Source organism: Pinus tabuliformis, chromosome 7 (genome assembly GCF_031772625.1).
Source record: "Pinus tabuliformis cultivar Carrire ecotype Pingquan chromosome 7, CPIR1, whole genome shotgun sequence".
Classification (NCBI taxonomy): Eukaryota; Viridiplantae; Streptophyta; class Pinopsida; order Pinales; family Pinaceae; genus Pinus; species Pinus tabuliformis.
This window is the reverse complement of record NC_142293.1, coordinates 1054651429-1054723517: the sequence shown is the minus strand read 5'-3', so window position 1 is coordinate 1054723517 and position 72089 is coordinate 1054651429.

Below are 72089 nucleotides of genomic sequence, written 5' to 3'. Positions count from 1 at the left end.
TGATTTGGATTATCAAGACTTTTTCTAATGAATTGGAAGAATTAAAACAAAGGATAATGTTATGTGTGGAGCATGATTGTTCAGAGGTCTTTTGTTTCAGCCGGATGTATACCCCAGGAATTTTGTACACCCCTCCACGTGGGTGGGACTTGTCCCCCCCGCGGGGGTCCGGGGTGGGGGGCCGATCCCCCCCAGCTGGGGGATCTAGGGGCTAACGGTCCCCCAGCGGGGGTTCGGGGGTAGTGCCACCGAAGCCAAAAATAGATGTAAAATTGCCTTGTAAAAGTATAATAATTTCTAGTCAATCTGGGCCGTTCATTAGGCGGATGATCTGACGGTAGAACTTATGTTTATTTTAGGGTTTTTTTCCCTAGAAGGAAACCCCTCTCTTTGTATGAGGGCATTGTATTTGAGGCTGTGATATAGATGTGTATTCTCTGAGCAAGAAATAGAGAGGTGAGACTGTGAGAGAAAATAGAGGATATTACAACGGATTTGTTGTAGGTTGTGTCTCTTCATTTTGCTGGGTGAACCACATATATCTATGTCTCTCTTGTTTTATGCGTTTTTTGTGTTTATATTTCTGTAATATTTTATGTGTTCCATTGCTCCATAATATATAATTTTCTAACAACTGGTCTCAGAGCTGAAGGTCTATTTGGCTGATAAAATCGCACGAAAGAAGGGTTCCTCGTTTGAGTGGGAGCAATGGCGGAAGATGGTAAGTTTAGGGTCGAGAAATTTAACGGCCAAAACTTCTCGCTATGGAAGATGCAGATGGAAGATTATATGTATCAAAAATATCTGTACCTACCATTGAGCGGAAAAACAAAGAAGCCGATGGCTATGATAGATGAAGAATTGAACCTTCTCGATAGAAAGGCACTCAGAACAATACGATTGTGCCTCACTGCATCAATCGCCTTCAACATTTCAAAGGAAATAATGACAAAGGGTTTGATTCAGGCGTTGTCGAAACTATATGAAAAACCCTTGGCCTCAAACAAGGTATTTCTTATGAAACAATTATTTAATATGAAGATGTCGAAAGGTGGATCTGTTGTAGATCATTTAAATGATTTTAATACAGTTACAAGTTAGGTAAGTTCTGTAGGGGTAAACTTTGAAGATGAAGTTAGAGCTCTGTTATTCTTGTGCTTATTGCCAGAAAGTTGGAATGGTTTAGTAATGACCATTAGTAACTCTGTCTCTGGATCTACTACTTTAAAGTTTGATGATGTTTTCGGTGCTATCCTTAGTGAGGAAATGCGACGGAAAAGCTCCGGTGAGACATCAAGTAATGCTTTGAGTGCAGAGTCTAGCGGAAGAAAAATGGAAAGAGGAAAGAGCTCAGGATATTGCAGTAAATCAAGGAAAGGCAGATCCAAGTCTAGATCGGGGATAGTGTGCTAGAAATGCGGAAAGAAAGGACACTAAAGAAAGACTGTAGATCTCGGAAGGGAAAAGAAGGAGATGCATAACAAGAAAACAATCATGAAGCAAATGTGACAGGTGAGGTGTTACAAGATGCTTTGATTCTTTCTTTCGAAAATATTACTGATTCCTGGGTGGTAGATTCAGGGGACTCATTCCATACCACACCTGATAAGAAATGCTTTCATGACTATGTTCAAGGATATTTTGGACAAGTTCGTTTGGGTGATGATAAACCATGTAAAATTGTTGGAATGGGTAAGGTTCTTATAAAACAGTAGAATGGAAACCAATGGATACTAAAGGAGGTAAGGAATCTTCCAGATCTAAAGAAAAATATGATTTCAACAGGGCAGTTAGGCGGTGAGGTTGTGTGACAACTTTCACAGGTAAAGCTTGGAAGGTTACCAAAGGAGCCTTGGTAATAGAAAAAGGCGAAAAGGTTGGTACATTGTATTTATGCAATGGTATTTCTAACTCTGTTAATGCTTTAACTTCCAAAGGAGAAGATGCAACATTATGGCATCATAGGCTCAGACACATGAGTGAAAAGGGGATGAAGATTCTTCACTCAAGGAATTTGTTTCCAGGTTTGAAGAATGTTGATTTGGACTTCTGTGAAAATTGCATTTATGGAAAATAGAAGAGAGTCAGATTTCTCAGAGTTGGGAAAGAAAAGAAGAGCGAAAAATTAGAGCTTGTGCATACATATGTATGGGTACCTGCTCAGGTATCATCTCTTGGTGGCTCTCGTTATTATGTTACCTTTATTGATGATGCAACTAGAAAAATTTGGATTTATTGTATTAAGAATAAATTTGATGTATTTGATACTTTCAAGAAATGGAAAGCTTTGGTTGAGATTGAGACAGGAAAGAAATTGAAGTGTCTTAGATCAGACAATGGAGGTGAATATTGCAGCAGAGAGTTTGATAGGTACTATTCAGAGCATGGAATTCGTAGAGAGAAGACAGTTCCAAGAACACCACAAGAAAATGGTATGTTAGAAAGGATGAACAGAACAATCATGGAGTGTGCAAGGTGCATGAGATTGCATGCAGGATTGCCTTTACAGTTTTGGGTGAATGTTGTAGATACTGATGTTGATCTAATAAATAGAGGGCCTTCAAGTTCTTTGGATGGTGGTGTTCTAGAGGAAGCATGGATAGGTAAAAAGGTAAACTACTCCTTTTTAAAGCCTCTTGGTTGTGAGGCCTTTGTCCATATTGATAAAGAAAATAGAACAAAGCTTGAGGAAAAGTCAAAGAAATGTACCTTTATTGGATATGGTGTTAATGATTTTGGTTATCGCTTATATGATTATGAAAATCACGAAATCATTAGAAGCAGAGATGTAATATTCAATTAAAAGGTCTTGTATAAGAATCAGTTGTAGGAAAAGAAGAAAGAAAAAGAAAACAAGGAATATGCAGTTCTTGACAAAATCACTGAAAAATTAAAGGTGCCTAAAAAATAATAATAATCAACAACCACAACAATAGCAACCACCACAACAGCAACAGGCACCCCAAACACCTGAAAGTGGTGTTAGAAGATCTACCAGGATAAGTAGACCCCCTGAATGATACTCTCCTTCATTATATTATTTATGGTTGACTGATTTTGGTGAACCCGAATGTTATGAAGAAGCAATGCAGGTTGAAAGCATGAAGAAGTGGGAGGCAGCCATGGAAGAAGAGATGGAATCCTTAATGCATAACCAGACTTGGGACATAGTCAGGTTGCCTGCAGGAAAAACTACATTGAAGAATAAATGGGTAGACAGGCTGAAGGAAGAAGATGGAGGAAAATAGAGGTACAAAGCTAGACTTATGGTGAAGGGGTTTGCACAGAATAAAGGTATTGATTTTGATGAAATATTTTCTCTTGTTGTTAAAATGACTTCAATCAGAACTATTTTAAGTCTAGTAGCAGCTGAAGATTTGCATCTTGAGCAGTTAGATGTAAAGACAACCTTTCTCCATGGGGATTTGGAGGAAGAGATATATATGCAGCAGCCACAAGGATATGAGGTGAAAGGGAAGGAGAAACTAGTGTGTAGGTTGAAGAGAGCTTGTATGGCTTAAAACAGGCTCCAAGGCAGTGGTATCTAAAATTTGACAAGTTTATGTCTGAACAAGGTTATACTAGATGTCACTCTGATCATTGTGTTTATCTGAAAAAGCAAAATGATGGCAGATATATTATATTGTTATTATATGTAGATGACATGCTTGTTGCAAGGTCTAACATGTAGGAAATAAATGTGCTCAAAAGAAAATTGGCAAATTCATTTTCAATGAAGGATTTGGGAGATGCAAAACAAATCCTTGGTATGAGAATCACTAGAGACAAGAAAAATCACAAATTAACATTGTCTCAGAATGAGTACATACAAAAGGTGTTGAAAAGATTTAATATGAACAATGCAAAACTAGTTAGTACACCTTTTGCTAGCCATTTCAAACTTAGTAAGGAAATGTGCCCAAAGACCTAAGAAGACATGGATTATATGTCTAAAGTTCCATATGTATCAGCATTTGGAAGCTTAATGTATGTAATGGTCTACACAAGGCCTGATATTGCACATGCAATGGGAGTTGTAAGTAGGTACATGAACGATCCAGGAAAGGAACATTGGATGGCAGTGAAATGGATTCTCAGATATTTGAAAGGTACCACAAATCAAGCATTATGCTTTTGTGGTTCAAACATTTCTTTATAGGGATATGTTGATGCAGATATGGCATGTGACAAAGATAATAGGAGGAGCACTACAGGATATGTATTTACTGTTGGTGGAACAACTGTCAGGTGGGTTTCAAAAATCCAAAGTATTGTTTCACTTTCAACAACAGAAGCAGAGTATGTTGCTGCTACAGAGGCTAGTAAAGAAATGATTTGGTTGCAAAGGTTTATGGGTGAATTGGTTAAGGAGCATGATATGGGCATGTTATACAGTGATAGCCAAAGTGCCATTCATCTTGCAAAGAACTCAACATTTCATTCTAGGACTAAACACATACAGCTCAAGTACCATTTCATACGATCAGTGTTGGAAGATAGAGAGTTGACGCTGGAAAAGATACACACTAGCCAGAATCTTGTAGACATGCTAACAAAAGTTGTAACCAGGGAGAAACTGAGAACATGCTCAGTTTCAATTAGTCTTCAAGGATGACGATGAAGATGAGAAACAGCCAGGTCCAAAGAGGAGTCATTGTCTAGCAAATGAAGCAGTGGTGGAGTTGCTACAATCATTCTCCAAGTGGGAGATTGTTGTGTGTGGAGCATGATTGTTTAGAGGTCTTTTGTTTCAGTCGGATGTATACCCCAGGAAGTTTGTACACCCCTCCACGTGTGTAGGACTTGACCCCCCCGCAGGGGTTCGGGGGGGCCAACAGTCCCCCGGCGAGGGTTCGGGGACAGCGCCCTCGAAGCCAAAAATAGATGTAAAATTGCCTTATAAAAGTATAATAATTTCTAGTCAATCTAGGCCATTCATTAGGCAGATAATCTGACGGTAGAAATTATGTTTAGTTTAGGGTTTTTTGCCCTAGAAGGCAACCCCTCTCTTTGTATGAGGGCATTGTATTTGAGGCTATGATATAGATGTGTATTCTCTGAGCGAGAAATAGAGAGGCGAGACTGTGAGAGAAAACAAAGGATATTACAGTGGATTTTTTGTAGGTTGTGTCTCTTCATTTTGCTGGATAATAGAAAGGAAGGACTGGTTTTTCAGGGTGGACGTAGCCCAAACTGGGTGAACCATGTATGTCTGTGTCTCTCTTGTTTTATGCGTTTTCTGTGTTTATATTTCTGTAATATTTTATGTGTTCCATTGCTCTGTAATATATAATTTTCTAACAGATAAGTGAGGCCACTGTGAACAACAAGCCCCCAAAATTCAACTTCCTAAGAAGGAATAATAACAACAACAATAGTAATCAACCGACTAAGCCTGCACAGAGCTCGAATGTTGTGATGAATACCAAAATGATGGGCATGGACCAATACTATTTGTTTAATCAAGAGTATCATTCAGAGAAGACATGCTGAAAATGGAATCACAACATGAAAGCTCTAGTTCCACACATTACTGAATTAATACTTTCATATGAGCAGACTAAGAAAATAGAAGAAAAGGAAGAATCTATTGCGGCTAAAAAAACTATGGGTGTCAGATACGTAGTAAATAATTTTAGTTGTGTGTTCACTATCGAGAAGAAAAATGTTGAGGAAACACCACTAGGTGAGGCCTTGACTTAGAAGCAACACAACCTATATAAGTTGAGAATTCAAGGGCCTATTCCTGAATAATAGCTGACGAGGAAAAATTCGAAGGAACATCTGTTAAGGAAAATGACATCGCCCATCAACTAAGCTTAGAAGAAGTCTATAGATGCTACCACCACATAGAACACTTCCACTAGTAGTAAAACCAAGTCTACCATTCTAGAAGTGGAGAAAAAAAGTTATTCCTCCAAGCATTTCAACAATGCATGTTATGCTATACTATAACATAGTGGAAGATATGAAGAAATCGCGAATAAATATTTCGATATTTGAGCTTACAAGGATAGCGAGCCAGCGGGAACTACTTGTCCAAGCACTTTCCCAGTCCTCATCAGGTGCTAATGCTTCTTCTTTCCAAAAGGTCTTTGGTAAGTCTTCTGGTCCCATGGAATCAATTGTTAACACTTTAATATTATAAGCTAATACTCTTTGCCCTCCATTCCTACTGAATTTTGAAATTTTGATTTATAATGTTCACAATTTAGTTGATTCTGGTGCATCAATAAAAGTAATTCCATTATCAGTTGCTAAGAAAATCAATGCAAATGGGATAAGAATGATGCCCAAATTATTCAGTTGGACAAGTATCTTGTTGAACCTATTTGTGAAATTAGAAACATTCTTATTAACTTATCATCTAATCACCAAGTTCACCAATGTATACACATAGTGATAATGGATATCCCAGAAGCCTACGATATATTTCTATGTAGAGACTAGTCAAGAAAACTACATGGATATTTGTACACTCACTGGTTGCATTTATGGCTTCCGTATCAGGGAATAATAATTGAATCTAGGTGGAATCAAAACTTTACATGAAACACATTGGTACACCTTTCGAAGGGAAAAATGAGTCTGTCTCTTTTGCAGACCTAATTTTTGGGAACTGCTTTTTAGAAACCAACCTTGGGTGCTACCTTGCAAAACCATCACCCATCCCACCAGATAGACAGTTGTAATTCCTCCCTTCTCCAGCTGGTGCAAATGAATGATGTAATATAGATGTATAGAGTAGTATTAATATTAGTATTAGTAGTAATAATAATGCAGGAAACAACTTAGTAGCTAGTGATTTTTGGACTCTTTATTTTGATGGTTCTAAGGTGCAGGACACTTCCAAAGTTGGTTGTGTCCTCACAAACCCACATAACAAGAAGCATATACTTTCATGTCGTTTGGAGTTTGAGTGCACTAATGATCTGATATAATAGGAAGCACTTGTACTTGGATTGAAGAAAGATATACACCTGAAGGTAGAGCTTCTAAAGGTAATTGATGACTCAAAGGTAGTCACTCATCAGGTACAAGATACTATACATTGTGTTTCACCTCATCTAAAAAACTACCAACAGGAGGTATGGAATTTGATAAATCATTTTAAATATTTCAATGTCGATTTTTTTCCTAGAGTTAGAAATGCAACAACAGATACACTAGCAAATGTTGCTGCTAGGATGTCGCCATTGAAGAATGGATATTCTATTGAAATTTTATATAAATCATTTGTACCCAACAATGTCACTAATTTAGAAATTTTCAATGAGAACCAATAGATACTACACTTTATGGAAAATGATGACATATTCAAAGATGCCTCCATAGAGGAGGATGAGCATGAGCATGCTCTACAAGAAGCATCCCAAGCACCGAAGGGAAACACTATACCAAAAGGTGTGATGTCCCTGGAGAAACTATATGACTTGCATAAACAATTCAGAGGGAATACTAACAAAAAGACTCAGAGTTTGAAGTTCGCATCTGAACAAGTCAACCTTGAAACCCCACATGATCTGAAGTATGTGAACCTTGGTACCTTTTGTTCCTCGCAGGAACGAAAAGCATTTATCCGCCTATTCAAGAAGTATCTATATGTGTTCACATAGACATATGAATATATAAAGACTTATGACACTTGTATCATCCAACATGTAATTCCTATAAAAGAAGGGGTGAAACCGTTCCAACAGAAACTATAGAAAGTCCATCCCACACTAGAACCCCTCATATAGAAGGAATTGAGAAAGTTGTTGGATGCCTGGATCATTTTCAAACTTGACATTCCACATGGTTTTCCAACATGGTCCCAGTAAGAAAGAAGTTTGGTGAAATACGTTTATGTGTATATTTTTGGAATCTTAACCAAGCTTCTGACAAAGATAACTATCTAGTGCCATCCATGGAACATATACTCTGGATAGTATTTGGGTCTAATTTTTTTTTGCTACTAGATGGATTTTCTGGCTACAATCAAGTGCTAGTAGTGCAACCAAACGTATTGAAGATCACATTCCAGACTAAATGGGGAACATTCACCTTCAAAAGAATTCCAGTTGGATTAATCAATGTTGATGCAACTTTTCAGAGAGCGATAAACATCACCTTCTGTGGCCTTATAGGCCAAAGCGTTTTTGTTTATTTAGATGATGTTACTATGTTTTCAAAGAAAATATTGGATCATGTACATCATTTAAAATAAATATTTGAGTGGTGTCGAAAGTATGGGATTTCCCTTAACCACAAGAAGAGTGTCTTTTGTGTTCGAAGGGATTCTACTAGGGCACACCATAACAAAGAGTGGAATCAAGATTGATCTCGAGAGGGTCAATGATATCACACAAATCTCATTTCCGGTGAACAATAAAGCCATGCAATATTTCTTATGGAAAATCAATTTCCTTAAGAAATTCGTCTCTGATTATGCACAAATAGTCAAACCTATACAAGAGATGATCAGGAAAGATGTAGTATACATATGGGACAAATATGAGAAATAATATTTTGTTAAGATCAAACAAGCTATCGCTGACACACCCTCACTTTTTTAGTCCATATTATGGAAAAAAATCTTGCTCTATACATTTTCTTTACATTTGTCAATTGTGTTGGATTAACTGAGAAGGACATTGAAGGAAATGAGAAACCTATTCCTTTTATGAGTGCTAGTCTACAAGGCGAGGAATTAAATTACCCTACCATTGACAAACAAGCATATGAAATATACAAGGTACCAAAGTATTTTAGTCCATATTTATTTAAAGCACATACAACTGTATTTGTACCTCATCCAACAGCGAGAACCCTTCTCGTATAGCAAGGGATGGGTGAGAAGAGGGCTAACTGGATGATTTTTCTTCAAGAATATGATATGTAATTCAAGACAGTTCATACTATAAAGGGTCATGGCAAATCCAAACTAGAAGCTAAAGTAAAGGATGCTCCCAAACAAGATCTTTCAAGATGGGAGAAAGAAATAGAAATGTACAATATTGATCACGTTCCTCCTTCCACGTCACATTGCCTTGGTATACAAATCTACGACAATTTTTGGAACATGGCACCATGCCCTTGTACTTATCGAACAAAAAGAAAAGGACAATTTGTTTAAGGTATTCATCATACCAATTGGTCCATTAAGTGATTTTTCGGAAGCACCATAATGGAGTTTTTCTACTTGGTGCCTTGAGCCTCGAGATACGGAGAAGGTCCTTAAGGACTTACACGATGGACTGACAGGTGGGCACTATGCAAGTGACATTACAACAGAAAAAGTTATGAGGGTTGGTTATTATTAGCCCACTCTTTTCAAAGATGTGCACACTTATTTCTGCAAGTGCCAAGCTTGTCAAAAATTTTCCGATCATGATCAAATGTTAGCCACCCCACTACTCCCAATAATAGTTGAAGAACCATTCCAAAAATGGGGCCTTGAAGTTATCAAACATATATTTCCCCACTTGTCAAAGTATCAACGGTATATCCTCACAGCTACAGATTACTCCATTCGGTGGTCAGAGTCAGTTCCTCTCAAGCAAGTGAATCATTAGGAAATCATTCATTTTTTGCAACAGGACATCATAACTAGGTTTTACATTCCTACGTCGCTTGTCTTCGATAGTGAAACATACTTTTAATGGTTAATAATTTATGAATTTGCATTGTAAAATGAGATTGTTTTAAAACATGCATCTAATTATTATCCCCAGGGAAATGGTCTTGCTGAATCAACAAATAAAAATATTTTTCTCATAATTAAAAAGACCATTTTATCTGAATAGAAGAACTATCATACTGCTTTGACTAATGCTCTTTGTGCTGACTATTTTGTTGATCTAAAGATTATCTGAGGTTGTCATTAATCTCAACCCAAGCAGAACCAAGGATGACCCTAAACTTCCATGGAACATTAGGCATCATCATTCATGGTTTCTCATCTCATAAGAATTATAGGAATACTCTACTCAAAAATATATTTCTATCGGTATATAGCTCTCCTCGTAATTCCTCACAGTTTGTAAGTTATTCAAGATTGAAGTTAGTAAGCCCAATTAGTGGGCTAAAACCCCACGGGGTTATGGCATGGAATTTATCATTGATTAGGGTTTTTGCATGATCCCGAATTTCATCTCAAAGAGGTGACCTTGATAAAATCGTCATAACTCTCTCTCTGAGAAGTGGATTGGAATTCTGTAAAACGTGGTGGATATTGCACGAACTGTAGTTTTCTATGTATCAATTTCATATCTAAAGGAGGAAACAATGACACGGGGCACGCCATAAAGGTTCGCTCTACTGAAATAGTCCATAATTAGGTCATTATGAGAGATTGGGCATAATTTTGGCTTGAAGAATCCAAATCGGGTCAGCCCTGTGGCATTGGAAAGAAGACTCAGAGGGATGCTACAGGACTGAAGATCACATATTGGGGATTTGAAATCACAGAGATAAATCAGATTCAATATAGTGATCCTAGAAGGCAAGAAAAAAACTAGATCAAGTGTTGTCAAGGGCTGCAAAGGACTAGACTTTCTAGGGCAGCAAAGAGCAAGGTGCAGAAAAATGATGCAGCAGAGGTAAGACCCGGGTAATTATTTTCTGTATATGCATAAATCTCTCAATTGCATTAGGTTCTTTGTATTCTAACTTGTTGTTTTTGTTTAGCATTAACATATGCTCTGCAGGATGAGGTAAGTTTTGCTATTATCTTTTCATGGGTATTTCCTTGAAGATTTTTTGCAGGTATTATATATTCATCAAGAGAAGACTCAATGCATAATATAATATTATAAAGAGTGAGAAATGGTAGCATGAAAAGAGCAGAAATCAAGGTGAAAAAGAGCAGCAAGAAGTTCACCACATGAAGTTTTCAAGTGGGCAACATTGCATACATTCATTGTAAAAGTATCATTGTACAAAGTCTTTGTAAAAGCATCATTATAAAAGTTGTACAAGTGTCTATCTGCCAAGAGTTGAAGAGGCAATGTAGGGAGGTCTAGGATCATCATTAGGTGGTTGTGTCATAGTTGGGGTTATGGTCTAGTGTGTCTTCTTCTTCTACATCATTCTATATCATTGTAAAGTGGATCTTTTTCCCTGGTATGGGAGTCCATTCTTCTTTTATTCTTCTATAGGGTGGTAGGTTGGTACTAGTGATGAGCCCCAAAAATGTACAATTATTTGGGCTCATTCAACCTCCTAATTTGACTTAATCCACCATTCTCATTAGTTTATTGCATGTTTTTGATTATATTTATGTTAATAGAGTGAATTTGGTTAGTCATTATGCCAACAAGTCTAATGGGTGCTTTGTGTAGCCTTTTTGGTCAACTTGGAGACAAAATTGAAGGTCTTAATGAGCACTTGGCAGCCAAATTCGTGGGAGAACAAGCTAGAGGATTTGTAGGAAGGTGTCCCCTTCATTTATGGGCCCTTACCTCGAATTCTCCACCATCAGCTCGGAGTTCAAGGGCCACCGAATCAATCAGCACAAGGGCAGCCAAGCAAGTCCAGTAGGACTGCTGTTAACTCCAAGTTTTGGGCAGCCAAGTCCCTAAAGTTTAGGAGGACTGTTGGGTCCTCAATTTGTATAAATAAGAAGGCTTAGGGCCTCATTTTGGTTAGCCAGTTAGTCATTTTCTTAGCCAGTGGATGTTAGCTAGTTATCCAGTAGATAGTAGCTAGTAGTTAGTCATTTCATAGCCTTGTTGTAGTCATTTTGTAATTCGATTTGTATGCAATAGATTAGCTTTGCTTTCAGCTCATTCTCAAGCTCTCCTTGTGGACAGTTTTGATGTAACTCTTCATTCTTGATTAATAAAGATGAATTCAGCTTTGTACCAGCTCTAAATCTCTCTTGGGAGGCTGTAGCTCTTGGGGTTGGGCCCATCTCAAGCGCCCAGTACCTCCCCTGTTTATCTTTATGTGTGTTTGCCGCATTCTTAAAATCAAATCTGCTCTTTAGATCTTTCTTTGTTATTTTGGTTGTTTTTGTTGGTTAAAGTAGATTTTTATGTTTGGGAATCGATTGGTAGGAGTTTTTCATGCATTTAGATCTTTCGGAATGTTCTTGCTCACGTGATGTACATGGTTCTCTTTCCAAACGAGGCTGTTGTTTATTCATTTCATTGACAGTTAGATTAAGTTAGCTAGGAATTAGTTTGTTTGCAAGAATTCATTGATTCGGTTGAATGTGCATTGTGCAGGGCATCTCTATCACTCACTCACATGGTCAAGCTTCATCAGAGCCATCTGATTCATCCCATATCTAGGCTTCTCGCTTCACACCCATCCTCTTGCCCACGTAACCCTACCTTCTTCTCCATTGTTGTCTCAACTACCTTAAAGCCAAATCAACCTTCCACATATCATCTCACCACTCCATCCATCAGTTCCTGGGTCACTTCAGACCCCCATCCTACCTCCATAACCATACATGCATCTTCCATCAATCACCCATCCTCAAGAATCCCATTTCGAAACATCCTGTAGAAGAATTACAGAACATCCTATAGAAACCCCTGCAGACTTCCTGTAGAAGTTCATAAACACGGTTGCATGGCATCCAAACTTTGTGAAACTCTCTGAAAGGATGTTAGGGACCCCTTAGACCCTCTCTGAACCTTCCCCACCTTTCCCAAGCATTTCTCCTCCTTGATCCACCTCTGCACAGTAAAAAATAGTTAGAAGCACATGCATGATAATTCCAACAACTTAATCAAAAATACAAAAAGATGTTTTCTTCAGATAGAGGTAGTCTAGACACATGTATTTTACCTTCATAGAAGTAATGGCATCTCTTTCAGTAGTTTGCATGCTCTCCTTTGCATCAGTAGGACTAGCTGGTAGAATTAGGGTTTGCTAGGGTTTGCGTTTCTTTTTGGCTTTCAGTTTCTTTTTGCAATTAGATTAGCTTCCTTCGAGTTAGCTTTCATCCATCAATTAAAAAGCTTCTTCTAAGAGCTCATAGAAGTTGGCTTAAGCTCCTAGTGGACTTGTGCCAGCTGACCAAGTGACAGCTGCGGCAAGAGCTAGTACTTGTGCATACAGCACCGTCGCTTCCAAGTTTGTTACGAACTACCGGGTTGATAAAATTAAAGAAGGGAGTTCCAGGAGTTGTAGCATTATTGCTACAATACTGGAGCCCACCACCTTTTTGGCGCCGTTGCCGGGGAAGCGTCAGAGTATTGGTGATTGTCGCTTTTCTTCTATTTTCCACTACAATCTTCTGCTAAGTAGTTTATTTCATTTCCATTATGCAATTTCGTTTATGCAAAATTAGATTAGCATTTCCCGCTTTCATAGACTAGCTTTTCAATTCCGCAATTTCATTTTTGCAAGTGTAGAGTAGCATTTCAATTCTGCAAGCGTAGACTAGAATTTCATTCCTGCAATTTCATTTGAGCAAAATAGATTAGTCCTTTCCTGCTTTCATTTCAATTCCGCATTTTCGTTTCAGCAAGATAGTTAGTTGTAGTTCAATCTATTTTAGTTTTACAGGTACCAGAGAAGACAAATACAAAAATCAACCAAAAATATTTCATTTCATGCCTTGTAGGAGTAGAGATAAGTTAGAAAAATGATTTCACAACACCCCCCATTGCTTCACATAGCCAACCTTCTCTCTTCTTCGATGGTTGTGACTAAGAAGAACCCCTGGATGGACATCAAGACATATCTGAAGAACCTCTAGGGGAGAAGAAGAAGAAACCATTCCTTTGGAGCAAATGGCTACAAGCAGAAATGTTGGGAGTAGTCCCTTGTCCAAAGATGATTTTGAAGATCAGATAGAAGATTTCAAGAGTGATATGAGGCAGTTTCTTGCCATGCAATTGGATACCCTGTGGATCCAAAAGAAGCAAGAGGAAGCCAAGAGGGCTTTGGTCATCTTTTGTCCCAGGTGCACTAGAAAGCATCCTAGGAACGAATGTCCAATGCACTCCCTAGAAGTGTGTTTCATATGTGAAGAATACCATCCTACAAATCAGTGCCCTTCCTTGCCTGGACTTAAAGTTGCATATCAAAGAGCCAAAGGAGCCACTGAACCACTCCATTATATGAACCAAAGGAGGTTGCATGGACCTAGATCTTACCAGCAGGAACTGCAAGGGACACCCGAGACCTATTATGACCCCTATCAAGCCACTTTCATGCCTTCTTGGGGTCCCCCTGCTCATCCTTCCTGGTTCACACCTCCTCCTTGTTCCTTCACAGATCCATATTACGCCCAACCAGCTGCTCATTCATTTCACTCTTATGCTCAGCCACAGCCTCAGTGGAATGCACCTTATCAGGAGTGGAGGCCCCAGTACAACTCTCATCCCGCTCATTTTCCTCCATCACCTATTCATCCACAACCATCACCTCCTGCTCCACCAAGGCAACCCCAAATGCCTACCCAACCGCAATGCCATCCATCTCCATCTCAATTTCACACCTCCACTCAACTACCCGTACCATTTCCAAAGCCATACAATGGAGTAGCTCAACCCAATTGCAAAGCTGAGGCACAACATGTGCAAATGACTCCTCTTGAGCTCAATGATCTTCACCATAGCTCAGGAAAAGCATTGCAAAAATGAGATCATCTTGAAAGCATTGAAGGATCACATCCAGCAAAAGAAGAGTCAAAAGAGGAGATCAAAGAACCATGGGTTGCACTTGATGAGGAGAAGAGATCAGAATCAGATATCGAGAGAGTTCCCTCATGGTTACCATCAAATCTTCCATGTATTCAAGAGAAAGATCAGCAAAAAGAGGAAGATGAGAAAGTCATGTTAGAAGGTGACATGAAACATGATCCAGATCAGCAAAAGGACCAAGGATATCAAAGCTATATTGAGACATGGTTCCAGACAGTCACTAAGTTGCAGCAGTACTCTCTTCCTCAGCTATGTTGGATCCCTTCAAAGTCAGATCATTTGGTCTCTAAAGTCCGGATAGTTGTCCAAGCATGCATTTCGAGCCTTCACATCATTTTGTCTCTAATCTCGATGTGCACATGGCTCCATTGGAAGTATTCTTATAATTGAGAACGATTTTGTTTTTCAAGTAGGGTAGGGTAGAAAAAAGAAAAAAAAAAGAAAAAAGAGAAAAATGAAAAAGAAAAAATGAAAAAAGAGGAAAATAGAAATCTAAGGTGAAAACCTCCTCGGAGGCGCCTTAGATTGGCTCATTGATTGAAAACCTCCATGAGGCGGTCAATGGGTTGAAAAAAAAAGAGAAAAGAGAATAAGATCTTTGGGTGAAAACCTCCCTTGGAGGCGCCCAAGGCAGGCAATTAGGGTGAAAACCTCCATGAGGCGCCCTAGTTGTTTTTCAAAAAAAAAAAAGAGAAAAAGGAAAAGAAAAATAAAGCTAATATCCATTGAATAATTTCATGTTGCAGCAATGACATTGCAGGTTGCAAGAAGGACGTTTCATGACAGGAGGAGCACTCAAATCAAGGTTAAAGGAATCTTTCTTGTGCCTTCTACAGGAAGCTCTGTATTTCTACAGGAAACATCCTGTAGAACCTTTGGACGAACCAAATTCAAGTCTAAAATGGAATCTAATGGTGGGAATATGTTGATTAGGCCTGCAAGCACTTATGTGGCCATCCCTTTCCTTTCTCCATCATTTTTTCCACCTCATTGTGCTTCTCATTGTGCTTCTACAGGAACTTCCTGTAGAAATTGTGGGAAACTAGACATGGATTTCAAAAAGTGGTTTGGCGAACATGGTAGCTTCCTCAAGGGTTCAGAATCCCTCATGCAATCTTCCAACTCCTCCTCCATCATCTCCATACCTGCATCACAGCCAAAATTCATTTTTTCATACCATGCAACAAAAATGCAAAGTGCCTTGAAGCAAAAATCCATAGAACAAAATTTGTTTTTGCCATAACTTGAAAACCATGCATCCATTTGACAAACCGTTTTATGGGGAATTGTACAAGGTTGATGGCAACATGCCTGAGCAGTTCCATGCAATTCCGACGCATGGTTTACAAGAAATCAGCCTCCATCACCATCAGCCATTTTTGCATTTTATCCATATCCGTGCATCCGTTTTAAAACCTGTTTCATGGGGATATGCATGTGAGTGATAGTAACCTACCCAAGCAGTTTCAGTCGATTCTGATGCACGGTTTCCGAGAAATCGAGCTCTGAAATTTTTAGCCATTTTCCATTTTTCTCGAAATCCGTGCATCCATTGATCACGATTTTGCTATGGGAGATGCATAATGATGATAGGAACATGCTCACCGAGTTTCAGATCAATTCGGTTTACCGTTTGAGAGCAATGGCGAAAACAAGTTCTGGTTTTGTGACAATGCAGCAGCAGCAGCTTGAACGTGCAGGTCTAAACGTGGAAATGAACTCCTGCAGCTTGGATTCGTCCAGAAGACACCTGCACAAGAAAAAACAGCCATGAATCATCAATCAAGCCACCATGCAACTACATCAACACATGCATGCAGCAAATGAAGATCAACACATGCATGCAGCAAAGCAACCACGCACTACTTGCAGGTACGTGACTAAACTTGTTCCTCTGTTTGCATAGATCTAATCTAAAGCATTGCATGAATGAATGAGATGGTGAGATTCAGTTAGAAAGGTAGCAAGTCTGATTGCACTCATCCAGGGATCATCAACGCATGTGTGTAGTCAGTCACGGGGAATTAAAAATTTTTTAAAAAAAAAAAAAAAAAAAAAACAGACAGTGGTAACTCCAGTGCAACTGATTAACGGAAAGAGGCCATGCAGCTCATCACAGCACTGCCGTCTGCATGTGGCCACATACGCTTGGCCACTGCACTCCCTCACCATGAATCACGCCAAAATTAAATGACACTCGGCTGACTCTCACACCCTCTGTTCAACTGCAGTTACAACTGGAGCACGCATCCACCACTTCCAGATCAGTTAACCAATGGTCCTCTACAATTTTTCTTCCTGATTTCTTAGATTTCTGTCGTTTTTAAAAAAAATCTCCCACCTATCACAATCTACAGGCGTTTCTACAGGAAGACGTTTTACACAGCAGAGTCTTCCAGAGAAGAGAAGCCCAAGTTTTTCTTCATCCAGTTCGAAGCTTGAAGAAAGAGCGGGATTACTGTAAGAAATTAGTTAGTGGTGGGAACAGGTCCTGGTTAAAGTGAAAATCAAGCTCAAAGGAAACTTTACCTTGGTCGTATTTCATATGACATGGCCAATGATAATATTCTAGAAGTTTTCTTCCAAATATGGAGAGATGGAAGAAGGTTCAGTTGCATATGATAAGAATACCAGCAAATCTAGGTTACAAATCTAAGATACATCAGATTTCTTTATGATGGGCAGTTTAAAATGTCTCTATTCTCAGAGATTTATGCATGTTTTTCCGAGGCCTAGATTGTTTGGTTGTATTTGTCTTGGTTAATGTTGTATGTATTTTTCACCAACAAGGGATTTGCATTTGTGACTCTCGAGACTGTGGAGGCTACTAAGTGAGCCCGTGAGGAACCAAACAAAACCATTGATGGAAGGATTGTTACTGTGAAACTTGCAGTTGAGGGACAGAGAAGACTGTGTATATATATTGCAGAAATAACAAGGGTTGCATCTCGGCTCTATATTCAGATCTGCCTAGACATATCACAACGAATATATGTGATACTCAGCATACCTATGATTAAAGGAAATATCTATGGATGTATAAACCTAGGAATATGTATGAACATCATCTTGTCAACCTGCAAGTGTTTTCATCAAAGAGATGAAGTTGAAGGATCTGTCCTAGGATCAAGGATCTCAGCATTCAATTTATATTAGCCTGCATACCTCAGTGTGAACTGTAATTGATATCTCTCAATGGGTATTTGAAATAAAATTCCACGGTTGCAATCACAGTTTAGACACACATGGAGATCTAACCTTCAAGTAGACTTCATGGATATGATAAAGAAGCAACAGTAAGGGTCTCAATGATGATGTAACAAACACAAGAAAGACCACCACAGAAGGAACAGGCAGAGGAATGAGGGAAAAGGACAAGCTGTTGAGGCCAAAGCAGGGGGTGGTAAAATAACACAAATGCCAAGGGCACCATTTCTTCCATATGATTGCATATACTTGTGCACTCATAACAAGGCTGAGGATTCACTAAGAAAAGAAGCAGACAGTGAGGAAGAAGAGCAGAAGGGCAAGAAGATGAAGGCTGCCACAGCCAAGCTGAAAGGAAAATCGCCCACAGCCAAGCAGGATACAGTGGTGCTGTCTGTTTCTACAGGAAGACAGAGGATTGTTTCTACAGGAAGCCAGCGAACTGTTTCTACAGGAAGTTTGAAAAGAGGGAAGCCAAAGGAGAAATCAGCCGAGATGTTAGCCAAAGAAGCCACCAGGGCCATCAAAGACGAGGAGAGAGATTGGTTGCTCAGAGGATGAGCAACACTTTCAGTAGGGGGTGATGATGAGCCCCAAAAATGTACAATTATTTGGGCTCATTCAACCTCCTAATTTGACTTAATCCACCATTCTCATTAGTTTATTGCATGTTTTTTATTATATTTATGTTAATAGAGTGAATTTGGTTAGTCATTATGCCAACAAGTCTAATGGGTGCTTTGTGTAGCCTTTTTGGTCAACTTGGAGACAAAATTGAAGGTCTTAATGAGCACTTGGCAGCCAAATTCGTGGGAGAACAAGCTAGAGGATTTGTAGGAAGGTGTCCCCTTCATTTATGGGCCCTTACCTCGAATTCTCCACCATCAGATCGGAGTTCAAGGGCCACTGAATCAATCAGCACAAGGGCAGCCAAGCAAGTCCAGTAGGACTGTTGTTAACTCCAAGTTTTGGGCAGCCGAGTCCCTAAAGTTTAGGAGGACTGTTGGGTCCTCAATTTGTATAAATAAGAAGGCTTAGGGCCTCATTTTGGTTAGCCAGTTAGTCATTTTGTTAGCTAGTGGATGTTAGCTAGTTAGCCAGTAGATAGTAGCTAGTAGTTAGTCATTTCATAGCCTTGTTGTAGTCATTTTGTAATTCGATTTGTATGCAATAGATTAGCTTTGCTTTCAGCTCATTCTCAAGCTCTCCTTGTGGACAGTTTTGGTGTAACTCTTCATTCTTGATTAATAAAGATGAATTCAGCTTTGCACCAGCTCTAAATCTCTCTTGGGAGGCTATAGCTCTTGGGGTTGGGCCCATCTCAAGTGCTCAGTACCTCCCCTGTTTATCTTTATGTGTGTTTACCGCGTTCTTAAAATCAAATCTGCTCTTTAGATCTTGCTTTGTTATTTTGGTTGTTTTTGTTGGTTAAAGTAGATTTTTATGTTTGGGAATCGATTGGTAGGAGTTTTTCATGCATTTAGATCTTTCGGAATGTTCTTTCTCACGTGATGTACATGATTCTCTTTCCAAACGAGGCTGTTGTTTATTCATTTCATTGACAGTTAGATTAAGTTAGTTAGGAATTAGTTTGTTTGCAAGAATTCATTGATTCGGTTGAATGTGCATTGTGCAGGGAATCTCTATCACTCACTCACATGGTCAATCTTCATCAGAGCCATCTGATTCATCCCATATCTAGGCTTCTCGCTTCACACCCATCCTCTTGCCCACGTAACCCTACCTTCTTCTCCATTGTTGTCTCAACTACCTTAAAGCCAAATCAGCCTTCCACATATCATCTCACCACTCCATCCATCAGTTCCTGGGTCACTTCAGACCCCATCCTACCTCCATAACCATCCATGCATCTTCCATCAATCACCCATCCTCAAGAATCCCATTTCGAAACATCCTGTAGAAGAATTACAGAACATCTTGTAGAAACCCCTGCAGACTTCCTGTAGAAGTTCATAAACACGGTTGCATGGCATCCAGACTTTGTGAAACTCTCTGAAAGGATGTTAGGGACCCCTTAGACCCTCTCTGAACCTTCCCCACCTTTCCCAAGCATTTCTCCTCCTTGATCCACCTCTGCACAGTAAAAAATAGTTAGAAGCACATGCATGATAATTCCAACAACTTAATCAAAAATACAAAAAGATGTTTTCTTCAGATAGAGGTAGTCTAGACACATGTATTTTACCTTCATAGAAGTAATGGCATCTCTTTCAGTAGTTTGCATGCTCTCCTTTGCATCAATAGGACTAGCTGGTAGAATTAGGGTTTGCTAGGGTTTGCGTTTCTTTTTGGCTTTCAGTTTCTTTTTGCAATTAGATTAGCTTCCTTCGAGTTAGCTTTCATCCATCAATTAAAAAGCTTCTTCTAAGAGCTCATGGAAGTTGGCTTAAGCTCCTAGTGGACTTGTGCCAGCTAACCAAGTGACAGCTGTGGCAAGAGCTAGTACTTGTGCATACAGCACCGTCGCTTCCAAGTTTGTTACGAACTACCGGGTTGATAAAATTAAAGAAGGGAGTTCCAGGAGTTGTAGCATTATTGCTACAATACTGGAGCCCACCAACTAGGCTGGTGCATGAAGTCACCAATAGGTTCAAGCCTATGAAAAATTCAGGCTAGTAGGGTGGTGCTAGGGTGATTTGTAGCTCATTGGGTGTTAGAGCATCCGTTCAGTTGACTACTAAAGAATCTCAGGCATTGGAGCATCCATCCAGTGGGAGCTGGAGAAGAATGCTTTTCTAGATTCTAGGAAGTTGGAACTTTCTTTTCAATTGGAGTTGAAGATTAAAGAATTATTAGAAACGCGTCCAGGTGGTTTTTGTCCTGGAGGGGGTTTCCACCTTAAAAAATGTGTGCATTTGTGTTCCTTTTGTTTAGGGCTATCATTGTACAAACACTGATAATAATTGAAGATTAATTAATTCTCTGAAATATTAATAATAATACTAATTGAAAGGAACACTGATTCAACCCCACCCCCCAGTATTTCCAACATGTTTAACTCTGAAGCCTTCCTTGAAAACCTCACCATACTTTCTAGTGTATGGTAAATAAGTTATCTTGCCACCGAACCTGTATCTCCCAGCCTTAGATCTCTCCCAAGTGTCACAAGGAAAACATTGCCTGCTGGTTCAGAGCAAGATAGGTACTTTACTCAAACTCGATGAAGAGAGGCTCAAAGCTAAAGACTGATTTGTCATGCATCAAATTTGTATAAAGCACATGCTTGGAAAAAAATTGCAGGGGCAAAGAGCTTTGATGTGGGTGACCTAGTTCTGAAATGGGATAAACCCCATGAGGACAAAGGTAAACACACTAAGTTCCAACCACTATGGACTAGATCATTCACAATCGAAGAGAGGCTCAGCCACAATGCCTTCAAGCTGAAATACTTGGATGGGAGGATTGACCCCCTTCCCGTAAAGGACTAAGACCTTAAGCATTATTTTCAGTAGCAGCTATGAGCTGCACTTCCTGTACATATTGTTCTTCACTTTCTTTTTCTTTTGTTTCAGTTAGTAGTGTGTTCATTATGTAGTCATGTTGTTTTGTGTCTTGTTGTCGGTAATTGTACATAAATAGGACCTGTGTGTAAAGTGTATGGCCCAAAGACTTTGTAGTGCAATCAAATAGGTGTGACAATTGAAACACTTGGATTTTTGTTTATTCTCCTTCTTTGTTTAGGAAATACCATAGGTTGAGGTAAGTACAGATGGAAAATATGATTCATCCAATAGGATAAACTTGAGGGAACCTATTAGATTCATGCTTATGCTAGCACCTGAACTGCTCAACTTGGTATTCTTCTACTTGTGTGTTAACTCTTGTTCAATCCAATAGAGAAGGGATACGGGGAAAATATAAAGAGAGCAAACATGAATCAAAGGTCTTAAAATACTTCTATGAAGGGGTAACCATCTCTACTCTCAATAATTCGGATCTGTCTTTCGCCCATGAAAATTAATAAGTGTCGATGCACAATTCTATTAAATAAATAAATAAAGGGTGAAAGAAGAGAAAGGCTTCTTATGCAGGGAGGTGAAGCAAGTGACTTCACCGAGGTACCATCCAGGCTCGCTGGAAGTGAAGCAATGTGTGTGCTCTTGAAGTGACTCTGCTGAGATACTGTCCAAGCCTGCTGGAAGCATATCAACACCAGAGATGAAAACTATATACTTTGAATATTATAAAATCACCGCACACATTACCCTTTCTTGAATTGAACCAATTGTGATACGATGTATCTTTTTATGAGTTCAACCAAATAGAGAAAAAATACGATGCTATGTATGAAACCAGGTCGAAAGGAAAAACTTGGGGAAATTAATACTTCCTAAAGGTCTAACCCTTAACTGAAATCTATTCCTGGAAAGAGAAGTTGAAGTCTGCCAAGTGTGTTGCCAAGTGTTGCCACTACTAGAACACCCTCCAAAATTTTAGTACATTCGCATTTTGGAGCGTACCTTATTGTCATATCAAATGTCGCCTTGGTTATCAACTGCGATTTTTTGTTCTTTGATATGTATCAAGTGTTGTCACATTGATTATAACATCCTTATATGCATTTCATGGTCATAGCACCTTTGTTGTTGTAAAACAACACTTTCGGGTTGCAGTCACACACACTTCACTATTTGTACTTGGGGAATGTACATAAAGTGGCGTTTTGATGTATATTCATTGTTGATCAAGCCTGTCTAAGTTTTATTGATGAGTTAGTATGTGTCACACATGGTTTTATGTCTAGAACTCATCTTACTTACCCCGTGTTCAATCATCCATACGTAGACAAAATTCGGTTGCAATGTGAGCCCATTAAGGCCAAAAGTGCATGAGCGCACTCCAAAGCCTTGATGGGAGACCCTTAATTGTTCATAAGTGTGCCTTGTGCCCTCCTAGAGAGCTGAGTGAACTCCAAAAGCATGAATACCCTTCTGTGTTCTTAATTGTGCCCTCAAAATTGAATAAGTCTTCCTTGAGCGCACTCCTTCGACTCAAATAAGTGTGCCCTCCTTGAGCACACTGGCGCACCCCTAAAACCTAAAGCTCAATACTTCAACCTTCCCCTATGTTCCCTGCACCCTCCTAAAATTCTTGAGCACACTAGTGCACCCCAAAGGCACGAAGCTCCAACCTTCAGTCTTCAAGAGTGTGCCCTGCGCTCTTACTAAGGCCTATTGAGCACATGAGTGCACCTCGAAGGCACGAAGCCTCAGCCTTCAAACTTCGAGAGTGTGCACTATGTCCTCCCTCTCTCCCTTGAGCACATAACACAATTGGGAAGCTCAAAGCCTTTCCCTTCATCCTTCAGACTTGTGACATGTACCCTGCCTTGATTTCTTTCTTCCTTAGGGCACATGAGCACATGTCAAAGCCCTGAAGCTTCTTTGACCATTTTAAGTGCGCCAAAAGGGAACTAATAGGAAGATATGCATAAAACATGGTAGAGTAGGATATTTTTAGACTGATATTTTATCTTCATGAGTGATTGTAGAAACATATATTCGAGGGACCTCATGGCAAGCACACATGAGGAAGATCAAGAAAAGAAGATAAAAAAATGAAGCACGAAAAGAACCAAGAACACACCCAAAACTTGATGATAAAAACACCCTAAATACTCCAAGACTAAAGACCCTTTGGAGGGTGGAAGAAATAAGATCCAAAGATGAACAAAGAATAGACACAGTGGAAGCTATATCACCACTAAAGCAGATCCATGTCATCAGTCACTATCAATCCCAGTCGTCCAAGATGGTGACATGTCTAGTTTCATCATATGATGGTATGGAAGTGAAGATGTAATATTGTAATCATTGAAAATGAAAAATAAGTATAATTCCAAGAGTCATGTTTGAACTCAAGAGTCATGGAAGACCAAAGGACATGTAATACCAAAAGTCACATGTAGTTCCAAAATTCATTTGGAAGTTCTTCAAAGGTTGTCGAAGTCCAAAGGTCACTAGAAGTTAGAAAGTCATGAGTCATGAGGATACGAAAGGTCACTTCTCAATTTATAAATAGATCCTTGTTCCTCACGTAAAGGACTTTTAACCTTGGCTTTTCCCATAAGGCATAAGAGAGATAAGTTCGTACTTTGGGGAGTAAGTAGTGGCTCCAATGCTCCACTATTGGAGCAAGTGATGTTCGTTATATTCATTCATCTTGGGAATTATACTTAATAATTGAAGCCTGAGGGACAACACACTTTTCATACATGGGTTATTAATGTTTGTAAGACTATTTTGTGAATGTTTGTGATTCATATTTTCTTTCACCGGTTTTAAGGTAATTGAACTATTTCAGTTATTTTAGTGCTATTCTATTTAGAACGTGTTGTGATGGTTGTAACAATCGTTGCATAATTTTGGACTATTCCAATGGATGTTAGACAAAAAAATCATATTTATGTATGTCTTTATTAGGGTTGTACTATTACCTCTATTTTAGAGGCTCACTTTCACCCCCCTTTGTAGTAGAAGAACGTTGATGCACTTGCAACTGAGCATTCACCAGACACACTTCTTGCTTTTCGAAGGCACATATGTGATTATCTCTCTTGCTAATAGCTAAAGTCAATGCAGATATTTAAGCAGACGGAACCTGGGCTGTATTCCAAATGGGGATCCTATCCCATATGGTGTGAAGTCTAACTGGGATTGCATATCATGTATACCCCCTTGAACGTTGGTAGGTCCAACACTATCAACACTTACATAAGAATCCCATTGAAGCATAAATGTTTTTGCTCCAAACATTAAGATTCTAAAGGATACATCATTATTCTCTTGTGGATTTCATGAAGGAAAAGGGAAAGAGATGTAAATAACATTTTCAAATATTTAACACTTAAAATATCATCACACTAATACCAATGTTTCTAGAATGATGAGGAAAGTGAAAGAGTGTGATAGATAAATATGCATAAAATTGGGGAAAGGAGAATGAATATAATAAGGAGTTGATGATGCATACAATTGAATGAATAGAAGAAACAAATTCTTACAATTATATTCCTAATTTTGGTTTTTGTGACATTAATAAGGTCTATTCTGTGTAGGTTCATATATAAACTTAATTAAGAACATACAACTTTTCACTGATCTCAATACTATTTTTAATCTCAAATAAAATCATTAACATATTTTTGTGTAAAATAGAGAAAAACTATGCAATATGTTTATGATGAGCTTGACCAAACCTACACAAGATTAGTGGATTGTTGAGAGATTTATGTAATGTTTTCTCCCCTAATCATCTATTGTCATAATGTGGATGAAATGGACTACATACTAAGGGGTTGAGAGGCCAACAAATATTTTCAAATAATAATAAAATATTAGATATCAATGTTATAACCATGCTAGATTTGTCAATATGTTATATGCTTCTAGATAGAAGGAATATTATATGAACATGAAGAAAAAGAAATGACCTAATTTCATTGGGTTCAATCAATGTCTATTGTTTTCTCTTTAAAATTTCCATTGAACCACACATTTATAGTGAAACTTGTTGATAAGTTTGTAATGCCAATACAATTTAGACCCATAACCATTGACTAATTAATTTGGTTTTTTTGCAAAGCAAAGAGCCAAGGAAACGATAACAAAGGAAATGGCATTATAGTGACTAATGGATTTGACCACATTAAATGTGGATAATAAGTGTCATGTCAATTATCATCTCAAAAAGGATAAAAAATTCACTTAACACATGAATTCAATAAGGGATTCAAGAAGATAAGGTGTCCAAGCTTCTTTTATAATCTTACATCAAGTGACACCTAAAATGGTGGATATGCTAATACAATTATAGGATTCTATAGGCATGAGTTTGTGAAGGAGTTTATGTTATGGAATGGTATGGAATATCAAGGAATAGATGACATCAAACAAGAAATAAATAAGTTTGCTCTTTATATGACAAAGGAAAGTATTGGATCTCGAATCTTAAATGTTTCTCATGATTCACATCCACCCTCGTATGATATAAAAGGTACAATACTTATTGAGAATCCAATATTTGAGAGAGTTAGAGGTTGATGGGTTGTTTAAAATGTGACCATTCTTTTGAAACTTTATAATATGTTTTTTTCCTTCATAAATGACAATGATTTCAAAAAATTAAATTTTTAAAGTTTTTTTTGAATTACTCTTCTAGGATAGGTTTGAACCCCTTACAAGGTGTAGGAAGGGTTCAATTTTGATCATTGGTGTAATGCATATGAAAGATAACTCTTCTAGCCCTTTTTCTCATTTCAGAATAAAATATTAGTTCACAAATCACCCCATAATCATGCACTTCAATATGGGATCACTATGCTTGGGCATCATTCAAGTTGTTCCTGCTAGGCTTCACATCTTTATATATCTTCCTATTTTATTTGTCAAATAATAGATGCCAAAAATATATGAATTGATTGTAAAGTAAAAAAAAAATGGAATATTCCAAGAGAGAAATACTAGGTTCACACAAATGAGTGCACTTCCTTTCTCTCACTAATGAACCATGCCAACATGTGCAATGATGTCCATTTTGCAACATTCATGCAAGCCTTCCCTATTAGGATATAGAGTACACATTTCAACGATTTCATGCACTTTTAGAGAGGGTTCAAGTGTTAAAAAGAGGAATTGGATTTCATATGTCGCCATGTCCTCCTCCATTATTATGTCATAACTAAGTTTTTAAATAATCTCTATCCATACCTCTTGTTAGTGTCAGTATTTGCATACTGCCATTAGTGATCAAAACTCCTCTTTTCATATTCATATTAGCGTCTCACTCAGAAATTTTTGTCATTCCACTTAGGTCCTCACTCAAAAATTTACACACTAATGGTAGCCCTAGTAAAAAAATCTCACTCACCTACACTCCATCTACCTCCCTTGACCTTTTCCCATGCCCATTCCCCTCATTTCCCTTTCCCAGGGTTTTGATGACATTTTTCTTGGTTTCATGACCTCCATGGTTAAATCATCAACAAAACTTGTATCCTGATGCTCTTACGGCTTCCCCTATCCTTAATATACCTTCCCAAACACTTCCCATCACTCATATCCCTCAAAATCATCATTTTTCTACAAACCCTAGCCTATTATTACGCTTTTGACACTTTTCTAGACTAAGCCTGTGTTTCACCCTTTTGGACCCCTTCCCCTAACTCAATCCTTAAAATTCCAGTTTCCCTTACTTCCTAACATCCCCAACTACCTCCCAAAATTTTCCTAAGAATTTAGAAGCCCTCTATCCCCTTTATTTCCCTTCATTCCTATAAATTTCCCAAATCCCTTATGTTGCCTACACTAAACCCTAATTTCCTCTCCCATAGAGCTATGGTTGGCTACGGAATCAGAGACATATGAGAAGGGGAGGCCTAAGGGAGGTCATTTCAGAAATTATGAGGCCATTCCAACTCATAAAAATCATGTATCCATCATTTTTCAAGAATTCATTCCAAGGGACAAATCATTTGCCACACATAGGGCCAGTTTGGCTTCAAAGTATGTTTCCAACCAAACAGAGATGAATTTTACAAAAGTGAGAGAGGTATTTATCCATAATAGGCTACGGATGAAAAAAATCCTTCATTTGTTACATAGGTATTATGGTTTTTTAGAACTGTCAACAATACTGTTTCTACAAGTGAGTTGTTGCACTTTTGAAGTGACCTTGGGAAAATCAATTTCTCTCCTAGCTGGATTGTCCAAATGACTTTCTTGATGAGTCAAATGATAACTCAATTGATATATATGTCCAATGATATATCATGAGCTCAATTTGGAGTTGAGGAAGACCTCCAAACCTTTCCTACAAGATCACATTTCATTTTTGCACCCTCATTCTTCACATTTTGACCAGTTTTGGGAAACTGAAGTTTTGGAGGGTAAAATCAAGCCCAGTTTGAAAAATAAAGGAATATTTGGAAATGAGATAGGATAATATTTCCAATGAGATATCTTGGGCTCAATTCAGACACCGGAAAGGTAGGAAAATGTGGGTCTGAAAATGGCGCTACGTGTTTGACCAACTGCCTAGTTTTTCATTGTTCTTCTCCAGATTTGATTTTTACCAATGGGAAATCAACATTTTACTGATGTAGTTGGTATGATAAATGTAATAATTATGTTTTTACTGCTACCTAGGGTAAATAAATTAGGTGAAATACTCTTTTTGTGATGTAATGGATCAGTTTCCAAAAAGTGAGGGATGAGTCACTTTGACCACCCTACACCCTAGCTATCAATTTAGTTTTTGGTGGAACTGCTATTCCTCTCATGGATTCGACCCTTAAGGCTGGGAGGAAATTTTTGAGGCCTATATCATGTACTTTTTCAGTCATTCTACAATTTGGACTCTATTGGATGTTGTACTAGTGTTTCAGACTTTGGCATGGAATATATTGGATGAGTTGCAACTATTTTGGTGGGATTCCTATGGCATGGTATTTTGATATTGTTTCTTCTTCAATTACATGTGTGTGAATGTTTTGTATCGTCCATGATCCATTTCACTTATAAATGTGTTTTATTTTCAAGGTGTGATAAGCAGAATACATCTTCTATGCTCTGTTTTGGGAAAATCATCATAATTTGTTTCCTTTCTTCAGTTTAAAAAGAATTCATGATTTACATGCTATTTTTAGCACCTCATCAGTCTAAACCATTTCATCACTATACTAAAAGTGTTAAAGTACTTTCCTACCTTGCTCCATCAGATGTCTGTAATCATACCCTTATTTTCCCTGACCTAGTCTCTTTAACTTAATCCTCTTCCAACAACCCCACCAAATCAAATCAAACAACCTTTGCACATCATACCTATCCTAAAACCCTAATCCATCCAACCCTCTTAGCTGTGATCCTTTGGAGAGATCCCTCTCTGGCTTGGTAGGGCTAGCCCAAGTCAAAAGATTGGTTCATGGTTACCTCAACTAGAATCTTCCTCAACCTTGGAGATCCAAAGGAGTGATAACACCTCTAATGATTTTTTTTAATAAACATCAATTATTATTATAATACATTACATATACATTATTATTATTATTATTATTATTATTATTATTATTATTATTATGCATTGCATCTATAACCTTATTTATATTTTTTGAAATGATGATTCTTGTCCTGATTCCAATGGTTCTTTTGACTTCTAATATCTTTTTTACCAACTGAATTATTTTGTGTAAATACTTGTATACTCATTTTTTTCCACTGACAACATTATTTGTTTTACAATAAACAAGGATTTTTGTATAATTACTAGTACATCTTCTTGTTAAACTTATTGGATCTTTGATCATACAGATATTGTTATGATATTTAGAGACTTAGGACTTAGTTAAATTCAACTTCATCTAATGTATCTATTAGGTAAAAGTTTGTTTCTTAGTTTGTTTCTTTAGTATGCATTAGTTGCATTGTAATTCAAAATTCATGATATGCTCTAACATAGTGTGATCTAATGGCTCATATTTGCCTCGATACTAATGGCTATTGATTTGTGGCTTAACATCTGATTGGTCCATGATCTCTATTTAAAGAGCATGGAGGGTCATGGCTAATGATCCATTATGAGAACCCTCTAATGTAAAAAAATATTCTTTTTCATCAACAAAGTTGCCTCAAGAGGCCATGTTGATTGGAGGCGTGGCTTATTTCCCTCTTAGAGGGTTTTAACCACAAAATATCGATGTTATGATCTTTGATCTGGTTGTGTGAATGGTTATTAAAGGTGTTCATATTGTATGGAATGCTTTATTTTCTCTAACATGGTAATAGAATAATAGTAAATGCAATTCAAGATGCATTTTGGCTTCAATAGATATTTTAGATTTTAGACTCCAGTAGCAACTTTTGACCACCCTTTGGTACGAAAATCAAAGTACCATTAAGCTCACCAAAAATCAATTTCAACATCAATGCAGTAAACACATTAAGCTACAAATGCACTTCATAAAAAATCTCATTTAGATCAAGTTATTGAAGTGTTATTTTTCGCTACAAATGATTAAGTTTTATAATTTTTCATAAAGTCTCTTATAGAAATGAAGTTTTTAAAACTTCAATCTATGTTAGGAAATTCAATAAGTTATCATTATAGGGGGATGGGATCTAATGCCTCCTTCCTTCTCCCATTATGTCACCTTTATAAATCCTTCAATCCTATCCAATTTTGTTGCTAAGGAGGGATGTTATGGTATTTAGAAACTTAGGAGTTAGTTAAGTTCAACTTGGTCTAATGTGTTTATTGTGTAAAAGTGCGCTTATTTAGTATTCATTAGTTGCATCGTATTCCAATCATCACAATATGCTCTAGACATAGAGTAATCCAATGGCTTAAATTTTCCTCGATACTAAGAGCTATTGATTCAGTGGTTAACACATGATTGTGTCATGATCTCTCTCTTTAAAGAGAATGGAGGGTCATCATTGATGATCAATTGTGAGGAAACTCTTATGTAAAAAAAAAATATTTTGCATTAATAAAATTGCCTCAAATGGTTACATTGGTTGGGGATGTGAATTTTTTCCCTCTTAAAGGATTTTAATAAATGTAAAAATATTGGTGTTATAATATTTGGTATTGTTTCGTGAGTGGTTACTGAAGGTGCTCATATTGTGTGGAATACCCCATTTTCTTGAATAGATACTTATTGTTTATATCTATAATAATGTACATTTCTAGTAGTTACATTTATTTCAACTTCATATGTTTTTTAAAGTGAAGTCCACACATTTATTTTTAAAGTTCAATGATATTGTCTTCTTTAAATAGGATAAAACCACACACCAACAATGTTTCATGGTAAACATCCCCTTCAATTAAGAATATAACTTCAACCAAACTTCCTACTGTATTTAGAAAAGAATCTCAATGAAAATGGTGTAATTTGTCCCATTTTTAACTTACTCCATTGGTAAAGCTTTCACTTTTTTATTGGAGAGATACAAGGTTCAATTCTCTCTCACAAAGTATTCACTCAGCAAACCTGTGACATAGTGCATGCATATTAATTAATGCCCATAATTTCATCATATATTGATAAAAATCTCGCAAAATCCATTTTTTAAACACCCTTCCCAATACATCTTTCCAACACTATCAACAAGGTCCAACCCTAGTGTTCTTTCTACTCTCCCATGTTAAAGTGAGCATGTGTACCACGATAATGTGGATTTGGGGCCACCAAATGACTAGACCATTTTGTTGACCACCTAAGACTATAACAATCATATTACTTGCATTAAAAGAAAAATCCTCTATATAATGTTAAAATTTTGATTTCAATTCAAATGTTTTTTTTCCAATTTGAATGTTTTTTATAGGTGATTTTGGAAAGGATTTTGTCAAGAATAAGGTGGGGTAAATTTCCCAAGCCATAAATTTTATGAGATAGGCAAAACGTTTTCCATAAAGCTCCCCTTATATGTATGCCTTATTTTCATTTTTTAGGTCTTAGGGGATGGTAATCATTATGTACAACAGTATAATATGGGTATGTTCTGACTCTACCAAAAATTATTATGTATGTTGTTGCCTCTTGATGCTTGATGTTTTAGGTGACTCTTATATGTACATGTGTGTGTCCCTCTAAAGTTGAATATTTCAATCTTTAATTTTTGTCATCATATTTTAAATCCTTTGGAAACAATAGGTCAACAAGAAGGCCAAGTTAAAATATTAGAGAGAGGAGAAAAAATGAAATTGAAGGAAAATTGAAATTTTTAACTTGTTGAGTCATTGGGTTTGTTTCTTAGCCTTAACCTTCAACAATTTTCAAAAAGGTATATTTTTCCCCATGTTTATGACATTTTCCATCTAATATTATTAAACTACCATTTATCATTGTTGCATTGTACTTTTGGGGTTCACATTCTACTATCAATCACCTTTTAATCTTGGCACTTAGAGTTCAATTAAAATGATTTTTAAATAATTTCTTCATTAATAAAAAACATATTTTTCCCCTAGTTTGGGGTTTTCCTCTATTTGTTAATTTTTTTCTTCTCTTTTTATTTTTTTTCTTTCCTATATTTTGAGTTGTTCCCCTTTTTTGTTATTTTTTTGGCAATCAAACTAGGCTTCTAAACAAAGGCTTCAAATCTATTCTAATTTTAAACTTGAGAAAATAGAGGGATGATACTAGTAACACTTGTTCTTTATTTGAGGGTTGATTTAAGGATTTTGATTGTAAGTGTTGCTGTCGTTAAGGCCACAAATTTCAAGGAATACTCATAATTGGATCCCTGATCCACACAATCATGCAAATCAACTCACTAGACTTAAATTCAAAGAAGGTGGTGTTAGCCTCTTTCTCATAAACAATCATGAAGTCTTATTATACCACCTAATGTATTTCAAATTTTGGGATATAGTTTTTATGTTAAGTGTGTTTCTAGATCCTATTTGGTCTCATCCTACCTTGTCTCTTTGTGAGGTTTCAAGGTGAGAGCCATTGAGGCAGTTTCATAATTGTATTATATATTTGTATAATTGGAAGATGAATGTGAAATAGTGTGAGAATAGACATTATGGCTTGAGACCTTTTCCCACAATTTCTTGTATCTCATATTATCTTTTTGTTTTCTACCTTTCATCGATTGGTATTAGAGTACTATAGTTCTTAGAGAATGATAATCCATGATAGTTTTCCATGATATATTCATGACAACAATGGTTGCTTGAATGCATATCCAAGCATCCACACATTGTTTAAAGACGATCTGGGCCTCAGGAAAGACACTACACACTAGCGTTAAAGCGTAGCATGCACAAGATAGATACCACGTAGCTGCAGTTCACATCTGGTATAGTCTCACCAAATCGCAGACTTTCAAGACACACGTGCTAGAGATAGTTTTTTTATGCAATATTTTTTCCAATTTTTTAATGGGTTGTAACACACTGTCAAGAGGATTCGATTCTTAGAAAATTAGAATCCCGCAGGATGAAAAGATCAATCCTCAGATACATTTAGATCATAGTCTTGTAAGTAAATGTGGTTTTTTATTGGTTGTTGGGAAGTTCTTCTATATTCACCTGCAAAAAAATCACATTCTCCTCATGTGAATGTATCGATATTTAGAAAACTACGCCCTCAGATGTTTAACAAATCACCTTGATATGTAACCAATCAATCTTAGCTTAAAAGTGGATCTTAAAGGAGCCTGCGACTAATAATAGTGGACAATGATATTTGTAACAATGCATTTGAGCCATGGTAGCACCGATCCATTGAATTTACTTAGTCAAAATAATAATGAGATTAGTACCACTCAAACACACGTCAAAGAGTTAGCAGAAGATATTTTAGCGTGATATCTTTAGTTCTACATCTAATTGAATATTCCAACATGTTGTCGTGGTGAATTTCTAGTTGGTTTTTATAGTGTTATGTGAATTCTCCTCCTCACAATAAATATCATCATCCGGGTCTTCCGAATATTTCACCATCGCTACGGTCCGAACAAAGTTTCCCTCTATATCAAAGAAATCAGTGTAGGAATCCAAGAGATTGAAACCTACAGAGCTAGATCACCTAGTTCACATGGCTCTACTACAACGAATGATGTTAAATTGTGCCAGATCCAGAAATTGTTGATATTATTCAGCTAGTCAAGCCATGCACCAAGAGCCAAAAGATAGTGATCATACATAGTTTAAGTAAGAAAAATTACCTTGAAGTCTTTTCATGGTATTATAAAAGAAAGTAAGTGGAAGCTCTCGCTTTGAATATTATTGTGATTGCAAGAGAGAATGCCCATAAGCAGAAAATAAGTATGATTTATAGTTTATGTGTCATACAAAAATAATAAAGAGTTCATTTTCTATTGTTGTGGTGTGTCCTAGCATTGCTTGAAACTAAATAAGGGGATTTTAGAAACACTTTGAATTATGTATTTTAGTGAACTTTTCATGGAGGTCTGTTTTGATTGGTGGCTAGCTTTTGTTAGGATATTCCGACACATAGGATATAGTTAAGTTCAACTTGGTCTAGTATAGAGTTAGGTTAGAGTTAGGTAAAGTGTGTTTTTTTACCGTTGTACATTTTGTAACTTACAATCCGACGGTCACGATATGTAGTGATCCGACGGTTCACTCTCACCTCGGTATTACCGACACTTGATCCGTGGCTTGACACCCGATTGGTCCATGAGTTCTATTTAAAGCGCATGGAGGGTCATTGTTCGGGTAATCCGTGCATGAGAGAAGCTTATGTAAATTTTCATTCTTTGATTAATAAATTGCCTGTAGTACCCACGTTGGGACAGGCCGTGGACTGTTTCCCTCCTTGCACTCTGAGGGTTTTAACCACGTCAAAAATACTGGTGTATTGATTTGAGATCTGGTTGTGAGCGGTGTCCTTTTGGTATTCTTTCTGTGGAACTTACCCTGTAAATTCCTACATGGTATCAGAGCTATTTGAGGGTTGCGTCCGTTGGTGATCCAAATCTGAAGCCGGTAGAACTGCATGCGGCTGTCGTTTCCTAGATCTGTTGTTTCTGACTGCTTTCGGGCCGAGAGGACTGCTCTGTTGCGTTCGGAGCATCTGTTCCAGTGAGGAACCCCTTTCGTTTCACGCGAAAAGGTTTCCGGTAGCCCTAGCTGCGTCATTTTTCAGATCGGGAGGTATACAGTGTTTCTTTTGCAGTTTACTGTTATTTTCTCTCTGCTTATTTCGGTCTCAGTTTATTTAGCCTTTTTTTTAACCGGATCTATACCTTTCATTTCTGCGTATGCTCTTTGCCCTGCGACTCTGTGCGATCTGGGCAAATCAGAAACAGAAAGGAATGATTTTTCTCATGCGTATGCTCTTTTCCCTGCACCTTAGTGTGATCTCGGAAAATCAGAAACATTGAGAAAAATATTTAGTTTTTCGGCTAAAGCTAACTTTGAGATTTTTTTTTAAATTTCTAGTTTTTTGGCTAAAGCTAACTTCGAGCCGCAAGGTTCGTTTTTCTTTGCATATTCGTGTTGGGTTTTGTGTTTTGTGTTTTGTAGGGAAAAAGAGCTTTCTCAAGGCAAGCACGCAAACCAAGGCCCCCCCCCTCCCTCTCTCTCTCTCTCTCTCTCTCAAATTTTTTGTATAGATCAATTGGTTCAAAGCTATTTTAAGAGAGTAGAGGTCTTGGGTTCAAGTCTCCATTTTGTGGGGGCGGATTTTTTCATTCCCGCACATTCGCGCACTTTGCCGGCAACGTCAACAATTGTTTTTCAAAAAGCCATAACTTCTTCATCCGGAAGCCTTTTTCAGAGCCGTTTTTTTTAAAACGCCTATTTTTTCGAGATCTATCCATTGGAACACTTACTTTCAGCATCTTCAGCTTCAGTCTTTTTTAAAATGGAAAGTCCATGCCAAGTCATTCTTGACAGCACTAACTACTTCCAATGGGTAGAATACATGGAAGATTTACTTAGAAGTAAAGGTCTCTTCAGAATAGCCACAAACCAAGAGAAGAAACCAAAAGATGAAGACAAGGCGGCAAAATGGGAAAATAGACAAGATCAAGCACGTGGTTTGATAGGGATGTCTATTTCTCCTAATCTTAGATTCCACATTGCAGGACTTGAGACTCCTCATGAAGCATTAGAAAAACTTGCTAAAATTTTTGGGATTAAAAATGAAATTAGAGCCCATCAACTTGAAAATGAGCTGCTTACTTTGGATCCTAATAATTTTTCTTGCATTGAAGATTTCTTGTCCAAATTCAAGACCCTTAGATATCTCTTGGAAGGTGTTAAAGTTAAGAAAGAAGATGGTAACCTTATTTATTCCATCCTTACTAAGTTGGGACCAGCCTACTCTGTATTTGTTTCCACTTTCCATTCTACAAGGGAAGCTTTCATTTGTCAAGGACAAGACTACAAGGCCCCTTCCTTTGACTCCTTTTGTGATTCCTTAATAAGAGAACAAGAAAAACTCTTACACCTTGGTCTTCTTAATCTTGGAAACTCTTCCACGAAAGCGTTAGCCGCCCAGCAGCAACCAAATTCAAAGAATCCTAAGAAGCCATATCCTCAAAAAAATGGTCCTAAACCATCTCAGCTTCAAAATGAAAGATCATTTCAGCAAAATGATAAGACCAATAAAAACAAATGGAAGAAGACTGATAGACATTGTAACTTTTGTAATCGAGATGGCCACTTAGAATCTAAATGCTTTAAGAAGATGGAAGCCTTGGAAGCCGCAATGAAGAAACATAACATCCATGTGGAGCCTACTTCAACTTCAACTTCCGGAATGGCACTTTCTGCATCTCATTGTCAATCATCTCAGTCTGGTTATGCATTAAATGTATCTTCTTCTCATTCTCATGAGTGGCTCATTGATTCTGGAGCCTCTTGTCACATGGCCAAAAACCAAGCCATGTTTTCTTCTTTAAATGATTGTAACACCAAAAATATATATATTGGTGATGATAGATCTCTTAATGTTGTAGGGACTGGAACTGTTCATCTAGACAATGGTCAGTTTAATGATGTATTATGTGTTCCAACCTTATCCTGCAACCTTCTATCTGTCTATCAGATAACTCACTCAGGTGAAGGTAAAATTGTTGAATTTTCACCTCATGATGTTGTAATCAAGGATCTAAAAGATCCTAAACAGATTCTAGCTACTGGTCTTGCTGATGATTCCAAAAGGTTGTATAAGTTTCACAACTTTGGGTCATCCAATCTTCCCTCAGTATTTGTTGCTCATAATGATGAAGTGAGCAAACTTTGGCATGAGCGATTTGGTCACTTAAACTATCGCTCCCTTCAGCATCTATGTAAAGAAAATATGGTGACAGGTCTTCCTATGGTATCTTGCAGAGATGGTGTTTGTTCCGGATGTGTACTCGGAAAACATCATCGGGACAGTTTTGACAAACGTGCCTCTTGGCACGCCTCAGCCCCTTTACAGCTTGTGCACAGTGATTTATGTGGTCCTCTTCCTGTTGCTTCATTCTCTGGCTGCAAGTACTTCTTAACTTTCATTGATGATTTCTCCAGACGCACTTGGGTATACTTCTTAAAACTCAAGAGCGAAGTATTTAACACTTTTTTGGCCTTCAAAGCCTTTGTTGAAAAACAATCTGGACATCAAATTCTTAAGCTAAGAACTGATAATGGTGGAGAATATGTTAAAAACACATTCATCAACTTTTGCACCGAAAATGGAATTCAAATGCAACATACTGTTCCATACACTCCACAACAAAATGGTGTAGCTGAAAGGAAAAATCGCACCTTAAAGGAAATGGCTAATTGTATGCTGCAATCTAAAGGACTCAGTCTTAGTTTTTGGGCCGAAGCAATTAATTGTGCAAATTATATAATCAATCGCACTCCTACTAAGGTTCTAGAGAATATCACTCCAGAAGAAGCTTGGAGTTCCATTAAACCAGATGTAAGTCACTTTCGTGTGTTTGGAAGTGAAGCATGGGCCCATATTCCAGATGAAAAGCATAAAGCTTTAGAACCTAAGAGTGAGAAATGTACTTTTGTTGGATATTCTGAAGATGTAAAAGGTTATAGACTTATTCCATTTAAGTCCAAAAATGTTATCATTAGAAGAGATGTAAAATTTGATGAAAATAAATCGGCCTGCGAGCCTAGTCCGGCGGATGTGCCACCTCTTCCTATCTCTTCTACTTTTGAAAACCTTTCTTCTTCAGATGATGAAAGCGAGGATGATAATCCTCCCCCACCTTCTCAGGATCCTCAACTTCCAAGATGGGTCCGTGCTACTCGGGATGCAGCAGGTGATCTTGCCGGTGATCCTACAGATCAGCGACGTACACGTTCTCAGTTTGAAAGAGCCTCTTCTTTACTGGCTCAAGCTCCAGTAAATCATGATCCTGACACTTTTGCAGAAGCTTCAGGCCATCCACATTGGGAAGCAGCTATGAATGAAGAATATCATTCATTAATGACAAATGATACATGGGATCTTGTTCCTCTACCACAGGGACGCAAACTTGTTAGATGTAAATGGGTTTACAGAACCAAGTATGGACCAGATGGGAAAGTTGATAAACATAAAGCTCGTCTCGTTGCTAAGGGCTTTTCACAGGTTGAAGGCATTGACTACACTGAAACCTTCTCCCCTGTTGCCAAAATGAACTCTATCCGCCTTGTTCTTTCCCTTGCTGCCTCTTTAAAATGGGAAGTCCATCAGATGGATGTTAAATCTTCCTTCTTGCATGGGGACTTGCAGGAAGAAATCTATATGGAACAACCCATTGGCTTCATACAAACAGACTCCAGCCTTGTTTGTCGACTTAAGAAATCCCTTTATGGCCTCAAGCAAGCTCCTCGGGCTTGGTATGCCAAAATGGATAACTTTCTTTTAGAATCTGGCTTTTCTAGGTGTCATTCTGACAATACTGTCTACACCAAGAAAGTGGGCAACTCTCTTATCATCCTTGTTCTTTATGTTGATGATCTTATTCTTACTGGTAGTGATCCCAACCTTATAAACCATGTGAAGTCCAGCCTTAAAAAGAAATTTGAAATGACAGACTTAGGACATTTACACTATTTTCTCGGTCTTCAAGTCTTGCAATCCCAAGAGGGTATTTTCCTTTCCCAGTCCAAGTATGCTTGTGATATTCTTCGTCATTTTCACATGGAAGACTGTAAGCCAGCCCCTTCTCCCTTTCAGTCTGGAGTCAAACTTTCAGTCTCTTGTACTTCTCCTGAAGTTGATGCTACCTTATACCGTCAACTTGTCGGAAAACTCTTGTATTTAACCCATACTCGTCCTGATCTTTCCTTTGCTGTTGGCCTTGTTGCTCGTTTTATGCAAAACCCCCGTGAAAGTCATTGGAAAGCAGCTAAAAGAATACTTCGTTATGTTCGAGGTACAGTACAGTTTGGGATTCATTACAGTGCCAAAGCAGCTCCTCTGTTAGTTGGTTTCACTGATTCTGATTGGGCTGGTGACCCTGATGATCGGAAGTCTACTGCCGGTTATGTCTTCACTCTTGGTTCAGGACCTATTACATGGGCTTGTAAGAAACAGGCTGCCATTTCTCTTTCGTCAGCAGAAGCAGAGTATCGTGGTGCCGTGGAAGCTAGTAAGGAAGCCTTGTGGCTTCGTCAGATCCTATCAGAGTTTGGCTTTGAGCAGCAGCATCCAACCACACTTTGGTGTGATAATCAAAGTGCCATTCAGCTATGCAAAGATCCAGTCCAGCATCAGCGCAGCAAACACATTGAACTACACATGCACTTCATCAGAAAGCTCATTCATGACCATGTTCTTGAAGTGCAATATTGTCCAACAGATGATCAGGTTGCAGACATCTTCACAAAGGCTCTCACAGAGGCGAAGTTCACTAAACTTCGATATATGCTTGGAGTTCAGGAAGTTGTCACTAAGGGGGGATAGGCTCTAGTGCCTCCTTCCTTCTCCTATTGTGTCATATTTGTAAATCCTTCAATCCTATCCCAAGTTGTTCTTAAGGGGGGATGTTAGGATATTCCGACACATAGGATATAGTTAAGTTCAACTTGGTCTAGTATAGAGTTAGGTTAGAGTTAGGTAAAGTGTGTTTCTTTACCGTTGTACATTTTGTAACTTACAATCCGACGGTCACGATATGTAGTGATCCGACGGTTCACTCTCACCTCGGTATTACCGACACTTGATCCGTGGCTTGACACCCGATTGGTCCATGAGTTCTATTTAAAGCGCATGGAGGGTCATTGTTCGGGTAATCCGTGCATGAGAGAAGCTTATGTAAATTTTCATTCTTTGATTAATAAATTGCCTGTAGTACCCACGTTGGGACAGGCCGTGGACTGTTTCCCTCCTTGCACTCTGAGGGTTTTAACCACGTCAAAAATACTGGTGTATTGATTTGAGATCTGGTTGTGAGCGGTGTCCTTTTGGTATTCTTTCTGTGGAACTTACCCTGTAAATTCCTACAGCTTTGACATTATAGTTTTGTTGATGGTGTTGGACCCGCGAACATGTCAAGCGGATCTCCCCAGTAAGAAGTCACAATTAGACCTCAGATTGTTTAGTGTAGGAGTCTCATTAGTGGGTTGTATAGCAATGCCTTTACAGCGATTTCGCACAGAGGAAAGTAAGATAACTCTATTAGTAACAAGGGTGTGACACTGCGGTGAGTCAAAGAAGGTGCATGAGAGGTTCTAACACATGTGGGTTGAGATGAGTGTGCCACTTAGCAACCTGTAGCAGTACTTGGATGGAAAGGGAACACATGAGTGAAGATGCATTACAAGCTGGAAAGCAAGTCAACTGGAAATCCAAAGTGATGGTTAAACCAATCAACATATTTCAGAAATATTCATACATGCTCATACAGAACAATCCATACATCCGTGCTTAAGAAAGAAAATACATATGCCATTTAGAGTAAACAAGACAGTTGGAATATAATATAGCATATGCATGAAACGTGTTGGCTCTTATTATATAAAAAAGTGTAAGTTCCAGCCATACAATACATCCATGTACACCCGCTAGCCCCAACAGTGGAACGTTACACTCACATCCACCTGCTCCTCCAAAGAGATGTACTAGATTAGTGCAATGGAGAAGCCAAGGCGTGTTACAATATTGTCTAAGCTCTCTCCAAGACAGTCTTATCAGAAGCTTGGCTGACCAAAATACAATGAGTTATGAGGGATTATTTATAGAAAAGGGTGGGGTGGCTCTTGACATTATCCATTGTGACAGTTCAATTACCCTCATGACTTTTCACTTACCCTATGACTATTACATCCAACTATTGACACTTGACTTACACTTGACATGACTTAACATTACAATGCACATGTACCCATGTGAACAAAATGGCTTGAGCAAGCTAAGCTACACATCCTTGTAACTTAGACAACCATGGAAGTCCAACTCCTCAACATCCTCATGCTGATCAACAGTAACATATTGATGCCAATATTTGTATTCCTTGATGGCATCTGTATGTTCTGTGTTGGCATCTATCTAAAACTTAACTCTTGCCTCCATAGCATTTCGATGCACTACTCTGGCTCCTCTATCCAACTCATCTAAAAGCATGTGCGTCATTGTCTTCAATGTGGCCAGACCATCAACATACTTGTGCATGATGTCTGCACTAATGGGAAAGACTGGGCTGGTGGCAATGCACATCAACTCGTCAAAGTACAAGTCAAGCTCGAGTCAGACCTGTTTCCTTGTCTTCGCCTGGGTGAGATTCCTAAGTGATGGGATCGCATGTGTGCACACCACAACATCCACACTCTTGAATACTCGTGCATGAGAAGCTTGTATGCTAGTGATGAACTGCGGGAGCTCTTTATAATTTCGGATTTGACTCTGAATATGTGCCTTCAGCTCAACGCATTGGCCCTCATTATCTTAGGAAAGTGAAGTGGGGCTCCCTTGTACTGCATTGTCCATGTTTGCATGTCATCAACAACAGCATGCAAGTTCATCAAGATATGTGCTCTTCTAGCACATCGCTGCTGCCATCCATTAAGATGGACAACTGCCTTATGCACAGTACCCAACTTGGAGTACAATGCTTGCATAACTATGTCAAGGGACAATACTTCATCTAGTATTGCCTTTTTCAGTTCATCTCGGGTGGACATTGTCACCAAGTCTCCTCCTTGCTTGGTCGTTTGTAGTTCCTTTGCCATTCTCTAATTCTCAGCTATTATGAAGCAAACACTTGAGCTAGTGGCTTCAGCATACACTCTGGTTACATCGGCCAAGGTAGATGGATGTTTGCGCATATCAGTCACAATCACTCATTCCTCAACTTGTGTAGGAGACGTATGATCCTCTGGAGTTAACATTCTGCGAGACTGCACAACTCTATGTTGGGATTCATCGAATGAGATGTTGTGCATCTCTTCTTCTGTCTGATCACCAATGATCTCAGTGCCTCCTTGGTCATGTTAGGTTCCTATACCAATAGGAGTCATAATTTTGAATGTCTGAGATTCAAACTGTAATATTTGCATACCTTTGTTTTCTGCAAATGTTTTCCATATTCAAAGAATTAAAAAATGTAAAGAGGGTATGTCCTAAAAGAATAATCAAAGGACAAAAAGAACAAAAAGGTCAAAAAAGATGAAAAATATGAACCCCAAGAAAAGAAAAAATACCATGAAAGTGAGCAAGACAAAATGCCACTACTATTTACTTTCTGTGCATAATAAATGATTGTGTGCAGTTTGCAATCTTTGCCACAATCCATAATAGTCAAAATGTTTAAACTTGGCTATTTCATGTTTCAGTTTCATGTCTATAGATAGAGAATAAAAATCTGGCCAAACAATGAAACCTTGGTAGATAATTATATAAGTATAATAAATAAAAGGAGCTCAACTGTTTAATCTAAGCCCTTGGATGTAATAAGGTTAGATTTAGTTAGTTTACTATTGTAAAGAGAAATAAAAATGTTTGATAAGGGTTTGCTAGCTCAAATGCACCCTAATAAAGAGAAGTAAAAATGGTAGGATGAGTAGATGGGTAAGTAGTAGAAAGGTTGCAGAAGTATGATGATTGATTAGACAAAAGCATATTTATTATTATCATCATAAAAGTTCCAAATGTGAATGGGCAATCAAGAATGCAGATGGATATCAAAGTCAACTAATTAACTTCCGTCATTCATTTCACCTTTTACTTAACTAATTTTCCACAATAAAGTTCAAAGTAATTAAAAAGCCTAAGTTAATGAGACTCAAAGCATTTCTCTAACTTTTGGAGGGACCAGACCCTCGGCTCAATGACTTATAGGCAATAAGTACTAAAACCCCCTCATAAACATTCATTCCCCCCTTCAATTCATTCATTTTCCCTAATAATACTCTTTTCTTAAGGTTAAATTAATTTTACCTAAGAAAAGTATTTATTCTTCCACATAAATCATTTTCATATTAAAAACCACGAAAACACTATATCCTAAGTTTTTATGTTATTATCGGAAAAGCATTAAAACATGAAATATCATATACTTAGGTTATTGTGCCCCTTTCCGTTCATTTTATTAATTACTAATTTATTTATTTAAATAAAAGAAAAACCATTTTCCCGTGTATATTTAACTCCCACAATATTAACTAGCCCTATACCCTAGTTTAAAATATAGACTATGATTTTCTACCCAAACCCTAACAAACCCACTAACTAATCGATCTGTGATTAAGTTAGTCAAAAACCAAATTAAACCCTCTGCTAATGACTCTGACGCCTTAACCCCTCATTAACTAAAAGCTACCACACTTAATCACCCGTCGGGCCCCCCACTACCCTCCATGCAACTCCCCCTCCTAATCACTGCACAATCGCCCCCCTCCACATCTAATAGCCCTTATCCATTTCAGACAGGCCCGACATCTGAACAATACCCGCCTGAAAAGAGTTGTTTTCCGTCAGGCCCCCGATGCTACATGTCGTTCAATGTATGGAATCGGATGACATCCCCCCAATACCACTGAACGCCCAAAAGTTGTGCGATAAAAACCACTTACCATTCGCCCGCTACGTGCCAAAAAGGTTATTTTTCACCCGTACCTGCCAAAACTGACTTTCACGCATAAAGCTAAAAAGCCCCAAATCATTTGTTTTTATCATTTTTTTCAACTGAAAAGCTTCATGCACACACATGCAAACGTCAAAGCTGTCAACGTACGTCCAATTGCACCCTAAAGATGCCACAGAGCACTCGATTTTCTTTCCAACCTACTTAGAACCTTTTCAACCGTTCACAGTTGCCAGTTTCCCTATTCAGAGCAAGTTCTCCTTAATTCTAGGTATTTAGGCCATAATTCACTAGAAAACCTGTCAATTTCAGAACCAATTACTGAGTTTTGTTAGTTAAAGTAAAAAATTTATTAAAGAAACTCAAGTGACTTAAGCCTACTCTGTACTGAACCACCATTGCCCTAAAAGACTGAAAAACACCTCCCCCCATTCTCAAATCCACAAGAACTGAGAATGGCTGCTCCAATTTCCATGGATATGAGGCCTATTTGCACTCCTCATCTAGACCTAGACCATCTCCCCATGGCAAACAAGGATTTCCAGATAAAGGACACCTCTGTCCATGAATCCCCTCTCAAACTATATTTCCGATACAGAGACCAATACCTTAACCATGCTAATAAAATTGGTTTTTGGGAGTCTAATTTGCCCAAGTACCAATTCCCTGAAGTTCACATTTTCCTAGAAATTGTCCATTACTGCCATGAAAACTATATCCCCAATCAAAGCGCAGTGATGTCCCCTAACCAAACCATACATTTCACGATTACTGTTGAATCTATTAATGAGATGCTGCAACTTCAACCAGGGCAAAACCTGACTCCTCTCTCCATTGGAGACTTGTTGGACTCATTTCCTAAGCTCAACCTTGCAAGATTGGCCCAAATAATCCAAACTTGCATTGTGGAAGAGAAGTATACCCCCAAAGAAGCCCCTCCATATGTGTTTACCATATTTTCCCCATCTGGCCAAGACATTGTAGCAATGATATCCTGTGTCCTAGGTTATACCACCAGTGAGTATATAGATGAAATCATCCTGGATTTCATGTCCATATACACTCCAGGACAGCCTCCTGCTGTTATTTATGATTATGCCAAGTTTATAGCTGATAGGATGCATGACTAGTTCCTTAGGATGAGTAATGAGTGAGTCTTCAAATACTCCTTTGTTTTGTATCACCTTTTCCTATACTACCAAGAAGATAAGTTCCCCTTTACTCTCCAGAAGCTTGACACAAAAGGTCACCCTAGGTCAGTAATTTTCTGGACTCCATTGATCCATAAATATGACTCCCCATATTCATATACAGACTTCATAGACCTATTTGTACATCCCATTGTGACAATGCTGATAGGCAGCCCTCCTCCAAGAATCAATTCAGATATAAGGAGGATCCTGCAACTCCCAAAAAAATCCAAAGTGGGGGATTGGTACTTGTACCAAAACCACACTGAGATCAGGATTTATGGTTGTGAGCTGGCCCCATACAAACTACCTAAATACCTCCCAATGAGGTTATTTGCTCTAGAGTACTACAAGTAGATAATTAATTCAGATGAAGTACAGTTTTTCAAACCAGAAAGAAGGCCCAACTCAGGATCAAATACCAATTAGGTCCCTTTATTTGTAATAGCTGAGAAGATGGAAAGGAGGTAGACCAAATCCTTCAAAGATTAAAGATAAAAAAGAGCTTCATATGGACATATGATCCCTTGGATTTCATCTGCAACAGAAGGCAAAAAAACAAGATGGCTCCTATATTCATCATTGCATCCCTGAAATAGAAAAGTATGCCAACCAATTGGAATGGGTGGAAAACACTTTAGAGGACAGGGATAGTACTGAAGTTGCTGTGGAAAATAAATTAATTGATATAGAGAAACAACTTGATGAGTGCTATTTCCTGTAGGTGCTAGGAGAATCACAGGTAAAAGAAGAATCAGAAGCACCAGACCTATCTGAGGTACCAGAGAAATCATACATACCAGAGAAATCAGAGAAAACAGATAGACCAGAGGCCACCATGAGTACCCCCTAGTCTTACAAAGTCCTCTAAATGAGGAGAAAAGCCTCAAGAGAAATAGGGAAGGGGCCACTGCTTCAGAAAGAACAACATCACAAGCCTATGTAGAGACAAGGCAGGCTAAGAGACAAAATGTAAATCATGTCTCTGAACAGGAATATACAGAGGAGGCAGCTGAGGTTACCAACACAAAAAGAGATGGGAGCAGGCATGCCAATCCATTTGGAGGCATCCTAGAACCTTCCACGTTACACACTCAGATGTTGGAAAGACAACAAAGTGTTGAGGTATCCTCTTTTAGAATGCCAGCAGATAAATACCAAGACATCAAAGAGAGATACAAAGAGATAAATGCTAGAAATGAGAGGCTGAAAGCCCAAACCTATGCACAGTATCTAAAAGTGACCCCTACCAATCAAACAAGGCTTATGTCAGCCTATGATGTCAAAGAGGGGAAGATGCAAATGACCTTCATCAAGCTGACCACTCAACAGCCAAGGACAACAACAGATTTTAAAAGAGTGGATTTTAAAGTACTGGCAAGGGATGTTCATCCCATTGACCAGATTGAGTTGAATAAGCAAATAGGTGAGATGATTTATTCTACGTTGAGAGGGAAAGCCATAGCATCCCACCAATTACAAAACTCTTTAAACAATATGTCAGCTCAGTTTTAGTTGGAGAAGGCCTCTTCACAGGCCAAAGATACAAGAATCAAGTCCTTAGAGGACTTAGTGATAGGATTGGGACATGATCCCAAGGATGTGAAAGCAACAGAGCAGCTAATTAAAAAGAAGAATGATGACATTGCTGCATTGAAGAAGCAGCTCAAAATCCCTCAACTGCATCACCCTCAAACAATGCAAGTCCTAGAAGCACAAAAATGACATGAATAGCTTATGGACCTAGTCCTAAAGTTAAATGATCAGCTTAAAGAAACAGAGAAAGAGTTGGACACTTTGATTCAGTCCAACCAAAGTGGCCTAGCCACATGATTAGATATTGATCTAGGACTTCAATGAGCTCAAATTTCAAAGTTTTCAAAAGTGTGTCGAACCTAAATGACCGGATAAGCCTCGTCCTCCTAATTCCGGTGCCATGAACGGTTCGAAAAACGATCTCTATATGAGGAAGTTATGCCAAAAAGAAGAAATACCCAATAACATTGAATTTTGATTTTTTTCAAAAAAAAAGAAAAAATTCCACAAAATATTCCTTGGAATATTCCTCTTGGACAGGCCAATCAGAAGCTGCCATGTGGCAGACTCGGAAGCGGCCACGTGGCTCTAGTGACATCAGTGTGAGGTTAGCAAGTATGGGCCATTGGATTAAAATTTTGGTCGATCGCGTGGTTTGAACCCGCAACCTGCCCAGAGCAAAGCCAACATCTTACCATTGCACCAAAGAAATGAGTCATGTGATATGGGTGGCGGAAAGGATTTAAGAACCTTGTTAAGGCGTTGGGTGGGGCCTTAAGGGGGCCAACCCCCATGATATATGACCATGTCTCGAAGACCGGGCCCCAACCACAAACCGTGCAGGTAACAAATACAACAATCACATTTTATGGTATTATGTGGTCACATTCACGTTAAACATAGAAACCACAACCAGTTTACCAACCGTGCCATTAAATTTTGGCACATAATCCAATGCAGACCGCGGATTCAGTAGATTGTTGGAAATAATACTGAGAGGGGGGGTGAATCAATATTATCTAATTCTTTTAATAAATCTTCCTTATTTGTTCTTTGAATTAGTTTTGCATGTCAGTACCATAAAATAATGAGCATGAACAAAGAAAACAGATAGTCACACCAAAGAACACAAGATGTAAGGTGGAAACCCAATGTGGGTGAAAACCACCTGCTGCAATATGTCTCTATCTTCTTTCAAATTAGAAACTCCTTTTACAATGGTTTTGTACTGGTGCAGTCCTTTACCAGTACGCAGGCTGCAACCTGCAGAGAGCTACAACTCTCTCTCGTTTTCCAGTCTCTCCTGGAAGGGAGCTACAACCCCCTACTTCTTTTCTTACAAGGACCACTTTTCATAAATTTTCAAACTGGATCCATAAGCATCAAATGATCATCAAGTATAAGAGAATCACCCAATCAACTGTAGTAACTAGATCAACAATAATAGGACCAAACCCAGAACACAACAATGATAAACAAAGATTTTAAGAGAAGTAAGCACCCTGTTCAACTGCTCGCCTGCTTACGTAAGCACCCTGCTCAACTGCTTGCCTGCTTACAGTACGCACCCTGCTCAACTGCTTGCCTGCTTACAGTACGCACCCTCCTCAACTGTTCGCCTGTGTACCTCGCTCTGAGTCCATTGAACTGCCTGCGGACCTCTGCACCTGCAACCCTTCTGTGCCTGCGTACCGGCGCACCTGAAACCCTTCTGTGCCTGCGTACCGGCGCACCTGAAACCCTTATGTGCCTGCGTACTGGCGCACCTGAAACCCTTCTGTGCCTGCGTACCGGCGCACCTGAAACCCTTCTGTGCCTGCGTATTGTTGTTGGGAAAAGTATCCAATACGGAATGACCCTATCCCACTCTAAGGGTGATAGTACTTCAGCAACAATCAAAGCAAAGCTATTCGAGATTACTTCTTTATGAGATGTAAGAGAGGGGAGAAAGAGATCCACTAATCGATGTCTTCCACTAATGATTGATCCAATCTTCTCTCTTTGCTGCTTGCTCCCAGCTCCTTGCTCTTTCACTGGCCCAGCTACACCAAGATCCTGCAAAATAACAAGAAAGGGAAACTACAAGAAGCATACATTCATAATTGATTCAAGGATTAGAATAAATCAAATATACAAGTATCAATACGCCATTGAGACACATGCATATAGAAGAACCTCAAATGCTTTATTAATGGAAGAAGTAAAGTTCAGGAGGTGATACAACCATAAGAGGCCCAATCCAGCATCACCTCCCAGCAGAAATAAATCTCCTCTTCACCTCCTTCAAGCAAATCACCCAATAGTTCTATACTCAAACCAACAACACTTCCTTACATTCACAAGATTCCAGCCTCCTTAGACCTCATGAGAGAGCTCTATATATAGGAGTTTTGGAGAAAGGATGAGTCAGCTTGAGGCTGGCATGAAGCTGACTAGTGTCCTCTCCCACTTCAGTTATTCTTCAGTTCTTGGGTCCACTTGGAGGTTCTTGCTTCCACTTGGAGATCTAGACACTCTTACTCATCACCAGTCGAATTCCCTGATCCAAGTGTCATTTTGGAAGCTTCCTGGGCATTGACACCTTGAGGAATGACTGTGCCACTTGGCCAAACTCACCCAGCGCAGGTAGCCTTCTTTGCAGTTGACATTCAGCGCAGGTACAAAGTGGAGCAGTTGGCATTCAGCGCAGATGCTCAGTGGAGCAGTTGACATGATCCAGAATTAGCCTGTTTTTGAGTGTTTTCAGGTGGAGAACTGATATTTAGTGCTGTGGTTTGTTGACCTTGTTCCTCTAGGGGTAGGAACAACATGTTTAGGGACTTTGGATCCCTCAGATTATTGACATTTCATGCTTCATGCTGTAAGGCACAAAAATGTCTATAACAGTTGCCCCCTAAAGTATGAGGTCGTTTATCGGGTGAAATGCTTTATCAGGAGGATCCGAAGTTCATTCAATCGCTGAGAGGTGACCTGTAATAAAATACAATACAATACATTATTTTTCATTCTGCTTTCATGATCTAGCTGAGGCGGGCATTCCCATGCTCAGCTTTATAAATTCATTTTGGTACATAGAACAGACGATCGTCTGATGGTAGACTGATAATTCTCTGTTGAAATTATCATCCTTTGAGTAGGATGATCATCTGCTGCAATGATGTACATGTCAAATGTTTTTATATTTCCTGAATATATATCGCAGCCCGGATGGATGAAACTAGATCCGGGGTCTTCAAACTCATTCGATCTTCACTCTAAGTACAAGTCGATCCATGTGAGAATTGCGCTGAAGTCGAACATGGAAAGACATCGCTTGATTACCGGTCAATGATGTAAACCGTTAACAAGCGCGAGAGGAATCACCGATAATGATAATGACCCTCAAGGTACTGCAGTACAATTCACGCGGTGTGAATAAAGGACTTGGCGTCGAACACCACGCAAAATCTTCTGGTCGAAGGCCATTGATGTATACCCGTCGCCGGAAGTGAGAAACTTGCCATTGAGGCATGCAAATTTCAAAGTACTGAGGGGGGTGTTCCTAGATCAACTTCTTGGATAATGAGCTGAAGTCGACAAGAAGCGATCCGTCAAAGGAGGGCCTTAATGAATCCCACATCAGTGACACGGAACGGAGCTAATGATTTTAGTGGAGGTGAAAACAATCTGTGAAATATGATTCAGGGTGGCGATCATGGGTGGATGAAGGATAATGTATGGCAGTGGATGGGACACGGTTGACTCTTTCTGAACAACATCTCTTGAACATATAACGACACTGATGTGATGGATCGGTAGCATTACCCCAAATGTGGATGGTTTGGCGAAGACCATGGTGATGAGACCGGTGAATGAAACAACCCAACCCGATGTGATACGGAGGAAAAGTGTCATGTTCAAGAGCGACTTGCTACCATTAAAGCTTTGAGGTTCTCCCAATTTTTCCCCAGTCATTTCTGACCAGTACCTCTTTATTTTTGTCAAGCTTGAGGAGGATAACATATGCTTGTTCTATAACCTGCCCTTCGGGCAAGCCCATCGCTATGTTTTAACGAGCCTAGCGATAGGGAAACTCGTTCTCGTCTAAAGACAAGTTTGTCGCTATTTAATCATTTTAACGAGTCTAACGACAAGGAAAACTCGGTCCTTTTCATTTTTAGAGAGTCTGAAAAGGTACAGAAAGTTAACTCCAAAATTCCTTTTTCGTCATCTAATCCCTTGAGTCCGAAAAAGTATAAAACAATACAGAAGGGATGAGTTTTCGATAACTTTAACGAGCCGAATAAAACAAGCGCTCGACCTTTTTGTGTAATAATCCCTCAGGTCCAAAAAGATTAAAATCTAGAGGAGGGATAGCTCTTCCGGTCATTTTAACGAGCTGGAAGGTCAAAACTCGGCAAACTTTTCATATTTTACGAGTCAGGAGAAAAGAGCTCAAAGAAGACTCGTCTTTCGAGGAACGAGTGATAAACAGGGATAGCAGCAGATTCCAGGTACAGGTTGGAATTTTCCAATCACGGCAGAGTCACAAGGATGGCTAGGTGAAATCACTCTTCGCAGCTGTTCCTCAAAATGGGTAAACAATCATATGGAGGTGAACGATCGGCCAAATGGAATGGAGGTGGCAGGTGCAAAACACGAGCAAGGCTTTTATGGCTAATAAATTTACGATCACAATGGTTATTTACCGGGGCATGTTCATTTTTTAATGAGCTTGACTGCTCAATCTTATGTTTATTTTTTAACGAGCATGAACTATGTGCTAAAACTGCTCGGATCTCGCTTTTCTATTTTTTAACGAGCATAAATTCCGCGGTAAAACTGCTCGATTATCCCAGTCATAAGATAAGAAATGTCTCCTGTAAGACTCCATTTTTTATAGAGCTCGCGCCTCACATAAGCTATGCTCCCTCTCATCCTTTCTTTATGTAAGTTCGGAAACGGCTAATCCTAAAAGCAGATAAATAACTGCTCTTAGCTTGCACTCCAAAAGGTTTGCATGCCCCCAGGTATAAAATACAATTTCAAGGCTGCCCCTACTTATCTGATAAAACATTTGTTTTAAAGGGTGAGGCTTGCCTCTTTCTGGTTAACCAAAGATTGTTTTGTTAACACCATCAAACGAAAACATTTCCTCGGCACTGTCTACCGAAGTAGACAATGGTGAATGACCTTTGTCAAACAAGTAACCTTGACAAAAGAATCCTGTTCTAGAACAACCACTCTTCCATCCACGGACAGGGTACGGACTAGTCATATTCTTTCGCGGAAATTCTACCCTATACCCAAGGTTTTCTCTGCCCGAAGCAGACCAGGATGCATGCCCCCTGGGTTCCAGTCCCATCTTTCCGAATCACTCGCACTCATTGGGAAGGAGGACTGGGGGTGGAGACATTTCTTGATTGAATAGACCATTCAGGGTTGGTATTTGACTATTTGCGATGCGTGATCCCGGAAATGAAAGTTGGTCTACGAGCTTGACCATTCTTCCTTCGTGTGGAAAACACATTACTCTAAAGAGTGAGGAGACTATAGCTCCCATGCAATATATATAGTCTCGTCCAAGGAGTAGGTTATAATCCAAGGGTCCTTGAACGACCATCACGTTCATTTGAACGGTCTTCCCTTTCAATGTGACAGGCACATTGGGGAGGATCCCTAATGGTCGACTGGTTCCTTTATCAAAACCCGAGAGATTTCTTATCTCAGGCAAAAGCTCCGGGGAACCCAGTGCTTTCCAAGCAATAGAGGAAAGGATACTCACAGATGCCCCTTCATCAATGATAGTTCCAGCCATTACCATTCTGTATATTTGGACTATGATTCTGAATGGTATACTGGCTGGCAACCAGGGTCTGCCTAGTTGGTTCCAATCAAAGGACACAACCAGGTTGCTTGGTGGTGGGACCGAATACACGGCCGGATATGACCCTGACGATGTTCCTTCCTACAATAAAGGAATGGGCGCATTGCCCTGATGCTCATCAGAGTCGGTGTTGATGAAAAGAATCTGGATGGTGTCATCCTTATTCTCTTCAGTGAGGGTGTCATTTGAAGATGAATCTTCAGTGACGGTGTCATTTGAGGATGAAACCTCTGAAGGAAGAACCGGGTCAACTGTCGTTTCGACCTTTGGACTTTCGTCCGGTCTGGATTCAGTAGGTTCATTCTCAATGAATGACGCTTCAGCTGACCACTTGAGCGGGCCAGCTGTATTCTCAACCAACGAAGGACTTGGCACGAGTTTTTTGTATCCAGGAGGAAGTCTCAACGGTGAAACCGGGCGATCTTCCAAAACTCTCTTCGCTTCGTCTAAGAAGGGACAACGGTGGATGGCGTGATCGCCTTCACACAGTCTGCAGGGGGATCTTGCTCCCCCTCTTTGTCTTGAACCTTCACTTTCGCTGGTTGACGGTAAGCATTCAACATGGCTATCAGAGGTTAATGCTCCCGAATTGTGCAACCGAGGGGACCAGTCCCTTAGTATCCGGGGAATACAGGGACAATCTCTATGGAAGTGGTCTCCTCTACATATGACACATGGCGATTTAGGCCCGGTCTGTGTTGTGTGTGGATTTTTGTCAGATGTCTTTTGCTTGCCCCCAGTCGCCTTAGGCTCCTTCTTCTTCTTCTCTCTCTTCTTCCTCTCCTTCTTCTCCATGGGAGCTTGGCTTTTGCCGGCTCTACCTTGCGAAGATGAAGGATTGGAGGAAGAGTTATAAGAAGTAGAAGGCTGGTGGGCAGCTCTAGACTGATCTAACTGTTGACTCGACTGTTCAGGAACCATGGTGTTCTGAACTACATTGGTTGAGAATAGCCAAATTGGCAGGCCAATTGTCAGTCCTGGAAGCGACAATGTGGCCATGTGGGGTGCACCAACTTCTCCCCAAGAGGAGAAAGGACTAGGATTTCCATCATGTGGAGTTCCTTGGTTGGGGCGTTCCATGTTCTCAACCTAAAGATCAACGTAGGAATAGGAGGTGATTACGTTCCGTTTAAAATAAATTTTATAACGACGCTTTAGACACAACTTGCTTTTTCACTTTTTAAGAGTCGAGAAAAAGCTAAAGATGACTCTAGTCTCCTTCGATGTTTTAACGAGCCCGAAGTGAGAAATGCTCGGATGGACTTTTTCAGTTATAGAGTTTGAAAAAGGCCAAAAGAAACTGCTCTGGAGATCTAGGCAGAGGGTGTGCCAAACCTTTCGCAAAACCACAGAATACGTTTTACGGTACGAGTGGTCGATCTTCGTGAATGCTGTGTTCACTGCATTGCGATCAGTAGGGCGGCCGACACGATTTCCTATGGATAAAGGCTTTGTTCCTATAGGGGTCTCCCAATATATACGCGACGGTACGTGGGAGCACAAGTCCGTATTGATACTTATCGCTTCACCGTGGAGGAATCACCCAACCACTCAACGCTAAGATATCACGTTTAACGACGCCGGAACACGTCTCTAGCTTAGACCTCTATGTGTTTGCGTTATGTTTCAATGCGTTGTTATGTAAATTCAATTTATTTTAAGGTTGATCTTGTTTAGCAGTTTGCCTTTATGGATCACCACGAGATGTATGATAACACTCCTAAATGCAGTCTAAGATGATAAGCAAGCTTTTCAATCTTCAACTTTGAAAATCTTAACTACTGAGGGAAAAGAAAGACATCATCTTTTCACACAGATCATAGAGCACACACTAATGCACTTTTTCCTAAATCAACATGCAAACTGTCAAAATGCACATGCACAATGCAGGTATTTCTTTTCTCTTTCTTAATGTTTGTGCGATACAAAAAGAAAGCTGTTGTATAACTTTGAATTCAATTTCAATTGAAAGCAAACAAGCTTGTCCAAAATCAAAAGAAACCTTAAGATTTACTTGTTTCGATACTAGAAATATATAAATTCAAACCATATGACGAAAGAAAAAGCTCAATCAGCTATGAACAGCAAACAAACTAACTCTTAAGATCAAAACGACACTTTATCACAGGTCTAGATCTAAGAGGCCACAGCAAGACTAGTTCACTTTCGTTATGGGAAACTGAAAATGATGTAAGAAATACACAAAGAACAAATACAGTTTCTTTATACAACCGAGGCAGAATAGTGGCAAGGAAAGTTGGTTTCAGATAGGTACATTGACTGGTAACAGGCTGCAAAAACAAAGGTGAAAACAGGGCAATAAACAGGAGGGAACCCCAGTAGCACTAGGCAAAACTGGTTCAGCGCAGGTAGTACACTGGCAGTTTGACCTTCAGCGTAGGTAGCCCCTTCGGGAACTGCGCTGAAATGCAGACTGCCTTCACAGTGCCTGCACTGAAGAGATAAACTTGCGTTTTTCTCAGTTTCCGGGTCACAGATTGCTCAAAAATTCACAGTTTTTGGCCAAATCAGAAGCTATCAGTCAAGTACACACTAAGGGATGAAAAGGAGGATGAAAATCTATCACTAAGAGCTTTTTAGAGTCCTTGTGGATCAGCTCTTCAAATCATAAACATGCCCAGAAACTGAGCTAGAGTAGCTGCCCTCTACTTTGCATTTGAAAGATCCAAATGCAGTTTGATTCGGTACTCCCTGTGTTTATGAAATGAATAGCAAAAACACAAACAACCAACAAGATACGATCCCCAGCGGAGTCGCCAATTTGTTGTTGGGAAAAGTATCCAATACGGAATGACCCTATCCCACTCTAAGGGTGATAGTACCTCAGCAACAATCAAAGCAAAGCTATTCGAGATTACTTCTTTATGAGATGTAAGAGAGGGGAGAAAGAGATCCACTAACCGATGTCTTTCGCTAATGATTGATCCAATCTTCTCTCTTTGCTGCTTGCTCCCAGCTCCTTGCTCTTTCACTGGCCCAGCTACACCAAGATCCTGCAAAATAACAAGAAAGGGAAACTACAAGAAGCATACATTCATAATTGATTCAAGGATTAGAATAAATCAAATATACAAGTATCAATACGCCATTGAGACACATGCATATAGAAGAACCTCAAATGCTTTATTAATGGAAGAAGTAAAGTTCAGGAGGTGATACAACCATAAGAGGCCCAATCCAGCATCACCTCCCAGCAGAAAGAAATCTCCTCTTCACCTCCTTCAAGCAAATCACCCAATAGTTCTATACTCAAACCAACACACTTCCTTACATTCACAAGATTCCAGCCTCCTTAGACCTCATGAGAGAGCTCTATATATAGGAGTTTTGGAGAAAGGATGAGTCAGCTTGAGGCTGGCATGAAGCTGACTAGTGTCCTCTCCCACTTCAGTTATTCTTCAGTTCTTGGGTCCACTTGGAGGTTCTTGCTTCCACTTGGAGATCTAGACCCCCTTACTCATCACCAGTCGAATTCCCTGATCCAAGTGTCATTTTGGAAGCTTCCTGGGCATTGACACCTTGAGGAATGACTGTGCCACTTGGCCAAACTCGCCCAGCGCAGGTAGCCTTCTTTGCAGTTGACATTCAGCGCAGGTACAGAGTGGAACAGTTGACATTCAGCGCAGATGCTCAGTGGAGCAGTTGACATGATCCAGAATTAGCCTGTTTTTGAGTGTTTTCAGGTGGAGAACTGATATTTAGTGCTGTGGTTTGTTGACCTTGTTCCTCTAGGGGTAGGAACAACATGTTTAGGGACTTTGGATCCCTCAGATTATTGACATTTCATGCTTCATGCTGTAAGGCACAAAAATGTCTATAACAGTTGCCCCCTAAAGTATGAGGTCGTTTATCGGGTGAAATGCTTTATCAGGAGGATCCGAAGTTCATTCAATCGCTGAGAGGTGACCTGTAATAAAATACAATACAATACATTATTTTTCATTCTGCTTTCATGATCTAGCTGAGGCGGGCATTCCCATGCTCAGCTTTATAAATTCATTTTGGTACATAGAACAGACGATCGTCTGATGGTAGACTGATAATTCTCTGCTGAAATTATCATCCTTTGAGTAGGATGATCATCTGCTGCAATGATGTACATGTCAAATGTTTTTATATTTCCTGAATATATATCGCAGCCCGGATGGATGAAACTAGATCCGGGGTCTTCAAACTCGTTCGATCTTCACTCTAAGTACAAGTTGATCCATGTGAGAATTGCGCTGAAGTCGAACATGGAAAGACATCGCTTGATTACCGGTCAATGATGTAAACCGTTAACAAGTGCGAGAGGAATCACCGATAATGATAATGACCCTCAAGGTACTGCAGTACAATTCACGCGGTGTGAATAAAGGACTTGGCGTCGAACACCACGCAAAATCTTCTGGTCGAAGGCCATTGATGTATACCCGTCGCCGGAAGTGAGAAACTTGCCATTGAGGCATGCAAGTTTCAAAGTACTGAGGGGGGTGTTCCTAGATCAACTTCTTGGATAATGAGCTGAAGTCGACAAGAAGCGATCCGTCAAAGGAGGGCCTTAATGAATCCCACATCAGTGACACGGAACGGAGCTAATGATTTTAGTGGAGGTGAAAACAATCTGTGAAATATGATTCAGGGTGGCGATCATGGGTGGATGAAGGATAATGTATGGCAGTGGATGGGACACGGTTGACTCTTTCTGAACAACATCTCTTGAACATATAATGACACTGATGTGATGGATCGGTAGCATTACCCCAAATGTGGATGGTTTGGCGAAGACCATGGTGATGAGACCGGTGAATGAAACAACCCAACCCGATGTGATACGGAGGAAAAGTGTCATGTTCAAGAGCGACTTGCTACCATTAAAGCTTTGAGGTTCTCCCAATTTTTCCCCAGTCATTTCTGACCAGTACCTCTTTATTTTTGTCAAGCTTGAGGAGGATAACATATGCTTGTTCTATAACCTGCCCTTCGGGCAAGCCCATCGCTATGTTTTAACGAGCCTAGCGATAGGGAAACTCGTTCTCGTCTAAAGACAAGTTTGTCGCTATTTAATCATTTTAACGAGTCTAACGACAAGGAAAACTCGGTCCTTTTCATTTTTAGAGAGTCTGAAAAGGTACAGAAAGTTAACTCCAAAATTCCTTTTTCGTCATCTAATCCCTTGAGTCCGAAAAAGTATAAAACAATACAAAAGGGATGAGTTTTCGATAACTTTAACGAGCCGAATAAAACAAGCGCTCGACCTTTTTGTGTAATAATCCCTCAGGTCCAAAAAGATTAAAATCTAGAGGAGGGATAGCTCTTCCGGTCATTTTAACGAGCTGGAAGGCCAAAACTCGGCAAACTTTTCATATTTGACGAGTCAGGAGAAAAGAGCTCAAAGAAGACTCGTCTTTCGAGGAACGAGTGATAAACAGGGATAGCAGCAGATTCCAGGTATAGGTTGGAATTTTCCAATCACGGCAGAGTCACAAGGATGGCTAGGTGAAATCACTCTTCGCAGTTGTTCCTCAAAATGGGTAAACAATCATATGGAGGTGAACGATCGGCCAAATGGAATGGAGGTGGCAGGTGCAAAACAAGACCAAGGCTTTTATGGCTAATAAATTTACGATCACAATGGTTATTTACCGGGGCATGTTCATTTTTTAATGAGCTTGACTGCTCAATCTTATGTTTATTTTTTAATGAGCATGAACTATGTGCTAAAACTGCTCGGATCTCGCTTTTCTATTTTTTAACGAGCATAAATTCCGCAGTAAAACTGCTCGATTATCCCAGTCATAAGATAAGAAATGTCTCCTGTAAGACTCCATTTTTTATAGAGCTCGCGCCTCACATAAGCTATGCTCCCTCTCATCCTTTCTTTATGCAAGTTTGGAAACGGCTAATCCTAAAAGCAGATAAATAACCGCTCTTAGCTTGCACTCCAAAAGGTTTGCATGCCCCCAGGTATAAAATACAATTTCAAGGCTGCCCCTACTTATCCGATAAAACATTTGTTTTAAAGGGTGAGGCTTGCCTCTTTCTGGTTAACCAAAGATTGTTTTGTTAACACCATCAAACGAAAACATTTCCTCGGCACTGTCTACCGAAGTAGACAATGGTGAATGACCTTTGTCAAACAAGTAACCTTGACAAAAGAATCCTGTTCTAGAACAACCCCTCTTCCATCCACGGACGGGGTACGGACTAGTCATATTCTTTCGCGGAAATTCTACCCTATACCCAAGGTTTTCTCTGCCCGAAGCAGACCAGGATGCATGCCCCCTGGGTTCCAGTCCCATCTTTCCGAATCACTCGCACTCATCGGGAAGGAGGACTGGGGGTGGAGACATTTCTTGATTGAATAGACCATTCAGGGTTGGTATTTGACTATTTGCGATGCGTGATCCCGGAAATGAAAGTTGGTCTACGAGCTTGACCATTCTTCCTTCGTGTGGAAAACACATTACTCTAAAGAGTGAGGAGACTATAGCTCCCATGCAATATATATAGTCTCGTCCAAGGAGTAGGTTATAATCCAAGGGTCCTTGAATGACCATCACGTTCATTTGAACGGTCTTCCCTTTCAATGTGACAGGCACATTGGGGAGGATCCCTAATGGTCGACTGGTTCCTTTATCAAAACCCGAGAGATTTCTTATCTCAGGAAAAAGCTCCGGGGAACCCAGTGCTTTCCAAGCAATAGAGGAAAGGATACTCAAAAATGCCCCTTCATCAATGATAGTTCCAGCCATTACCATTTTGTATATTTGGACTATGATTCTGAATGGTATACTGGCTGGCAACCAGGGTCTGCCTAGTTGGTTCCAATCAAAGGACACAACCAGGTTGCTTGGTGGTGGGACCGAATACACGGCCGGATATGACCCTGACGATGTTCCTTCCTGCGATAAAGGAATGGGTGCATTGCCCTGATGCTCATCAGAGTCGGTGTTGATGAAAAGAATCTGGATGGTGTCATCCTTATTCTCTTCAGTGAGGGTGTCATTTGAAGATGAATCTTCAGTGACGGTGTCATTTGAGGATGAAACCTCTGAAGGAAGAACCGGGTCAACTGTCGTTTCGACCTTTGGACTTTCGTCCGGTCTGGATTCAGTAGGTTCATTCTCAATGACTGACGCTTCAGCTGACCACTTGAGCGGGCCAGCTGTATTTTCAACCAATGAAGGACTTGGCACGAGTTTTTTGTATCCAGGAGGAAGTCTCAACGGTGAAACCGGGCGATCTTCCAAAACTCTCTTCGCTTCGTCTAAGAAGGGACAACGGTGGATGGCGTGATCGCCTTCACACAGTCTGCAGGGGGATCTTGCTCCCCCTCTTTGTCTTGAACCTTCACTTTCGCTGGTTGATGGTAAGCATTCAACATGGCTATCAGAGGTTAATGCTCCTGAATTGTGCAACCGAGGGGACCAGTCCCTTAGTATCCGGGGAATACAGGGACAATCTCTATGGAAGTGGTCTCCTCTACATATGACACATGGCGATTTAGGCCCGGTCTGTGCTGTGTGTGGATTTTTGTCAGATGTCTTTTGCTTGCCCCCAGTCGCCTTAGGCTCCTTCTTCTTCTTCTCTCTCTTCTTCCTCTCCTTCTTCTCCATGGGAGCTTGGCTTTTGCCGGCTCTACCTTGCGAAGATGAAGGATTGGAGGAAGAGTTATAGGAAGTAGAAGGCTGGTGGGCAGCTCTAGACTGATCTAACTGTTGACTCGACTGTTCAGGAACCATGGTGTTCTGAACTACATTGGTTGAGAATAGCCAAATTGGCAGGCCAATTGTCAGTCCTGGAAGCGACAATGTGGCCATGTGGGGCGCACCAACTTCTCCCCAAGAGGAGAAAGGACTAGGATTTCCATCATGTGGAGTTCCTTGGTTGGGGCGTTCCATGTTCTCAACCTAAAGATCAACGTAGGAATAGGAGGTGATTATGTTCCGTTTAAAATAAATTTTATAACAACGCTTTAGACACAACTTGCTTTTTCACTTTTTAAGAGTCGAGAAAAAGCTAAAGATGACTCTAGTCTCCTTCGATGTTTTAACGAGCCCGAAGTGAGAAATGCTCGGATGGACTTTTTCAGTTATAGAGTTTGAAAAAGGCCAAAAGAAACTGCTCTGGAGATCTAGGCAGAGGGTGTGCCAAACCTTTCGCAAAACCACAGAATACGTTTTACGGTACGAGTGGTCGATCTTCGTGAATGTTGTGTTCACTGCATTGCGATCAGTAGGGCGGCCGACACGGTTTCCTATGGATAAAGGCTTTGTTCCTATAGGGGTCTCCCAATATATACGCGACGGTACGTGGGAGCACAAGTCCGTATTGATACTTATTGCTTCACCGTGGAGGAATCACCCAACCACTCAACGCTAAGATATCACGTTTAACGACGCCGGAACACGTCTCTAGCTTAGACCTCTATGTGTTTGCGTTATGTTTCAATGCGTTGTTATGTAAATTCAATTTATTTTAAGGTTGATCTTGTTTAGCAGTTTGCCTTTATGGATCACTACGAGATGTATGATAACACTCCTAAATGCAGTCTAAGATGATAAGCAAGCTTTTCAATCTTTCAACTTTGAAAATCTTAACTACTGAGGGAAAAGAAAGACATCATCTTTTCACACAGATCATAGAGCACACACTAATGCACTTTTTCCTAAATCAACATGCAAACTGTCAAAATGCACATGCACAATGCAGGTATTTCTTTTCTCTTTCTTAATGTTTGTGCGATACAAAAAGAAAGCTGTTGTATAACTTTGAATTCAATTTCAATTGAAAGAAAACAAGCTTGTCCAAAATCAAAAGACACCTTAAGATTTACTTGTTTCGATACTAGAAATATATAAATTCAAACCATATGACGAAAGAAAAAGCTCAATCAGCTATGAACAACAAACAAACTAACTCTTAAGATCAAAACGACACTTTATCACAGTTCTAGATCTAAGAGGCCACAGCAAGACTAGTTCACTTTCGTTATGGGAAACTGAAAATGATGTAAGAAATACACAAAGAACAAATACAGTTTCTTTATACAACCGAGGCAGAATAGTGGCAAGGAAAGTTGGTTTCAGATTGGTACATTGACTGGTAACAGGCTGCAAAAATAAGGGTGAAAACAGGGCAATAAACAGGAGGCAACCCCAGTAGCACTAGGCAAAACTAGTTCAGCGTAGGTAGTACACTGGCAGTTTGACCTTCAGCGCAGGTAGCCCCTTCGGGAACTGCGCTAAAATGCAGACTGCCTTCACAGTGCCTGCACTGAAGAGATAAACTTGTGTTTTTCTCAGTTTCCGGGTCACAGATTGCTCAAAAATTCACAGTTTTTGGCCAAATCAGAAGCTATCAGTCAAGTACACACTAAGGGATGAAAAGGAGGATGAAAAGCTATCACTAAGAGCTTTTTAGAGTCCTTTTGGATCAGCTCTTCAAATCATAAACATGCCCAGAAACTAAGCTAGAGTAGCTGCCCTCTACTTTGCATTTGAAAGATCCAAATGCAGTTCGATTCGGTACTCCCTGTGTTTATGAAATGAATAGCAAAAACACAAACAACCAACAAGATACGATCCCCAGCGGAGTCGCCAATTTGTTGTTGGGAAAAGTATCCAATACGGAATGACCCTATCCCACTCTAAGGGTGATAGTACCTCAGCAACAATCAAAGCAAAGCTATTCGAGATTACTTCTTTATGAGATGTAAGAGAGGGGAGAAAGAGATCCACTAACCGATGTCTTCCGCTAATGATTGATCCAATCTTCTCTCTTTGCTGCTTGCTCCCAGCTCCTTGCTCTTTCACTGGCCCAGCTACACCAAGATCCTGCAAAATAACAAGAAAGGGAAACTACAAGAAGCATACATTCATAATTGATTCAAGGATTAGAATAAATCAAATATACAAGTATCAATACGCCATTGAGACACATGCATATAGAAGAACCTCAAATGCTTTATTAATGGAAGAAGTAAAGTTCAGGAGGTGATACAACCATAAGAGGCCCAATCCAGCATCACCTTCCAGCAGAAAGAAATCTCCTCTTCACCTCCTTCAAGCAAATCACCCAATAGTTCTATACTCAAACCAACAGCACTTCCTTACATTCACAAGATTCCAGCCTCCTTAGACCTCATGAGAGAGCTCTATATATAGGAGTTTTTGAGAAAGGATGAGTCAGCTTAAGGCTGGCATGAAGCTGACTAGTGTCCTCTCCCACTTCAGTTATTCTTCAGTTCTTGGGTCCACTTGGAGGTTCTTGCTTCCACTTGGAGATCTAGACCCCCTTACTCATCACCAGTCGAATTCCCTGATCCAAGTGTCATTTTGGAAGCTTCCTGGGCATTGACACCTTGAGGAATGACTGTGCCACTTGGCCAAACTCGCCCAGCGCAGGTAGCCTTCTTTGCAGTTGACATTCAGCGCAGGTACAGAGTGGAACAGTTGACATTCAGCGCAGATGCTCAGTGGAGCAGTTGACATGATCCAGAATTAGCCTGTTTTTGAGTGTTTTCAGGTGGAGAACTGATATTTAGTGCTGTGGTTTGTTGACCTTGTTCCTCTAGGGGTAGGAACAACATTTTTAGGGACTTTGGATCCCTCAGATTATTGACATTTCATGCTTCATGCTGTAAGGCACAAAAATGTCTATAACAGTTGCCCCCTAAAGTATGAGGTCGTTTATCAGGTGAAATGCTTTATCAGGAGAATCCGAAGTTCATTCAATCGCTGAGAGGTGACCTGTAATAAAATACAATACAATACATTATTTTTCATTCTGCTTTCATGATCTAGCTGAGGCGGGCATTCCCATGCTCAGCTTTATAAATTCATTTTGGTACATAGAACAGACGATCGTCTGATGGTAGACTGATAATTCTCTGCTGAAATTATCATCCTTTGAGTAGGATGATCATCTGCTGCAATGATGTACATGTCAAATGTTTTTATATTTCTTGAATATATATCGCAGCCCGGATGGATGAAACTAGATCCGGGGTCTTCAAACTCGTTCGATCTTCACTCTAAGTACAAGTCGATCCATGTGAGAATTGCGCTGAAGTCGAACATGGAAAGACATCACTTGATTACCGGTCAATGATGTAAACCGTTAACAAGCGCGAGAGGAATCACCGATAATGATAATGACCCTCAAGGTACTGCAGTACAATTCACGCGGTGTGAATAAAGGACTTGGCGTCGAACACCACGCAAAATCTTTTGGTCGAAGGCCATTGATGTATACCCATCGCCGGAAGTGAGAAACTTGCCATTGAGGCATGCAAGTTTCAAAGTACTGAGGGGGGTGTTCCTAGATCAACTTCTTGGATAATGAGCTGAAGTCGACAAGAAGCGATCCGTCAAAGGAGGGCCTTAATGAGTCCCACATCAGTGACACGGAACGGAGCTAATGATTTTAGTGGAGGTGAAAACAATCTGTGAAATATGATTCAGGGTGGCGATCATGGGTGGATGAAGGATAATGTATGGCAGTGGATGGGACACGGTTGACCGCATGTATCTGTATGTACTAGCTCAAGAGGCATGCTAGCTGAACCTTCTTTCTCTGGAAAGTTAGTTCTGGTTTGTTTTCCAAACTGACATGATTTGCATATGGTGTTGTCAGGAATTTTGATATCTGGAAGATCGCGAACTGCCTGATATTTGCATGCTTTCCTTATTTGTGAAAAGCTTAGATGTCCCAACCTCCGATGCCATAACTAGTGCTCATCATCCTTGCTCAGATAGCACTGTTGTTGTCCTTCTTCAAATATGTACAGATTATTTGGAGTTCTTTTGCCTTTGATCACTGTTTTACCTGTATCAAGATCACGAACAAGACATCCATTTGATCTGAATATAACCTCGGTTCTTTGATCACACATCTGGCTGACACTTAGAAGATTGTGCTTCAATCCATCAACATACAAAACATTTCCAGCCTTGACCTTTTCTTTTAACTGAGCAATGCCTTTTCCTTTTATAGTTGCAGGAGTATCATTTCCAAAAGAGACTTTCTTTCCTTTTTCTAGAGCAGAAAATGACTCAAGTTTTTCTTTATCACCTGTCATATGCTTCGAACATCCACTGTCAATGTACCATAGATTTTCCTGTCCCTCTGCATAAAATGCTATCCCACATCTTTCTGTTTGTGGTTCCTTTATTGTCCATGTTTTGGTGCTTGAGGCTTGTTCCTTTTTCTGCTGAAACCTGCTCCTGCATTCAGAGTCTTCATGACCAAAGTTATTGCAAATAGAACATTCAACTTCATTTTCAAGAACCGAAAAGTTGTTATAGGTCCTTTTTGTAATCCCGGTCATAATTCTTTGTTTTTGAGCTTCCCTAGTCATGATTGTTTTATATGCAACACATTGAGCTGCTTTGTGACCAAAGTTATGGCAAGAAAAGCATTGTCCATTGAAGAACCTTCTGCGGTTATCGAATCTACCAGCCAATTGATTGTAATTTCTATTGTCATCTATTCTTGAACCAAATTGAGAAGATTTTACCTGTGGCTGGTTGTAGCTTTTGTTCACCCTTAAGATGGATTGCCCCTGATAGTTTCTGTTTGTAATTCATCCCTGCTTTACCTGATGATCTTCATTGTGCTTTTGCTCATTTCTTCTTGCTGCATCAAGATAACTTTTTGAGGTGGATGCTTGAGAAGTTTCTCCATTATAGCCCAGACCTGTCTTGTTTAGTGGAGACCACTGCACATTGATAATCTCATCCAAAGTTTCAAATCCTTTGACAAACTTGAGATTAATAGCTTTTGTTTTCTCAATCTCTTTTCTAAGACCAACAATTTCACCTTCTAATTTTTCAAGATGTTTTTCCTTTTCATCAATTTGAAATTGTAGAGTATCAATGATCATGTTCTTTTCTTCTATACATCTCTTGAGTCTAGTAATTTCATCATAAAGGTTATCCACATCTATAGCATCCATATAATCATCATCTTCAAATGCCATTAACAACTTATATTCATTACCTTGTTCATCTTCATCACTGTTTGATAGACCATCACTATCTTCATGAGTGTAGTAGCTTTTCTTATTTGCATTCTGTTTCTTGTTCCATCTAGCAGGTTCCTTTCCTTTATCCTTATAAGGACATTTTGCAGCATAATGACCTACTCTTCCACAAGCAAAGCATTTAAAAGGTAACTTACCTCTGAACCTTCCAGAACCCCTTTGAAGATTTCTGACAAAATTTGATTCTTCTTCCTCTTCTTCTGGGACGTGGCTTGCTTCATAATAATCTCCTTTACCTGATGCCTTGAAAGCAGCTTCTCTCCTGTCTGATGGACCTCCCTTTCTCATTTCATAAGCAGTTAGAATTCCATGTAGCTGAGACATAGTAAGAATTCGTAGATTTTCCTTTTCTTCTATTGCAGATACTTTAGATTCAAACTTGGGGGACAATGATCTTAGAACCTTTTCAACCACAATAGCCTCTTTTATTTCTTCACTCAAATTTTTCATACAATTAACAACCTCATCTACCCGAAGAAAATAGTTAGCCACACTTTCATCATTATACATTTTGAGAGTCTCATACTGAATTCTGAGAGTTTGAAGTTTAGCACGCTTTACCTGTTCATCTCCTTCACAGCCCGTGACAATTTTGTCCCATATCTCTTTTGCGGATTTATAGTGCATTACCTTCATGAATTCTGATTGAGATATACATCCTAATAGAGTACTGACTGCTTTCGCATTTGTTTCATACTTCTTTTTCTCGGCTACATCTGTAGGAGTAGCTGAAGGAAAAGCGTAGCCTGTCTCTACGATGTCCCAAACTTCTGTACCAAGAGATTGAAGATAGGCAGTAACTCTTACCTTCCAATAATTGAAGTTTGTCCCATCAAAAACTGGTGGCCTGATTGATGCTTCTCTCTCGTAGTTGCTCATGATGAACGATCTACCTTCAAGCGATCAAGCTTCTCTGAAGGACCTGCTCTGATACCAATTGTTGGAAATAATACTGAGAGGGGGGGTGAATCAGTATTATCTAATTCTTTTAATAAATCTTCCTTATTTGTTCTTTGAATTAGTTTTGCATGTCAGTACCATAAAATAATGAGCACGAACAAAGAAAACAGATAGTCACACCAAAGAACACAAGATGTAAGGTGGAAACCCAATGTGGGTGAAAACCACCTGCTGCAATATGTCTCTATCTTCTTTCAAATTAGAAACTCCTTGTACAATGGTTTTGTACTGGTGCAGTCCTTTACCAGTACGCAGGCTGCAACCTGCAGAGAGCTACAACTCTCTCTCGTTTTCCAGTCTCTCCTGGAAGGGAGCTACAACCCCCTACTTCTTTTCTTACAAGGACCACTTTTCATAAATTTTCAAACTGGATCCATAAGCATCAAATGATCATCAAGTATAAGAGAATCACCCAATCAACTGTAGTAACCAGATCAACAATAATAGGACCAAACCCAGAACACAGCAATGATAAACAAAGATTTTAAGAGAAGTAAGCACCCTGTTCAACTGCTCACCTGCTTACGTAAGCACCCTGCTCAACTGCTTGCCTGCTTACAATACGCACCCTGCTCAACTGCTTGCCTGATTACAGTACGCACCCTACTCAACTGTTCGCCTGCGTACCTCGCTCTGAGTCCATTGAACTGCCTGCGGACCTCCGCACCTGCAACCCTTCTGTGCCTGCGTACCGGCGCACTTGAAACCCTTCTGTGCCTGCGTACCGGCGCACCTGAAACCCTTATGTGCCTGCGTACCGGCGCACCTGAAACTCTTCTGTGCCTGCGTACCGGTGCACCTGAAACCCTTCTGTGCCTGCGTACCGGCGCACTTGAAACGCTTCGTTCCTACGTATGCATGCACTTTTCTTTCACTGTACCTGCGTACCTTCAGGCATAGATGATTTCAAGACTTTAGAAATAACCCAGACAGTCAGATCTACAGATCTGAACATGTGCCGAAGAGATCTCAGTCCATCAATAGATTCGCCTTATTTAGATCTAGACCAGATCTAGCCCTCATAAGATATTCAACCAAAAACATGCTCAAGCCAAATGATCTCCTTTGCTTTATATAGGAAAGCTCTTCCTTAAAACATGGATCAATACCACGAGCCGACACCATAATAACCCAATACCGTCAGCTAAATACCAAGAGTAAAACATAAGAAAACCCCACATGTGAATTTCTTTGCCTTGAAATGTGTGCACTAGGGGTACGCACCTCCTGAACGGGATAACTGCGGGTATGTACGCACTTTATGTAACACTGACCTGCGTGTACGCACCTTATGTAAGGTGTACCTGCGTACCCCTTATTTTCTTCAATATTTGATAGCTGATCATCAATCTCTATTGCTGACTTGAAGTACTGTGATCTATCACCTGAATGGGTTGCCATCAAGGACAACACTTTAGCCATAATGCCAACAATCCCATTCACATGCACAGGTAACACGATAGTTAGATGGAAGTTACGTTGGCATGAATAATGGTGGAGCGCCAAATTTGGGTGATCCCGCCATAATTGGGAGGCCTATCTGGCCTCCAACTAAAGTTAACTAGGGTTTTTCTAGGCATAACTGGAAGAAAACTTCAATGGGCCATAAATTTAGCTAGGGAAGTCCTTTTTGGACGAATTTTTTTTTATATTTTGAGTAATCATATGATTCTAAAGCCATTGGCATAGGTTAGAGAACAATCAAAGGTCGTTTGCAAGTGTTTTTGCTCCGTGGAAGTTCTAGGAGCCACTAGGGCCCAGTATTGTGGGAGCTGTATAGGGTTGCAGGTACCCATTGGATGAGAACCAGTAGTCATTCCTGACTGATTTGAGCGTTCTTAATCCATTTTTACAGTCCATTTCACCTGTTAAGGCTTGTGTTCAGTTGTACAATCATTTTGAGCTTTTCATCAAAACGAGGACATGCCCATTTGGGAGCCTTGGACCCAACAGATGTAGCCTAGGAGGGGTGAACTGCGTTATCAACTTCTTCTGCATCTGTGGTTAAGTTATTTTCCTAAAAAAATATGTTTTAGTATGTTAAATAGAGAAATGAATTAATTCTACTGCACATAAAAGGGTCATAAATAGCGAAAAAATATCATTTGTTTTTAACTGCGAGACATGTACATCTTTTAAACATATATGTATACTGAATCGAATACCTTGAAAAGAATTTACAAGTAGTTTCACATTCAGATCACCACAACTTCCACAACTGCATCTCCGCAGTGACAACAATAGTTCCTTCCACAATGGCAGCATCATTGGCACCTACAGCTTGTCTTGCCACAACACTGCCAATTACAACTGAGTCCACTACAGCAGCAGGTACTTCAACTGAAAACAAAAATCAGAACTAGTAAAATCTATGGAGGAAATGTCCATCCAAGCTACAGAGCTCAAAAGATTAAAGGAGAAAGTGGCAATTTTAGAAACTGATTTTAAACTTGCCCCAATTCAGTGAAGAGAAGAGACATAGAAGGCCCTAAGGATGGGTGAGAAAATCAAAGTCCTAGAGAAAGATTTGACACTGCATAAGCCACTAGGACAAACTAAAGAGATGCTCTGGGCCAATATCATTGACTCTGTCAATGATATTTAACCATTAATTCAAGTTATAAATGAGAAAACTGAATTGGTGAAGGTAGCCACTGAGGCTATCCAGAAAGTAAGTGAAGAATTAGGAGACCAACCTGAGGATGCAAATCGACTCATCCACCTCCTGAACAGTGAGAAAAGATATGAGCTCTGTTAGGATTCAAAGAAACTCTCCTAGGTTGTAGCTTGGAGATGCCTGGTAACATATAAATTCAACTATTGCTGTAATGGATGAATGGAAGGAATGATGCTTGTCCAAGCCAGATAACCACTTCTACTTTGTTTCACTCCAGACATGTGTGAACACCCCTAGACTACAAGGATTTAGACCACCAACTACCAACTACTCACAGTTTAGAGATTGGGTGACTATGGAGAATATTTACCACACCAACAGATGCAAAATACCTTGTGATGGCTGCAACCAGTAAAGAAGTCTGCAAATCTAATCTACTAATGCAAAGACAGGATGACAGTGCTCCTACATTAGACAAAAAGAAACCTGGACCTCTTGTTAAATGATGCATACAAGACTCTAACCTAGAGATAGGATGATAGCTATCTAATGTTAAACATCAACAGCTCAAGAACAAAGCATATCAGGCACAACTTAGAATAGAGGGAAATGGAAAGTTAGTAGTTAATAGAAAAAGAAGCTTGTATTAGCTGAAAATGAAGATGAGACGCTGCAAGTGACAAAATATCTATAGTTTCCAGAAGTTTAACTTTACATCAAATGCCAACCTATCAACCCTGATTACATCTTGTTTTTGGGTATTTATAGATTTTACCTTACAAGGGCACTTGGCCATTTAGGTATGGTGGGGTCATAATTTACCACCAACTGCATTTAACTGCCTGATGGAGTCTCTGACTGTGTTTGTTTGTTGTAGTGGATGAATCCGATTTGCTCAGGTGCTCTGCTGTCCTCTTAGGTAGTTAGAGTGCTCGTACCAGTGGGGTTCCATAACTGATAAATGCAGTCATTGGGTCATGCTCTGTCCTTTTTTGCCTTGGCCATGCCTTCTATTTAAATATGGTTGTTGAGGATTGACTGTGACTAGTACTGGCAAGCTGGTCACCTTCCTCCTTTGGGTAAACGGAGTGGTCAGAGAATGTGGAATGCATGGGCGATTGGACGAGTTGGATGAGTGGAAATAATGGTCATCAAATCGAGGAAATCAACGGTGGAGATGGCTCAGCGGTGGCTATCGGCCGAGGTGAGACGGGTTCAATCGGGGCCATCAGATCTCCGGCAGGTAGATCAGATGGTGATTGGGCGGTGGAGCTGCGCGGTTGTTAACGAGCGAGGGTGGATTGGTCGAGCAGTTTTGGCATTGATCGCACCGCTTTTGGGCGTAAAGCGGTAAAAGGACAGGGGCGTGCAATGCCACTCAGCGGCTAACACGTTGTAGTGGATGAGAGAGAAAAACCGCTCTCATCGCGCGCTGACGTTCAATCACTTTGCTGGCACGATAAAAGTGAATGCTGCCAGATATTTACAGAGATGATCGGACGGTGAGGAAATGATCGTGCGGGTTGCTTTATCGGACGCGGCGGGAGCTGTTAGATTCAGTAGGGAAGATCAACGACAGAGGTAGAAGGTGATGAGTTACAAATGTGCAAAGTCATATGGTTGAGGTTTTATGGAGGGTTTAGGCTTTGCGCTTGGGGCTTAAAGGCATAGGGGTTATTTTGTTGGATTTAGGAGGAAAATAGGGTAACAGAGGTGGTGGAGGATAAGTGGGGTGGAGGAAAAAGGAGAAGTTGACCATTGTGAGGTCCTTTGAAGATGCCACCAAATGAAACAAGCCCTTTTTGACCTTTAGAAAACCAGTGTTAAACAACAGACCTAACACTAGATCCTTATGGAGATGAGATCCTCCCTGTGAGGTCTCAAAAACCGTAGACCACTACCTTCTACATAAAAACAAGATAAAAAACATTGCCTAGTATTTCATTGGGCATGGAGTCTAATTAATCCTACAATAAAACTTGTAAAAAGAACATATTTAGAATGCTAAGGCCTAAAAGACCTTAAACAACATAAATTTTCAAAAATCGCCCATTAATTGGGCCATCAAAAACTGCTTCTCCTTCCATACTTTGCAGCACGAAAGTATTGTTCCCATGGATCTGAGCAATAACAAATGGTCTAGTCCAGAGAGCATCAAACTTCCCATTATTGCCTTTATTTTCCTTCAGTGCATCCCATTTGAGCACCAGGTCCCCAACTTGAAAGTTTTCCATCTTTGCCTTCCTGTCGAAGGCTTTCTTGATTCTCTTTTGATGTGCTGCAGATTTTTCAACCAGCTGCTCTCTGGTCTAGTGTACTTTTTCCAAGTCAATGATCCTCTTTGTCATTTCATTATCCTCATTCTGCTCTTTCTGTAAGAACTTAGCCACAGGGAGGGTCAACTGAATTGGGAATATGGCCTCAGTGCCATATACCAACTTGAATGGAGAATTCCCTGTGGATTTCTTGGTGGTCACCCTGTCAGCCCACAATGCATACTTTAGCTTGGAATCCCAATTCCTTTTGTTATCCTCCAGCAGCTTTTTGATTATCCTTATTAGGCTCTTATTGGATGATTCTGTTAGGCCATTACCTTGAGGGTAATATGAGGTGGAATGCACCAGCTTAATTCCCATTGAGTCACACATGTCCACCAACTCATTTGCCCTGAAGGCTGTTGCATTGTCTGTAACCAATTTGTGTGGGCAGCCAAACCTGGTGAAAATATTTCATGTTAATAACTTCATGACCACATGGTGATCAGCTTTCCTAGTAGGGATGGCCTCAATCCATTTAGTGAAGTAGTCAATGGCTACTAAGATCCACTTGTGCTGACCACTGGAACGAGGATTGATTTCTCCTATAAAATGCAAACCCCACCACTGAAAAGGACCACTGGCTTGAATTGGCTTCAAGTGCAAAGACTTCAACTGCTGCTTTCCTTCAAACCTTTGGCACCTATCACACGATTTTAAAAATGAAAAGACATCAGAAAATAGTGTGGGCCAATAATACCCAGCTCTAAGGATCTTGTGGGATGTGGTTTTGCAATAGTGATTCCCTCCACAAATGCTAGAATTTTCCAATAGTGATTCCCTCCACAAATGTTAGAATGGAACTGATGCATGACCTCCTTAGATTGTTCTTTGTCTGACATCTCAAAAGGATTCCAGATGGAGCCCTCCAATAGAGTAGGTTTTCATGGATGCAGTACTTGGCTGCTCTGAGCTTAATGGTCCTGGCTTGGCTTGCACTTAGGCCTAGAGGAACTTCTAGGTTCAGCAAAAATTGAACTATTGTAGAATACCATTCGCAAGAAGCTAGATTTTCTACCAATGACTGGTTCGTCCTGGCTTAGCTATTCCTTCCCATTTCTGTATGTCATATAAGCTTGTTCTTATCAAATTCATGTCCAGCATCTTGCAATTTTCTTTAGCCATTAGCTTGGGAAGGCCCTAACCTCTGACAAGCTTGGTGGGTTTTAATTCTATGTCGAA